The sequence below is a fragment of the Hyaena hyaena genome, unplaced genomic scaffold (assembly GCF_003009895.1).
Source record: "Hyaena hyaena isolate Hyena2069 unplaced genomic scaffold, ASM300989v1 scaffold_466, whole genome shotgun sequence".
Taxonomy (NCBI): Eukaryota; Metazoa; Chordata; class Mammalia; order Carnivora; family Hyaenidae; genus Hyaena; species Hyaena hyaena.
This window is the reverse complement of record NW_024081099.1, coordinates 736,003-792,966: the sequence shown is the minus strand read 5'-3', so window position 1 is coordinate 792,966 and position 56,964 is coordinate 736,003. Positions and strand designations below refer to the sequence as shown.

General features: G+C 35.1%; 1 protein-coding gene across 1 annotated transcript; it reads right to left on the bottom strand.

The window, feature by feature from the left end:
- Positions 1-11,348: 11,348 nt before the first annotated feature.
- On the bottom strand, positions 11,349-53,796 carry MYOZ2 (myozenin 2). Its single transcript, XM_039253823.1, has 6 exons — positions 53,671-53,796; positions 53,021-53,109; positions 36,057-36,226; positions 30,587-30,716; positions 24,973-25,156; positions 11,349-11,714 (listed from the first exon to the last, which is right to left on the bottom strand). Exons 2-6 carry the CDS (start codon positions 53,094-53,096, stop codon positions 11,480-11,482), a joined length of 795 nt encoding a protein of 264 aa, XP_039109754.1. The 5' UTR covers positions 53,097-53,109; positions 53,671-53,796; the 3' UTR covers positions 11,349-11,479.
- Positions 53,797-56,964: the final 3,168 nt, after the last annotated feature.

The window sequence follows — 56,964 nt, the reverse complement described above, 5'->3', positions numbered from 1 at the left end:
CTGGGGCGCCTTGGTGGCTCAGTCGCTTAGGCATCAGATTTTGGCTCAGGTCACGATCTCACAGTTCATGGGTTTGATCCCCGCCACGGACTCGACTCGGTGCTGGCAACTCGGAGCCTGGAGGCTGCTTCAGATTCTGTGTCTCCCTCTCTCTCACCCCTCCCCCACTCATGCTCTGTATCTCTCAAAAATAAATAAACATTAAAAAATTTTTTAAAAATAGAAACGGAAAGGATCTTAGAGGTTAGTTTTTTAGAGTCTCTCATTGTACAGATGAAAAAACGTAAGCTCAGGGAAGTAAAGTTAACCCAAGCTCACGCTAGATGCTGGTAGAACCAAAGCTGAAACCCAATTCCTCAACACTTAGAATTGGCCTGGTGCGAAATATTTTCCCTGAAATAGCTTCTAAATTCAAGTATGGTGATAAATATACTTGGCATCCTTGTACCCTTTTGAAAGACAAGGGAAGGGGAACACAAGGAAGAAGTCAAGAACATTCCATAAGTAAAGATTTTCTTTTCTGAATTGTGATATCTATGGCAGTACTCTGACTTTATGAGAAACACTAAGATGTTTGGAAATTTACCAAATTTATTTTCTCAGCTAAGCCATGTACACACAGACACACACACACACACACGCATGCACGCACACACACACCTTTATATCTTGGACTGACTTGTGTTTAAAGTAGTTCTTAAAGAAATACAATAGTACAAAACACTGTGTCTTTTGCTCATAGAATATTGCTGAAGCACTGAACCCAAAGGAAGTTGTCCTGGAGAGCACTTTTCTTTGTAAAGATGACAAAAATATTCAGGGCACCAGTGTTTTCAAGTTGAACTTCCTTATTGAAATTCACATCACAGTCAAAAAGGAAAAAGGAAAATAAAACATTTTTTAATAAAGTAATAAAATTGTTGATAAATATTCAATGATAGAAATACTTCAAAGAATTATAGGTATATCTAAAACAAATTCTGAAGTACTGAATTTATTTCTAATTCTCAACCATTAGTATTCTTGAGTCTTTCATCCTCTTACATGTAAAACAAACCCTAAAACTGAAATTGTGTTGGGGGAAAACAAACAATCCAACTTTTGGCAAATAATATCCCAGGAATGTATGTTAAAGACGTTCTACATTTTAAAATAAAAGTTTTCTGATTAAATTGTTTTCTACATGTTTTGTTCTGTTCCTGTTTCAAATCCTTTTAATTCTGAATAATTCTCTTTATTGAATTAGTTGTAATAGTTTCAATGTGACAAAGAAGCCATTTCAGTTGTTAAAAACTGTGCTGACATTTCAATATCAAACAGCAGCTAGCAAGAGATAGAACAGTAGCTCTCAAACATTGTAGACTGCAACGGAGAGAAAGCAGTATATTTTACACTATGATTCAGTTCACATGGACATATATAGAAAACAAAACCAATAGTTTCTTAAATAAGATTATTACTATGAGTGACGCACTCTGGTATTTTATTCCTTTCTATTTCATCTGAAAATCTTCTGATCATAACCAATTAAATGGATTCCTAAGACCTCCTAACAGAACACAACTATAGTTTGAAAGATGTGAGCAAGAGGGTTTTAGTAGAAGGAATAGTTTACTTTTCATTATAGGATAGAAATTTATTCCCTTCCGGTTAGAACAAATATTCATTTTTGTTTGATATTACCACATTAACAATTTTTCACTGATTAAAAACTTCCTAACGTTGTAAAAAGGCCATTAGTCTTTGGCTGCACATTTTACTAACACTACCCCTAGTCACAGTTTTAATTCTCTGTGGTTAATAAATGAGATGTACCAATTATATAAGGCTGTATCCATATAGTTATAGATCAATATGAAATTATTTACAGGATGCAGCCAGAAGGTGTGTGGATTGTATTCTTAACTGAGATAGTAGAGAGAATATAATAATATAAGGAATGTGAGATCAGAAGCAGGATTCTTGGGTTCAATTTTATTTTATTTATTTATTTTTTTTTTCAATAAATTGATTGTTTAATGTTTTTATTTTTGAGAGAAAGAGAGGGAGGAGAAGAGAGAGAGGAAGACAGAGGGTCCAAAACAGGCTCTGCACTGACAGTAGAGAGTCCAATGCAGGGCTTGAACTCACAAACCATGAGATCATGACCCGAGTCAAAGTTGGATGCTTAACCAACAGAGCCACCCAGGTGCCCCTTGGGTCCTAATTTTAGATGTGCAATATAAGGTTGGGCTAATTTCTTCACTTCTCTGATCTAAGCTTCCATTCTGTAAATGAGGGAATTGCTCTAGAATATTTCAAGATAGTGTCTGAAGTTCTTTGTTGGTCATTTATTTAAACCAAAGAATGTTGGGGCACCTGGGTGGCTCAGTTGGTTAAGCATCCAACTTCAGCTCAGGTCATGATCTCATGGTTCGTGGGTTCAAGCCCTGCGTCGGGCTCTGTGCTGACAGCCAGCTCAGAGCCTAGAGACTGTTTCAGATTCTGTGTCTCCCTTTCTCTCTGACCCTCCCCTGCTCTCTCTCTCTCTCTCTCAGAAATAAATGAAACATTAAAAAAATTAAACCAAAGAGTGTTTTATTATGCTATTAACGTAGTACTGGTGGATTATATTTGGCAAAATAATAACTTGTTCATTGCTGATTCTTATTATTATTGTATCTAAAATATTAATATCCCTTTGCTATGCTAACAAGAAAACACTTAAGTAAACATCAGGGTATGGAATTATACAAATGACATAGTCTAATACATTCTGATAATTATGCTCATTAACCATAATTAATGCATTTATACATATATGCATCTGAAAATATGGTAATTTTTCTGTGTTGCTATGTGTGTTAGTCTGTTTGGATGACTATAACAGAATATCATAGACTGGGTAGTTTATAAACCACAGAAATTTATTTTTCAAGTTCTGGAAAATGGGAAATCCAACATCAAGCTGTCAGCAGATTCAGTGTGTGGTAAGAACCCACTTCCTGATTCACAGATGGCTATCTTCTCACTGTGTATTTACACGAGGGAGGAGGTGAGGGAGCTCTCTGGGGTCTTTTTTATAATGGCAGTAATCCCACTCATGAGAGCTAAACCCTTATGATCCAATCACCTCCCAAAGGCCCCACCTCCTAATACCAGCACAGTGCAGGTTAGGATATCAGCATACAAATTTTAGAGGAGACACATACGTTCAGTCTATACCTCAATAAGTTTGTTAAGTTTATGATAAGCTTATGTGCTTTTATTATTTTGATGAGATTGTGGGAAAACTGACTGTAATCATATCCTGTGTTCATATCTCTTTGTATATATCAGAAGCAAAGAATATTTTTCTCAAGTAAATGTGGCCCATGTTCACCTTTGACTTTATGTTCCAAAGTAAGTATGGAGCCTGGAGTGCTGTATGGACCAGACCAGAGTCTTGCCCAGGAGGCCTGGGATCTAAGGCGAACCAGCTATGTTGTAGAGTCTTCATTACTCCCAATTTTTCTCACAGGTGGAATTAAGGTAAAATGGATATTAGAAAGTGAGTTTTAAAATTAAGCTTGACAGTGGAAATTGGAAAGTATTCCTGCCTGCTCTTTCAAGGTAAGGTGGAAAAGAAGAAAAGGTTATTTCAGGTAGATTGCATTTCCGTGAACTCTTCATTATTTTAGCATCAGCTCATAGAGGAATCAGCTCCTTCCCCTGTTTATGACCTCCAGAGGCCTAATTTCTTTAAGCAAGACAGAGTATCTTACCCCCCAAAAGAGACTTGGGAGTGATTATTTATTCATTATATCCTAAACATAATTGTGCCAAAACATTAGAATCCAGGGACAATATGACTCTTTTTTAAATTCTTTTTTTAATTTTTAGGTAATCTCTACATCCAACATGGAGCTGGAACTCAGAACCCTGAGATCGAGTCTCAGCCTCCACCAACTGAGCCAGCCAGGCTCCCCAGGGCACTATGCTTTTTTCTTTGAATATTCTGAACAGGAATTTAAATTAAAATATCATTTTAGTTGGGAAAAAAAGAGAAAAAAAAGAGTTATGTAGCCATCAGATCCACGGGAACTCCCTTTTGATTGTGTGATGTGTTTTCTGAAGACATAGGGCACACTGATCAAGGAAAGTAGCCACCATGTTGATATTTAAAAATTTGTAGCAGGCAGCCTGGGGCCATAGTGAGTCTTTGCTGCCTGGGAGGAGGACCTTTCTCCCTTCTTTCTTCAGCAAATTCTCTGGTCCCAGCTGTCAGTTACCCCCCACCCCATCCTGAGTGGGAGTGAGGCACAGAACAGAGTCTCAAGATTCTGCCAAGAACATCTTGCCATGATTGGATAGGAATCCCAGATAAAAATGTCAACCTGTTCACTTTGATATCCCTGAAAATAAATCACCATTGAAGCAAAAGCTAAGTAAATTAAGACAAGAAACAGAAGAATGGAACAAAAAGCTCTGGACAAACCAAAATTTGACTTTTCATAAGAAAAAAGAAGACTTTATGCAATCAAGCCTGAAAGCAAGCTAAAGGCCTAGAATCAGGTGAAACAGCGTCATTGAATGAGGGAGAAATGGCTGACTTTTGATTACAAGGAATTTTTAAGTAAAAATTTTCAGAAGCACATGTATTATAACAGAGACTGATACAGCCTCATTTTGTCATCACCTTCTTTGTGGGGAAAACGGCCCTGGAGGTGATTTGGAACAAGCCTAGGTTGAAACAAACGAAGAGCAGATCGCACTTTGACCTGCCCACTCCTAGTTTCTACAAGCAGCAGTTGGTTTGGGAACTTATATTACTAACATTATAAAAAACTGTAAATTATCTGTGAAAACTATAACCCCCACACCTTCGTCATTCAGGCTTCTTGTCTTAAGTCACTGAAGGGTGGGCTGGGAGAACGTGGGTCCTGGCGAGCCATGGGCCAGTGGCTATGCCCTGACTGTGGATTCCAAGCTGCATCTTGGTCAGGATGTGATATTAAATAGAGCCCAAGCACTGTGAAAAAAAATCTTAATTGACATACAAAATATGTGAAGGATCACAGGAAATAAGATTACTCTATCAAGATAAAACACTATCTCAACTGCAATTTTGAGTCTAGAGCATAGAGCTAATGCTAATGCTCATCTTAAAAGGTAGTCAGAGGGCACCTGGGTGGCTCAGTCAGTTAAGCACACGACTTCAGCTCACATCATGATCTCCAGTCCGGTCTGTGGGTTCGAGCCCTGCTTCGGGCTCTGTGCTGACAGCTCCGAGCCTGGAGCCTGCTTTAGATTCTGTGTCTCCCTCTCTCTCTGCCCCTCCCCACTCACACTGTCTCTCTCTCCCTCTCTCTCTCTCTCTCTCAAAAATGAATAAACATTTAAAAAAAAAGTAATTAGGTCACTGTAGTGTTTTGGACTATGTATCTATTTAATAAATTCCTTGTTTCAACATATATTAGTTCCAAATCAGAACTCACTCTATCCCAAAGAAGTTTCAGTGTAACCTCTAATGTAACTTAGTTCTAAATGCCTTTGATTTCTTACTGCATGATGTTGATAAATTTTTATGTTCATAACAATAGCTAACATTTATTGAGCACCTACTGCGTATGTGATAGTATACTTTATAATGCATTTATTTTTAAGATAGATACTAATATTATCCCCATAATTCAGATACATTTATTCATTTAACAAATTTTTATTGTTCTCTACTATTCGCCAGGCATAGAGGGTAGAACAGTTAATAAAAAAGGTGAAGTCTCTGTCCCAGAGAACATTCATTCTGGTGGAGGAGATAAATAATAAGGGAACAAATACACATATCATGGTTGGTGGCCATAAGAATGTTTCTTGCAGATCTCCAACACCTTTATTGCAAGGGCACCAGTTCTGGTGCACTGAGACCCCCTCACTGCATTCGTGCCCAGGCTGCCTTCCACCGTCTGTTCCCAGCCAATGACTGACTGTCACAATGACACTAAAGCGAAACTATTTCAGGGAAACACAGAGCCTCTCCTGCAGGTGACTTTGGCTCCAGAATCTGCCAACAGCTTTGCCGCATCTTCCCTAGACTGCATGGCAGTGTGTAACAAGTCCACTCTCTTCCATTTGAAGTCTCTTGGCTCTCCCAGCCCTCTAGACTCCTTCCTCTTTTTCACCTTTTTTTTTTTGAAGTCTGTTTATTTATTTTTGAGAAAAAGAGAGACAGAGAGAGTGCGAACAGGGGACGTAGAGACAGAGGGAGAGAGAATCTCAAGTGGGCTTAATGCTCAGTGCAGAGCCCAACACGAGGCTTGATCCCATGACCTGAGCCCATATCAAGAGTCTGAGGTTTAACTGCATGAGCCACCCAGATATCTCCCCATTTTCACTTTTGAGGGTATTTTTCCTAATAAAATTCTTTCAGATTTAACTGCATCTTGGCATCTGCTTTTCTGAGGACCCTGACTAACACGTTAAGTTAGGGAATAACAAATGCTACTTAAAAAAAGCACAATAAGAGGTTGGAAACAGATGCTCTTAAATAAGGATGGTAAGGGAAGGGTTCAGGCAGAGGTAACACATGAGCACATAAAGAATTGGAGAAAACTGTTTCAGAGAGAAGTCAGTTGCTTGAGATTACATCACTGACTGGGCTAGTATCTTCAAACAACTGCTTTTATACGTTATGTGTAGGTAAGTGGTGATAAAGAAAATGTAATGGGCATATCCATTTAGATGACAATTCACACCAGAGAATTATGTACATGTAGAATCAGAACTACTTCAAAAAATATGAGGAACAGCCTGCAAAAGCCAAAGTTTAGCACAATTAATTCCTGTACAGGCTAGCCAGTATTTCCTTTCATCCTGCTTCATTCTGGTGTTCACCTTTTGCCCCATTTTTCTGTATTTATTTTGTTAGTGCTACAGCTTCTATACTAACTTTTTCAATCAGCAGCTTTAAAATAGGGTATGACATTGAGTTTATCTTTTTTCCTTCTTTTTCCGGTCCTGTTTCCTGAAACATCTCCATCTCCTACAGTGCCTAAGCTGTCACTGAAATGTGTTTCAAAATATAACACAATATAGAAAAATAAGCACATTCTTTTTGGATATGAGCTATATAACCTCTTAAAATTAGCATCTCCCCCCATTTTGCCCATATGTACGAAATCTTCCTGTTGATACCACATATTGAGAAAGCAGAACTTTCTATTCTAGGTTAAAATCTAGCCCCTCCATCTAAGGAATTCTAATAGAGACACACCCTTTTCTTTATCTAATAACACTCCAGCTTAAGCCAGGAAAATATTGACAGAGTTTTACTTACTTTTTTCTTAGTTCTGGAAAGTTTAACTTTTTCAAGTATTATAATTTTGTGAAGGCTCTTCGATATATTTATGAAGTGCTGTGATCAGTTAGTTCAGAATAGACTCCCCTTGCTTGCTCTTTCAGCAAAAGCTGGCACTCTTCCACCTTTCATAGAAAGCGACCTGCGCTTCTTCCTACAGAATAGAGCATGTGGAGGTCGAAAGTATCTTTCATAAGAAGAGAATCATTCAAAGCAACACTTTCCTAAGCTTAATAAAAAGCAGTTGTGGCTGAGAAAGTGCAATGATGTCATGCAAGTTTTATCTTGCATAAGCAGCAGAGTGAGGAAATTCCAGAATTAATAAGTCTGCTGGTACAGCTGTGCCCTGAGTCGGAAAGTTCAGGATGTTCTTTTCATACTCACGACTGGACATTTTGCTCCACATTAGCCTTTGTGAGAATAATTGGCTCCCTCCATTTCCAAGCTGCTGAAACATGTATAAGTGGGTCTATTTAGAAAATGTAAACGTTTAAATGTATTCAATAAATGGTCATTTTGACTCAAAATGATTGTTTATATTTGCCTTGATTCTGTAATAACCAGTATTTAGTTATTCTAAATTATCAAGTACTTTTGAGTATTGAGTTAAGTAATGGAAAGCCCTGACTTTGAGAAATGATTGAAGAGAGTGGCCTTTTTAATGATAGCTTCAGTGATTAATGTAGCTCTAGTTATCATCTAGAGAACAATTGGCCAGCTGATCGTCAGGAAATTGGCTTACATAAAATAAGAGATATAATTTTATGATCCGAAAGTCTGTTGAACAGTATAACGGAAATTGAGAGAGTTTCCTCTAAAGTTTTGAAAAGTAGAAAGAAAATATTTTCATTTAAAGGAATGACTTTGGCATATTATCACACTAGATAACTTCTTTCCGCCTTATGGTTTCTTAGTGCATTTCTTTCCTCTTTCTTTCCTCCTTATTTGCCTTTACGGGGTGGGGACAGAGGGAGCCGGTGGGGAAGAAAAGGAAGATGACACAGATGAAAAACAGAAATGAGCAAGTTTAATCAGAGTGCACTTTCATGTTTGTCAAATTTCAGAATTAAACACGCATGTTGGTTGTTTTATTTAGTTCACTTTCAACACAGTCTGAAAGCTCAGCGTCCTCTGATCATGAGTGCCTGAAGGACTTTGGAGGGAAACTTAGAAATTGCTCAGTTTATAGCTGTATTTACCCCAATTGAGATAATGGAGATTTATTATTACTTTATCTAATGTAATAAAATAGTTTAAGGCTGAATTTTATTCCGAAAGAGAAGATGAACAAGGACTTTTTAGAGCGTATATTTTAATCCAGATTTGCCAAGTTCTTTCCCTTTTGAGCTAAAATTAAGCAAATCACCTGAGACTTAATCTTTTTATATAAAATGAAGATTACTTATAATACCTTCCTCACAGGATAATTACACAAATTAAATATTTCAAATATATGTTAAGTAGTCTTTATAGACCCATGAGTACAGTGCCTGGCACTTAGTAGTCCATCAATGAAAGTTATTTTTATTCTTTTACCTTTTCTTTTAATTTTCTTTCTCCTTTCTTGCATTTTCCATGAATACAAATCTGTCTGGAAAAGATGCCACAGTCTTTCTGCTGTTCTGAAAAGACTATCCTGTTTCTTCAGACTTTGAAATATTTAGCTGCTTTTCAGGTCAGTGGAAACCTAGTCAAAAGTCCTTTCAAAGTCTCGATTGTGGAGCAACCAGAGTGTGAAACCTTGGCATTTCTAAAGTGCCAGACAGCTGAGCTAGAACTTAGAGATACTTCCAGGAAAGGAAGCAATATAACAGTGAACAGACTTATTCCATCATTTTCTGCCCAATCTTGAAAAAAATACTTAGGATTTTCCCTTTCTAAATATTCCATTATGGTACTAGCGGGTGGGCACTGTTATCGCTGGGTCCCTTTTGGTGGTTGACAGAATGGGGACACTGAGCATAGAGTTTACTTATTTGCAGATAGCTGAAATCATGCAATAAAGTTTCAGTTTAATGAAAAAGAGTGACTCATTTCAAACTAATAAAAACTAAACCATTTCGTCATCATGTATAATAGAATATGACTAAGTTTTATTTTTTAAAACACTAAAAATGGACAAAAAATGTCACGATGGGAGTCTCACTATTAGCTTAGCACAGATGCCAACATTATTATTTTAAAACAGGTAAACATCAAAATATAAATAAAACTGTTATATTTTAAATATACATTTTAAATTATACAAATTCTCTATAATTTTGGCATATATAAATACAATACTTTGATATTGCTATTTTCTAGGGATTGCATTTTCCAATAAGCAATTCAAAAAAATTCTCTGCCTTCAAGTCTAGAGGATGATTAAAACAACCACTAATTACAACACTTCATACACAGATTCTTTTGTAAATATGTAATGTTGTTAGGGGGTATTTTTTTTACTATGCACTCTCCTTCCTAAACTTAGTCTGGTGCATAGTTTTCTATGAATGAGACATTCCTCTCTGGTATAAACATCTATTACAGAACTCTTAACTAAACTGAAATGGGAACAATTGATTTTTGTTTCTTACTAGCTCAATCTTATATACTTCCTCTATCATATTTTTTTTAATGTTAATGCTTATTTATTTATTTAAAAAATTTTTTCCAGTGTTTATTTGTGTGTGTGAGCAAGCGAGAGAGAGACAGACAGAGCGTGAGCAGGGAAGGGGCAGAGAGAAAGGGAGAAACAGAATCTGAAGCAGGCTCCAGGCTTTGAGCTGTCAGCATAGAGTCCGATGCAGGGCTCAAACTCATGAACCATAAGATCATGACCTGAGTTGAAGTCAGATGCTAAACCAACTGAGCCACCCAGGCACTCCTCCCTCTTTAATTTTTTAAGACATATCTATGTATTATTTTGAGCCATTCATATCTCATATTTGATATGTACTACATTGCTTTCAGAAACATTTGTGCTTGTCCATTTCTTGTTTTTGTTTGTTTTATAGTATATATTCCCTAGTACTTAAGGACTGAGTATAATTTAAAGATTCACACCAAAAAAGTCACTAATTCTAATTTCTTCCCGTCTTATGTATATATATTTATATATATTACCATATATTTTATTTATTACTCTTCTAATTTTTTTTCATGTTTTATTTATTTCTGAGAGAGAGAGACGATGTGAACAGAGGAGGGTCAGAGAGAGAGGGAGACACAGAATCTGAAACAGGCTCCAGGCTCTGAGCTGTCTGTCAGCACAGAGCCAGACGCGTGGGCTCGAACCCACGAACTGTGGGATCATGACCTGCGCCGAAGTTGGACGCTTATCCAACTGAGCCACCCAGGCACCCCTGTTATTACTCTTCTAAAAATGCATACATAAAGTTGAACCTAATCAGCACAGAGCACTGGGATTTATGAGCTTGAACCTAGGTATAACTTGGCCGTTAAGACTATAGTAGTATGATGTTCATTGAATCATTGTCACTCCATCTCCTTGACTTAATACTAAATCAACATAATAACCCGACCAAACTTTGGATAATGTCATCTAGAATAGTTACCTAGTGATTCGAACCTGGTCAAAAATTACAAAGCAGTTTAGAACACTAATGAAGTGTTCATTCAGACATGCTATTTTATCCTGGTCATCAGAAAGGAAGAACCCAGGTAGGGGTATAGCTCAGGGGTAGAGCATTTGACTGCATATCAACAGAAAGGAAGAACCCAACCCTTTCCTCCATAAAAAAATGTTTGTACATCATCTTCCATAGCTTCTATCCTTTAAATAAAACTCCAAGTGACTCTAAATATCTTGCACTGCACTTTGGTTCTAGATCTGTTTAAAACTTGTTCAGGAATAGCTCATATTAAAGGAAAAAAAGATGAAATCTTTTTTTGTCAGTTATTCTTCCGGACTGGATTATTTAGACCAAGTGAAAACAACATTATGAGTAAAGACAAGGGAGTTGAAAGTTTTTAAAACAAGATTTCAAATTGTTTATTAGTGTTTGATCTGAGACTGAATTTAAATGCCATGAAAGAAAAATTGCTAAATTGCTATTAAATTATTGCTACTAATGAAGAGTGTAAGTGGCTTTGCCAGTAAGTAGAATAATAAAACAGCAACACTTATGATTAGAGGTTTTTGTGGCGCATACAACTTTCTTTTCATAGGTCTTCCGTTTCTGGTACGGTGGTGTCCTCTGTAGGTTCAGTTGTTATCACTATAGGAATATTCTCAGATATCCATCCCTTAGGAGTCCTATTAAAGGACCGTCTGCCAGAAAGAGGATTGGCAAAAGCCATAAACCTGGGGTCTGTTAGGAGTAGTAGCTCAAAATCTGGAACCTTGAATTTAACCATTTTTGATGCTTTTTCAAAACCTCCAAATGGGGTAGCAACTCTGTGGGAAGTGAAAAGAAAAGGATATATTAATTAATTTTCAAATCCATTTGTCAGCAAATAGAAAACAGTTTAAATCATGATTTTTATGGGCATGCTGTTAGGTTATATTCTTAGTATGATTTTCAGTTTTTGATCTCTGAGGCAAGCATTTTTATTTAAGGACTATGCCTTTACGATAAAACAGGTATTTGTTAATAAATTGGTGTAAATCCCTTTGTATGTACTTTTAGTTGATTACTAAATAATCTATTCTCTACGCCCTGAGCTCCCTGAAAACATTTCTTGCCTTTGTGCCTTTGTTAACAATGTTTCCTCTGCTTAAGATATTTCCTCCCTGCTTTCTCTCCACCTGTATATGTCTTGTGGCCTTTAAGTTCCAACCTTCCTCCATTTATTCCAGGCCACAGGCCCTTCTTTAGCCAAATGCCTATAGCATCCATTGCTCTATGTCAGTCATTTGGTGCTTATGATATCTTACTTTGTATTGTTAGCTTTTTTTTTAAAATAATATCATTTGGTTTGAGCTTGGGTTTTCAAAACATGGTTTGGTATAATTTTGAATTATAAACTCTTTGAAGGCAAATAGTATGGCTTTTGTATCTTTCTATTTCTACCTCCAAACCCTCAAAATTCTGTTTTTCTTTTGAATAAAGGCCAAATTCTTATCTTGGCATTCAAGGTCCTACATAACATTGTAGCTCTGTTTGATTTAGCCATTAATTTATTTATTCATTCAGTGCTAGGCACATTTCTAAGTGTTAGGTATATAGGAGTGAACAATGTAGTCAATGTCCGAGTTCTTATATTCTAACAAAGGAGAAAGACAATAAAAAATAAACATATAAACAAAACATCCAATAGTAATGAGAGCTATTCAGAAAATTAAAGTAGTATGATGATTTAATAGGGCATAAATGAATGACTAGATAGTCAGGGAAGACTTCTCTGAGGAGGTGACATTTAAACTGTCAACTGAGGGTGAGAGTTAGCCATGGCAGTACAGCTGAAGCACACCAGCATTTCAGGAAGAGGGAGTAGTTAATGCAAAGAATCTAAGGCAGACATAATGTAGAATTGTTTGGGAAACAAAGTAGGCCTACTTTGGTAGACAAGTAGGTAAGGGGTTGGTAGAGAGAAGAGAGGACAGAGAGGTGGATTGTATGGGACTTTGTCCAAGTAAGGAGTATGAATTTCATCGTAAGTGTGAAGGGAAAACACTTAAATGTTAAACAGGGAGCAGTGTGAACTGATTACATTTTTGAAAAGTTTACTCTGGCTGTTCTTGCTCTGCAAATAGATTATAGAATGACAAAAGTGAAAGAATAGAAGCTATTGTGACAATTCAAGTGAGACATGTTGGTGGCTTGGATTTCAAGTGTTTTCCATGAAGATGGAAAGAAGTGGGTAGTTTCAGGATGTATTGGGCAGAGTCAACAAGATTTTCTGATAAAATGAATAAAAATTGGGGGAGAAATATAGAAATCAAGAATTGGTTTTATGTTTAGAGTTTTAGCAACTGGCTGGTGGAAGACAGAGAAGAACAGGTTTGGTGTGTGGGTGGAAAACGATGTTGACATCCCAATGAAAAGGTCAATCATGCTGGTTTGCCCTCTTCTCTTTCATGCACCCTTTGTTTCAGCCAAACTGAATGTACTGCCTGCTCGTCTCCTTATTCTCTCCTACCTTTACTCATACTCCTTCTTCTCTGTTGGTGTACTCCAACACTTACTACATTTCTAGATCTCCATTGGGTTATAATTGTAAGTTCTTTTCAAAAAATTTTTTAATGTTTATTTATCTTTGAGAGAGAAAGACAGAGACAGAGTGCAAGTGGGGGTGCAGCAGAGAGAGAGAGGGAGACACAGAGTCCAAAGCAAGCCCCAGGCTCTGAGCTGTCAGCACAGAGCCCGATGCAGGGCTCAGACTCACAAACCGTGAGATCAGGACCTGAGCTGAAGTCAAACGCTTAACCGACTGAGCCACCCAGTCACCCCTGTAACTGCAAGTTCTAATTTGCACTTCCAAATTAACTAGTTCTGTAAGTTCTAAGTATGTTATTTAAGCAACATACATAGCTTTCTTCCAGAAGCTTTCTCTGATCTCCCACAGTCAAAAGTAGTTCTTTCTCCTCTAAGTTTCCATGGACTCTATCTTTACCCCCCCACCAAACCCATTTCCTATCTTCCATATATCCATTGATATATCTGCTTATTTTTTGCCAAACTGTACCCCAGGAGGACTGGAATTCTCTCTCTTGTATCTTTGTAACTCATTACAATATACTTGTGTAATGCACTCTACCTAGAAGATTGCCATACACATTTGAACAGTGGAACTGGCAAGACTGTACAGATTCTCCAATACTGTGGAGATTATTTTAAAGACTGGAAGAGAACTGATTTTCTTTGTAGCTCAGTCACCCTGTTATCTTTCCTGAATATCTTAATTTCTGTGTGACAATAGGGAGGGGCCATGGAATCTAGTTAGGGAAGGAGAAAGTGATTGATGGACTTTGAAAGATGGGATGGCTTTGATGTGTAGGGACAAAGTATTATTGAAGAAAAGAAGAAATGAAAAGTACAGATGCGATAGAGAGTGTGGTGCTTGAAACTGGGATTTGAAAGCAACACGGGTATTGGTAATAACAAACTTTAAGGAAGCCAAGAGTGACTGAGGTGGGATTGAGAAAGTGATCCGTAAAATGAGACAAAGTCTTGGAATGACAGAGAGTTCAGTGGCTCATACAAGGATATGGAATCTACAAAGAGGTATGACAGGAATAGTACTGAGAAGGAAGACAGTGAGCCAGACACTAAAATCCTCAGTGAGGAGAATTTTTGTATGACATTTTTGTATGTCTACAAAATAGATAGATGACCTCAACAATGGCTGAACAGATGATACAAGGTGTCACATAGTACAGAATCTCTGTCTTGTTTCCCAGAGTCCTCTGGAAGCAGTATGCTTTAGTTTCTATTGCATCTATATTCAAGATGACTGACCTTATGATATTTCCCCTATGTTACTGTGGAAGATATAAATAATAACAGGTCACTGATAGGTGCAGTAACCTCAGCCTAAGGTAGTACTTAGCAATCATATCAGTTTAGACTTTCATGTCCAGAGTCTAAAACTTATCTGGAGGTATAAGAGAGATTGGTTTAGAAAAGAACTTAGATTATCATTCAGGTCCTTTATGATTATTAAACTTCAGAAGGCATAGTGATGATGAAAGCTAAAACTTATTGATTGAGTACCATATACCAGACACTTTTTAAAGTGCTTCCCAAACTCTCCTGGTAGGGGAGTCACACTGGGGTCTTGTTAAAGTGCATACACTAATCTGCTCAGTTGAACGTGTATCCTGAGATTCCGCATTTCTAACCAGTTCCCAGGTAATGCCATTGCTACTGGTCTGTGGATCACACTTTGAGTACAAAGGCTTTACATGATTTTTTTCATTAAATCCTCACAACCTTATAAATCAGTTCTACTTCTATCCCTATTTAATAAATAACACTGAGACACAGCTAAGTTAAATGACTTGCTCAAAGTTACCCACCTATTAAGTTGCAGAACCAGGATTTACACCCAGGCAACCAGACTCATGAGAGGCCTGCTTTTCTAGTCACTACCCTATACCACACCCCAACGAGATAATTCTTAAGGAATATTGGTACTTCTGAAATCACTTTCTAAGGAGAGATGTGTGTTTAGGAATGTCAACCTACCTGGGCTTTGTGTAAGTGATACTAAGCCAGGTTGCTGTCACATTCATGATGCAACTAACTGATTCAATGTCCCACATTTTGTCATTTGACTTAGTGAATGAAGAATCTTTATGACTCAGATTTAATTCAAACTTCTTATTATTGGATGTCCAAGATGTCCAAGACAATATTTTATCATTTTAGAAGCTGGCTATTATATAGCAATAGTTTGTTCATTTGTTGATTCATTCATTTATTCATGCAACAAATTACTAATGGTTTATTATGCCTAAACACCCTGATACGTGCTAAAAGTTCAAAGATGGAAAAATTGCCATTGGTCTTACAGACAAGTAAACAGTGAAACACGGGGGCAAAAACAGCACATCATATTGAATATGATAGCTACTCCAAGGGAAGAGTATCTATGCAGAGAAGCTTAGGGTAAAAAGCACCTTAGTCTGCCTGGTTGGTCAGTAACCACTTCTTAAGAAGCCTAGGGTAAGGACCAGCTACACAATTTGTAGGGCCCAATGCAAAATGAAACCTTGGGGATGCTCATTAAAAAATTGTTAAGAATTGGGGCGCCTGGGTGGCTCAGTCGGTTGAGCGTCCGACTTGGGCTCAGGTCATGATCTCGCGGTTCGTGGGTTCGAGCCCCGCGTCGGGCTCTGTGCTGACAGCTAGCTTGGAGCCTGGAGCCTGCTTCAGATTCTGTGCCTCTCTCTCTCTCTGCCCCTCTCCTGCTCCCGCTGTCTCTATGTCTCTCTCAAAAATAAATAAAACATTAAAAAAAAATTGTTAAGAATTTCAAGGCAAAGACAGCAAAGCACTGAAACCCAAGCATAACCCTTCAATGTGTGGGTGCCCCAGGCGACTGCACAGGCCTCACATCTGTTCCTGGGAGTTTAAGAATATGCGCATGCTCACTAAACTTAAGGGGTAATCATTTCACAGTATATACACATATCAAGTCATTCTGTAGTACACCTACAACTATTACAGTGTTATGTGTCAATTATATCCCACAAAAAAGAAAAGATTAGCCATGAATTGATGACTGTTTAATCAGGACGTTGGTTACATAGAGGTTCATTGTACTATCCACTACTTTTGTGTATGTTGCATATTTCCCATTACTACATTGTTTTGTTTGTTTGTTTTTTAAAAATAAAAGAATATCCGGTTATCCATTGGATAAGAGGCTGGAGTTAACATTTCTAGAATTAGGCTGAATTTGGCCAATGCTTAAAAAATCTTAATTTCAAATCTTAATTTCAGAAATGAATTTCACTCATTTATTTATTTTTTTTAAGTCAAAGAATAAATGTTCTTCTGCTCCTGAAATCTAACATTTGAGTTTGACATTTAATACATCACTTTTTACCTTTTTATTCAGTTTGGTTTTGTTTTTCTTTCCCAATTTGTAGGTCATTTTCTTCTATTATAAATGAAAACATTCCATTCTGTTTTACCACCCATCTCCTACCTCCTACCACTGACCTAGTGAAAGATTGTGGTTTGGAAAACAAGGTTTTCTTTCCTTTGGCACCAGAGAGACTATATCCTGTTTGTTTGAATGTTTATTGCCCTCAGCATACAAAGTAAAAAAAAGTCCATTAACAGAGTTGTTAAATAGTCAAACAGAGATTATTTGCAAGATTTTTAAAATCTCTGTAAACAGTGTCAAGTTTTAGTCAAAGGTAGAGAAGCAAAAATTTCCACTTTAAAATTTGGAATGTTCTATTAAAAGATAACTGCACATCTCTATAACTTTCATAACATAAATTCTTCAAACATAGATCTGACTTAGAATAATTTTTATACTTTGTCACGTGTGCAGTGAATAATAAGCATGTTTCGCTCAGATTCACAGTTAATAGATGCTTTCTTGATTATTTTTATTGATGAGTAATGGGATTGTGTTTGTTGAAACTAATAGTACTTGGGGCGCCTGGGTGGCTTAGTCGGTTAAGCGTCCGACTTTCGCTTGGGTCATGATCTCGCGGTTCGTGGGTTCGAGCCCCGCGTTGGGCTCTGTGCTGACTGCCAGCTCAGAGCCTGGAGCCTGTTTCAGTCTGTGACTCCCTCTCTCTCTGACCCTCCCCTGCTCACGCTGTCTCTCTCTCTCTCCTAGAAATAAATTTAAAAAATTAAAAAAAAAACTAATAGTACTTGACATTAATATGCCCATAATAATTACTGATTATTTGATAAGGTAAAAAATTATGTAAAATGCTTGTATTGAAATTAAAATAAATATTCTATTAAACACATGCATGTAATACATTTAAAGCCACTTCTATAATCATAGATATATATAGTTGTCATAGATATATACAGATGAGGAAACTAATATGAGGAGAGTTTAAGTGACCTACTCAGTCATATAGCTTTTTGAAGAAGAGCTGGAAACCTCCTTGCTCCTAGTATACCTTTCTCCACATGTTAAGAAGGTTTAACATAGTATTATTTGAATACAGCATAATATTTAAATAAACTAAATATGAGTAAAAGAATACAAGTTGTATTAAACCATGGACCATTTTGAATATATGATTAGACTTTGGAGCCAATTCTTATCCAGTTCATTATCATTGCTGAATGAGGTTATACTGCATCTTACCCTTATATGCTTTGTTAATAATATTCAGGGATCAGGCCCCACGTTGGGCTCTGTGCTAAGCATGGAGCCTGCTTAAGATCCTCTCTCTCTCTCTCTCTCTTTCTCTTTCTTCATCTGGCCCTCCCCTGCTCATTCTCTCTCAAACACACACACACACACACACACACACACACACACACACACACAATCCAACAATTCTGTATAATAATGTGCTGTTACCAAATAATATTTTTTTACTCTTTGCAAAGGACTTTGGGAATATTTGGAGACTGTTTACTTCCCTTCCTTCCTGTTGTTCTCATTTATTTTTGCAAAAGTGAAAAAAAAAGATACATCAGAAGTAAGTCTTATAATCACATTTAGTTAAGAAATAGAAGAGAAATTATTGGGGCGCCTGGGTGGCTTAGTCGGTTAAGCGTCCGACTTTCGCTCAGGTCATGATCTCACGGTTCGTGGGTTCGAGCCCCGCGTCGGGCTCTGTGCTGACTGCCAGCTCAGAGCCTGGAGCCTGTTTCAGTCTGTGACTCCCTCTCTCTCTGACCCTCCCCTGCTCACGCTGTCTCTCTCTCTCTCTCCTAGAAATAAATAAAACATTAAAAAAAATTTTAAAAAAAAATTAAAAAAAAAGAAGAGAAATTATATATCTTATTACATTTTATTTTTAAAACATGTATGTGTGAAAAACTAAATTTCTGATCAATGTTTTATCTCATAATCTTGAGGTTTGTTAAAATAAAGTCCTGGTAAATAACCTACAGCAGGAAAGATATTAATGTAATTTGTACCCGGAAATTATTTTAACCTCTCTTTTAAATGACTGGAATGTGTTCAATAAACTATTTGTAAAAAAAAAAATAATAATAAATAAATAAATAAATAAATAAATAAATAAATGACTGGAATGTGTTCTAGACTAATTTGAAGAATGACTTTTATCACATCTAATTTATAATAGCAGCCTAGTATCTATTGAGATTATTTTGCCTTTGTGATTTTAAAAATTTAGTTGAAGTGCAAGATACATTAAAAAATGTATCAGATCATAAGGTAAAACTTGATGAATATTATTTATTTTCTAATTATTTGTTAGTATATAAAAATATCATTAATTTTTATGTTGACCTTGTACTCTGTGATTGTACTAAATTTATTTACTAATTCTGACTGCTAACATGCTGCTTTTGAATTTCCTACAGACATAATCCTGCCATTTGTGAATAAGGATAGTTTTATTTTTCATTTCCTATACTTGTACCTTTTGTTTATTATTATTATAGTTTCATTGTCTAATAAGGGTCAAAAAAGGACTTCTCTGTCGGAAAATCTGTATGTAATATGGTTTTATTTTAACTTTTACCTTTAAAGAATATGTTCACTGGTATAGAATTATAGGCTGGCAGTTATTTATTTCATTTTTAAAGTGTTATTCTATTGTTTCGTATAATTCTGGTTGCTTTATTTTTACCCCTTTAAGATAATTGTCTTTTATTCCCTGGCTTTAAGATTTTCTTATTGTCTTTGGTTTTCAGCAGATTTCTACTTGTGTGCCTTTGATCTACTTTGCATTACCCTTTTGCTGTGTAGGACTTCTTGAACTTGAGGCTTGATATCTGCACTGTCAGTGCAAAGCTTGATGTGGGGCCTGAACCCAGGAACCACGATTTCATGACCTGAGCCACAGTCAGATGCTCAACCAACTGAACTACCCAGGTGCCCCTGAATTTTTCTAGTTTTAGGTAATCTCTATACCCAATGTGGTGCTTGAACTTCCTATTTTGAGATCAAGAGTTGCATGTTCTACCACTTAAGCTAGCCAGGCTCCCCAGGTTTGAAAAATTCTTAGCTCTTAACTCCTCACATATTGCTTCTGGCTTATTTTCTCTTATTTCCTCATTAGACTCTATTGGCATTTTTTATTACTGTCCCAAGTGCATCTTCTGCTACTTTACTACATTTTGAATCCTGTTTCCTTCTGCTTAGTTTGATCATTGTCTGTATCAGTTTATGATTCCACTCTTCAACTGTGTTTAATCTGCCATGAAATTTATTTAATTAAAAATTTTTTTATCAATAAATATAACACAAATATAGAAAACCTGATAAAAATATACAGTAACTTATTATAAATCAAATAACCTTGTGACTACTATACATGAAGAGTTTCTCCAGCAGCCCACATGTGCCTGCTCAATTGCAACCATCTCCTGATGCTAGCAGTAGTTAATATTTTGACTTTATGGTAATATAAGTTTATAAAATATAAAAGAAACCTTTCTTTATAGGTTAATAACCCACATCTTTATCTCTAAATACTCATGGATTAGTTTTGCCTGTCTTTTTAAAATGTCCTTTCAGGGCGGAAATGGTGGTGGAAAGGGAGAGAGGCAAACCATGAGAGACTCTTGAATGCTGACAAAAACTGAGGACTGATGGGTGTGGGGGGGTGGGGGGGATGGGCATGTTGTTGGTTTTTTTGGGGATGATCACTGAGTGTTATGTAGAAACTAATTTGACAATAAACTATTTGTAAAAAAAAAAAATAAAATAAAATAAAATAAAATAAAATAAAAAGGAAAAAAAAATGTCCTTTCAATCATTTTTACATATGGATTTCCCTTTAATCAATCTGTTCCTTACATTTATTTATTGAAAATACTGGATGATTTATCCTATAGAGTTTCCCACAGACTGAATTTTACTGATTATATTCCCTTGGTATTTTTAACATGTTTCTCTGTCATTTGTATTTCCCATAAATTTTGTATGGATCCAACCAGTTAATCCTTTGACTGTTGTGGGTTTTTTTTTTTTTTTTTTTTTTTTTAGAGAGTGTGCATGCAAGAGTGAGTGGGAAAGGGGCAGAGAGAGAGAGAGAATCTTTTTTTTCTTTCTTTTTTTTTTTTGATAATGTTAAGCCATATGCTCAGCACAGAAACTGATGCAGGGCTCGATCTCATGACCCTGAGAACATGACTTGCGCTGAAATCAAGCTTTGGGCACTTAGTGACTAAGCCACCCAGGCACCCCAGTCCTTTGACTTCTTCATTTCGGTTATTACATGCATACCTCATTTTATTTTGCTTCACTTCACTGAGCTTTGCCGATATTGCATTTTTTAACAAATTGAAGGTTTGTGGCAACCCTGTGTCAAGACAGTGTATTTCTACAACACCATTTGTTCACTTCATATTTCTGTGTCACATTTCATTAATTCTCACAATATTTCAAAGTTTTAATAATTACTAAACTTGTTATGGTGGTCTGTGAACAGTGACTATGACATGCTGAAATCTCAGATGATGGTTAGCATTTTTTATCAATAAAGCATATTTTAATTAAGGCAGTACATGATGTTTTAGACATAATGCTATTGCATGGTTAATATTCCATAGTATAGTGTAAATATAATTTTTATATGCACTGGGAAAACAAAAAATTCATTTGACTCACTTTATTGTGACATTTGCTTTATTAACAGTGGTCTAGAGTTAAACCCACAATATCTCCAAGTTATGTCTATATATTTTCACTTTTGTAGAATTTCCATTTGATTCTCTTTTTAAAAACATTTCCAATCTGCTGAAAGTCTTCATCTTGTTATCTATTTTATTGAATGTATTTCTCACAATTATTTTAGAGTATCCAACATTCTAATAATTTGATCTTTTGTGTATCTATTTCTTTTTGTTTATTATTTTTGCTTTGTTTTCAGTTATTTGGTCTTGTCTCATAGTATGCTTGGTAATTTTTAATTGCCTGATGACCATGTGTACAAAAATTGTAGAAATAATTTGAATCTTGGAATGTGTTCTCTTCCTTCCATAGATGATTTACTTCTGTCTATGGCATGCAATTTGACATAAAGGAGTTGATTTTTATCCAATCTAGGATTGTGTTGATTAGGACCAGCCTTTATTTTCATGAAAGCTAGTCTGCTAGTTGTTCATTGTTTATTCTAATGGTGTAGACTGTTGAATTCCCAATTGAAAGCTTGTAATATTCGGGCCCCTCCTCCTAGCAGACCCTATATTCCTATTTTTGGCCTTCCCAGATTTAAAGTTGTTAAAAGGTTTGCTTCTTCCCAGTTGTTGCCAATAAATCAGCAAGTGCCTTAAGGGAAAGAGTGGTGCCAAATTTGGGTTTATGTCTCTAAATGTCTCTCATATCTAGGATCTTGGTCCTCAAGTCCTTAACTTTATTGGTAGCTTTTTAATCACTTTATAATAACTAGCTTTTTAATCACTTTATAATAACCAGCTTTTCTACTTATTTTTGTAAAGTTGTTCTAATATAAACTAGTCTTCCATAGCTGGAAATAGATTTCCACTTCCTACCTATGTAAGTGTTTATATTCATTTATTTAACAAACATTTAAGGCAAACATAATGATTACACTGTTTCTCAAGTAGGCCTTTCAAGCAATGTGTGCATCAAACAAGGCCTTAAACTTTGTGTAGCAAGGTACATATACTTTAATGACAAAAAGAATCTTAAAGCTACCCATTTGGGATTGCCTATGTATCATCATATATTTTTTCATCTATTATTTAACAACAATAAAGAATCTAAGAAGATCGCAACATTATTTACAATAGCCAAGATATAGAAGTAGTCCAAGTATCCCTCAATAGACAAATGCATAAAGAAGAGGTGGAATAAAATACACATGAAAATATTATGAAATATACTACTCGGTTGTAAAAAGAATAAGATCTTGTCATTTGTACCAGTATAGATGGACCTAAAGAGTGCTGTGCTAAGTTAAACAAATCAGAGAGAAATACTGTATGCTTTCACTTATATATGAAATCTAAAAAAACCAAGACAAATAAATAAACACACAAACAAAAAGCAGAATCAGACTTATAAGTACAGAGAACAAACTGATGGTTGCCAGAAAGGAGGGAGTTTCGGAGCATGGGAACAATAGGTGACGGAGAGTAGGAGATACAGGCTTCCAGTTCCTGGAATGAATGCCATGTGAATAAGAGTGCAGTATAGGGAATACAGTCAATGGTATTACAATAGCATTGCATGGTGACAGATGGTAGTTATACTCATGGTGAGCATAGAATAATGTATAGAGTTGTTGAATCATTATGTTGTATGTACATCTGGAACTCATGTAACATTGTGTATCAACCACACTCAAATTTAAAAAAACTATCACTACTATTTACCGTCTCATAAAATCAGTGACAATGACTAAATAAATATTGGCATATATGTATGAAATGACATTTGTACCCGTTAACATACTGTAGATGCACATTTACTTATATCAAATGCTCATAAAAAAGAATCTAAGAATAGATGGTAATATTGATTAACATTAAGCTGTAAAGTTTTTATTCGTATATTGTTGTATATATAAAAAGAAATGAAAGTTTCTCAAGTAAAGGAGAAATATTAAGAGGTTAAGTTTTCTCTCTCTCTGACTCATACACACACACACACACACACACACACACACACGATGTTACATTTACAAAAGCCTTGATTTAACACAGAAAGCTACATTTCCTAATTGGATGGTGTTGTGTTCACTGAAATAGCACTCATTTGGTATTCATACAATCAGTAAGCACCTCTTTATACCCAGGCCAAATGTCCCAGTGTGTTTGTAAAACTGGAAAACAAGCTCTTCAGCAGGCATGGGGTGATAAAGCCACACCAGGAGTCACACAGCAGGTCTAAAGCACTAATCTTAAAAACAAGCCTCAATTATTACATTATTTTCCATTTTCCCTTAGTGTTTTACTTTTTAGAATTTTCTAAGCTCTCATTTCGGAAAAAAAGTTATATCACTGAATAGACTGGGCCGCCAATCTCCTTTTCTTGACACATCTCAATCCCCCCTTAAATTCCTCGGTATACATCATTTATACGTCAGATATAGTACTAATTACTATTAGTAACAGATACAGTACTAATAGTATTAGTATTACTAATAATGCTAATTGTATTAGGTATAATCCTAGTAGACCCAATACTAATAATAGGCATAATATTAATACCACTAATATAGTAGTGTGTGAAAACTAAAGTCTAATATGATCATTTTAAAAGTACTGAGGAAGATTGCTATTTAAATGCAGGCTTTGTGTATTCTTTTGTAAATCAAAGATTTACTCTTTAGTTTATTAATTTTCAAATGAATAGTCATTAAGCAGTTTATTAATTGGTTCTGCTTTTCTGTGGGTACAAAACAGGATACTGGAGATACTTTACTCTAAAATGAGAATCAAATGATCAAAGAATGGATTATAAAACCATTAAAAATATATCTAGAATGTCCATGGAAATTATTAAAATTGTATAGCAGGGAGAAATAAATATCCATTGTGAACACTATAATGCAGATATTATACGGCAATAATTTTGGTAGGATAAAATTCGGTTTATCTATGTGCTGGAGTCTTGGACCACAAGTCCTTAAATTACCTTGAATTTGGTTTAAAAAATGTAAGTTGGAACTAGAGTTCCACAGTAATTCTCATAGTCCTATATGTAATTTCTGAAATTCTTGAATAGCATTGTCATTTGAAATAACACATAAAAACGAATATCAATCTTTGAATGCGAAATTATTAATTCATGGCAAAATATTTTAATAACATTTTTTAATAAAAACTGTTTTTAAAAACACTTTTCAATGTGGGAGATAATCTTGATGTTAGTACAGTGACAGTTCCTGAATCATTTCCTTCATTTTTATACTAAAAAAACAAGGCTTACTATATTAGTAATATTGCAAAAAATGAGTCCTTGCCTAGGCTTAGGAGTTATCCTACATTGCTATTTTGAGTCTATTTTTAAAAGAAAATTTCTTTTTCTACCAGAAAATTCAGTTCTCCATACCGTGATATAAAAGCCTCAGTATTACATGCCAACAGCGTCACCCAGGATCATTGGATTACCTGTTAAAGCTCCTGTAATCAGGCAGTTCTGCCTTTCCTTCAGGCTTGAAAAATTTAGGGTATAAAGCCTCTAAGAGCTCCGGATCGTCACTAATGGCCTGTTCCCAGGGTGACTGATAGTACTTAGGGACAGCCGTAGTGTTGAACTTTTCAGGAGGAATTTCCTTCAGTGGTCCAGAATATCCTTTGGAAAAATATAGCAAGAATAAATAAATACAGAGTGCCTAGGATTACAGAACTCCCCCTAACATTTTGCCATGTTTAATTTTTCAAGCGCGGGTGAATTTGTGAAGAATGCATCCTTTTTATGGTCTCTCAGAAAACAGTCTGCAACTGTAAGACATTTTTAATCTCTTTAAATTTGTGGAATTTTCAGAAGAAACCACTTTTGTCAATGTTTAATTATACCAAATCCTACAGTTATTTCTTTCTTGGTTATCTTAGTATGTATTTGTTCAGTGAAACTGTTCATTTAATTTAAAAAAAAAAAACCTGTTTCCCTTACATCAACTCATAGTAGGCTTTAGTTATACAGTGAATGAACTAAGTTAAAAATATATATGGAGTGTCTACTGTGCTCCAGGTGCTGGGGAAATAGCCATGAAGACAAAATCTCCCTCTTCTGGGAGCTGATTCACTAGAGGTAATACTTAGGTCTTATCTATCTTAAATTGCTGAGTGATCTGCAAACCATTTAAGCTTCAAAATGGTGAAGTAATTTGTTTTCACTGTCTCACTTAGTCAGTCCTGATCTTATTCCTTGGGGTGTCCATCCCATGTTTACTTTGTTCCTCAAGATTTCTTACCTAACTTTTCTGCTTCCCTTCTCACTTTCTCAACTTCTTCCAGCGGGAGCTGGAAATTTTTTGTAAGTGCCATTTGAAAATCACACGAATGTCTGGCATAAACTTTGAACCATGTTCACATGCATCAAGTGACATTCTTCAAGTATTCGAAGGCAGCTATGTACTCTCCATTTACATTACCATTCTACCTCATTGTGTCGTTTGCATAATTCTCTTTTCCTCTGTCAGAACTCTGTACCATTTGATCACTCTTACTTGTTTAAGTTTCTCTGACTCTCTTTCCTAAAATGTTTTCTATTTTCTTCTGTCAAATCAGGCCTATCCTTTCTTTACACTAAAGAGTTTATCTCCTCCAAAAAATCTTGCTGATAATTCCACACCTAGGCAGTGTTTTGTTTGCAGTAATTTAATTTTCTTCTGATTGCCTTTAGTATCTCCTGATGGTCTCTTTTAATAGTCTTCTTCTTTCCTGCTCACCACTTAAATAGTTACTCAAAGCTTTTTATCTTATACATGCTGCCTAAACAATTCCATTTATATTTATGGCTTTGTGGTCTGCATATTGATGATCACATTTTTTAAATCCCCAAGGCTTTCTGCTCAACCACTCATTACATTTATCCAAACGAATATTCCCCTGTCATCTTTTATAACCTGTCTAGACCTGTATGCGGCCATTTCTAATATATCTAGCTTCTTCTTCTATATTGGTTATCTTAGTGATTGTTATCACTACCCTCAGATGCCCAAGACAGCAGAATTATGCTAAACTTCTCCCCATTCCCACAACAAATTACTAAGTCTTACCATCTGTGCTTCTTAAGAATTTCTAAAATAATGGCACGTAAACTTTGTTGCTGCATAACTTTGGGCACATATTTAAAATGTGGATAGTGGGTTCTTCCCTTCAGAGATTTGACTTCTTCAGTAAGTCTCAAGTATGTCTTACAAGTCTTAAGCAAGGGATTTGCAAAAAGAACATTGGGAAACCTAGCTCTAGAAAAGTCCCTCTATCTTCTTCATTTCTGTTACCACTGCCTTGGTTTAGGCCTTAACCATCTCTTGTTTGGGCTTTCACAATAACATTCATACTAATCATCCTTTAGATCCCAACCCCTCCCCCGTGTCCCACACTGCTGCCTAATTGACCTTTTCTTTCTTTCTTTCTTTCTTTCTTTCTTTCTTTCTTTCTTTCTTTCTTTCTTTCTTTCTTTCTTTCTCTCTCTCTCTCTCTCTCTCTTTTTTTTTTTTTTTTTGTGCCTAACTGACCTGTTTAACTGGAAAACGTGACCATGTCACTAGCTTCCCTTTCTCAGGGTGCTAAGATGTATCCCTATGATAAACATCTAAATTACTAATGACAAAAATCTAAATTAGCACGACACACATGGCCCTAGCCCCATCCAGGCTCATGTCCTGACATTCTCCTCTCCCTTTTATGCTCCACAACTCAGATCTACCTGAAGCTTGTTGTGTCCCCATATGCTTCCCTGCTTGTTTCATTAGGTCCCTGTGCCTGGAAAGCTCTTTCTAATTCTTGCCACCTCCAAATTCCCATTTTAAGCCTCAGCTTGAGGTTACCTCTTCTATTTAGCCTTTCCTGTCTTTCTCAGGAAAACAGTTACTTTCCTGGCATTTTCCATTTGTATTGTGTATATAACTCCATTATCACAACTATCACATGTTATACCCTATTCCTTTCCTGAAAGTGATCAAATGACAGCCATCTAGAAACTGGAAATTTTAGAATTTTATACTTTTAAAAATTCCTTGAAATTCCACTACCCCAATACAGTTATTTTACCTCTGTGTATTTTTTTCTCAGTAGTTTTTCACCCATAAACATAATAATCACATAACTGTAATTCTAGTGTACATTCTAGTGTATTTTATTCTTAACCAACTTTGTTCTGGATACTTTTGAAGTTTCTACATCGTGTTTATAATCATTTTAAAGGTTTCATAATAACATATTGCATTGAAGGATGACAAGGGGTCTAATCTTTCCACATTTTTTTAATATTCCAAGTTTCACAATTTCTTTTTATAGACAAAATTAACTAATAAACTCTTTTCTGATGTGTTGAATTATTTACAGGAAAGAATGTCCATATGTTTAAGCTCTCAGATATATTATATTTCAGCAATGCTACATGATAATATTTCTTATTTGATTTTAAAATAATGTCTTTAACATAACATTTGAATTCAAAGGAACTTAATTCCTGCAGTATTATGGCACTATAATTCTCTTATTGATTCATGTTTGATAAAAGTTAGATTTTAGGTACATGGTATGTTAACCAATAAAATTTTTTGCTAAATCAGGATAAGCTGAAGTTTGCTTCCTCAATTTGCTGTACTTTTCAACTTATCAACCAAGGAAGAAGGGTCCATTACTCTTGTTTTGGGACAAACTATCTGATAACCTCCAAACTCCTCTTTTTCTTAGTCTATGTTACATAGACATTTCCTAATATTTAATAATTGGATATATAGATTTAAAGAACTGTATGAGTTTATATTTTTAAATTTTCTTTTGATATTTATTTATATTTATATTTTCATATATATTTCCTTTATTTATAAAGGAATAAGGAATTCCTTATTTATAATTAATAAAGGAATTCCTTTATAAAGGACATTATTTGTAAATAAATAAAATGCATATATAATATTAAATTATGTATGCAGAGGCAAAATGAGACAACAAATATAATGTGAATTTTTTCCTGACTCCCTATGCATGAATTCTTTGAGGGTAGAGATGAATGTTTTTTTTATTCCTTTCGTAATTACGTAGTTTATAATGATGACCATATAATAAAAGTTCAATTTAGTGCGGAGAGTACCAGATTGAACCAACATAAGCCTTTCTATATGTCTTCTCTTTACCATTTAAAAAAATAAACAAAAAACACTGCAAACATTAGAAGGCAAGACGTTTCCACATAGTGGTTGGAGCTAAAAGAATATGTCTATATTCTATCATATGTTAAAGATATGAAGTTGATAGGGAAAGGATTAACTTTAGCTAAGTACAGTGGTACCCTGTTTATCCTTTGTTTCACTTTCTGCAGTTTCAGTTAAAGACAGTTGTCATGGTCCTGTCCTGTCCCGAAGCGGGTGCTCTTCCTGATGCTTGGTCAGAAAGTCAACAGTAGCCTAACACAACGCCTGCTTCACTCACCTCACTACATCTCTCCATGCAGGCATTGTATCATCTCACATCATCCCCAGAAGGGAGAGGACGGAATAATAAGATATTTTGAAAGAGAGACAGACCATATTCACATAAGTTTTATGACAGTATACTGTTAAGTGTTCTATTTTATTATTGTTGTTGTTAATCTCTTACTGTGCCTAATTTATACATTCAACTTTATCCTAAGTATGTATATATAGGAAAAAAATATTGTGTACATAGAATTCTCTACTGTCTGCAGTTTCAGGCACCCACTGGGCTTTTGGGCATATTCCTACGGATAAAGAGGACTATGGTACTTTATTGTAATGTTGCGACTATCCTTACCACACTTAATTCTCACAACCCTGTGCAGTGACATTTGTTTTCCTTATTTTACAGATTGAGGAAACTGAAACTCAAAGAGATTTACTTTATTTCCCAGCACAATAGTAAAATGGGCAGGATGGAAAGAGCCAGGAGATTGAACCCAGGTCTGTCTGATTCTAAAGCTTGTTTTTCTCCTGTGTGCTTAATGCTGTATATGCAGAATCTGTTGCCTGCTTTTCTATCATGACAAAGGCTACTGGAAAGCCTTTTGAGAACTTTATTCTGATGCTTTACTTCAAAATTCTATGCATTCTCATTGTGTATTTGGTCTCCAGTGTTATTTTATTACGTCTATCAATACTTTTCCTCATTGTGTTGTTCAACCGGAATGTTTTAATAAATCTAAGGTCATCAATGACTGGCACTCAATTAACTTTTAGGTAAGATTTAATATGATACAGTTACCTTATTTACATATTTTCAAACACCACTTTTGCTAATTTTGTTTATAATAATATGACATAAGTATTGCTAATTTCAAAGTATTTGAACCTTTAAAAAATCTATACATTACTCTTGAGGAAATACTTGAAGGTACCTGCTGTCAGTTATTTTGAAAAGGTATTGTATAAGTAGATAATTTTTGTGATAGATTTAATATTTCAAAATCTAACAGTATTTCTAAATAACATATTCTGACTGGATAGGTATTTGCTTCTCTTTTAAGATATTAAACAAATATGCAGTCTTAAAGAATTGCATTTAAAGTCCTCTAAGGGATCAGAGAATAACAAAAGCAACATCTACAAGGTCACTTTACAGGAGGCATTTATAAATTTGGTATCTGGATCTAATTCTTGATCAGTCAATATGAGCTTATAGCCATTCATAACCTCAGGGTCTTAACTTGTAAAATGAGATTGTAATAAATATATTAGACTTGTTTTGAAATTAAAGAAGATAACATATATCATATTACTTCATAAATTATAGTCCTATACAAATAGAATATAAATATCATTACAAGTAATTCAATTTTTAATATAACAGATGATTGCCGACAAATACAATGAAACTTTTGAAAAGAACGTAGTAAATGTTTCTAAAGAGTAAACTCCTTAGATCTAAATCTTTATATTTATCTTGAACTTAACCACAAAGTAGGTATATGATGACCAAAGTTGTGTCATTTAGATATCATCTCTAAAACATCCAAATGACCTGAGACATATATTTAAGTGCACACCAATTTAATTCTATTTATTTTATTTATTGTTTGTAAGGGGATAGTTACCTGGTGCAATGTTTTCTGGATTTGGGGGACTTCGTGGGTCCGGGGTGTTGGGAGGAGTGAATGGGGCTTGTTGTAAGCCACCTTCCAAGTTGCTTCCATCCAGTTTCTCATTCTGCATGGCAATGTTGTGCTGTATTTGATCAAAAGTAAACTCTGCTGAAGACTCAAAAGTATTAGACACACAAATAGGAGATTCCATATGTGCAAGACTCCATTTGTATATTTAAAACTTAAATACAGTGCCACTTTCTTGTTTCTTGGGGCTTCAGTAATTCATATGTAATTGGTTAAGTTATTGAATGAGAAATTTTACTGATATTAACCTAGGATCCATTTTATGACAACACTTCGGTTAATAACAATTAATTGAAGGGTGCCTGGGTGGCTCAGTCGGTTAAGCGTCTGACTTCTGCTCGGTCATGATCTTGCAGTCCATGGATTTGAGCCTGGCCTCAAGCTCTGTGCTGACAGCCCAGAACCTGGAGCCTGCTTTGGATTCTGTGTCTCCCTTCCTCTCTTCTATTCCCTTGCTCACCCCCTGTCTCTCTTTCTCTCTCAAAAATAAATAAACATTAAAAAATATTTTTAGTAATTAATTGAGCCTTACTATGTGCCAGGCATTGTGTCTGAGGCTTTGTATTAGTTATTTAATGTACTATTCATAAAGCTCCTATAAGGTGAATCTATTTCATTACTAATTTAATATTATAGAGCATATTGGCCAAAGATTTGGTTTAGTCACTGTTATATTACTGTGTTTTTATAGTGAGGTTTAATTATATTCTTTAATTCTTTAATTTGTCTTGTTTCAAAATTTAATCTGAAATTTGAACACTAGTAGTGTATATAAAAATATACTTGGAGCTGCATAGCTTATAAAAGGAAGAATCTGGGATTTCTGGGAAGTAAAATCGAAAAAGAGATGTTCATTTTTTAAGTTTTAAGTGAATTTGTTTTACTGTTGTAATTTAGGATTTATTCTATGGCAATAATATAGAACCTTTAAAAACAGTTAATCTGCATTTTAACAAAGAAAAAGACATTGTAATAAGTGATGTTCTCAGAAGCATGGCTAAGCATTATCTCTATAATAAAGCATTGTTTTAATTTTATATGAGAAATATGTGTGTTTTAAGAAAAAGCCGATCTAAGAAGTACATAGTCATTTTTTTAACTTTAGAAAGAAAAAACCAAATACAAGCCAATTTTGACTTTTCTCTGTGTGACAGAAACTTAAAGCATTTTTAAATGTTTTTTCACTTTTACATTTATTTATAAGATGATCTGGTGAAAAAGAATGTTACATTTTAGTACGTAAATAAACTTTATCTTTGTTTTCAGGCTTTCCCCACCCACAGCTACTCTCCAGGTGCCTTTTACATTCACCTTATTTTCTGCACACCATGGGAAAAGCTGCTGTGGAAATGAATAGGGCACATATTGGCAATGGTGAGCTGGCTTGTGGAAAGGTGCAAAGATATGAGAGATGATGTTTGTTAGGTGAGCACAGTGTCTTGATTACTGGGCACAAGAGTTTGCGTTTTATTCCATAGGCAATAAGGAACAATTTCTAAAGACTAGTATAATGCTGTACTCAGAAATATTAGTATTCAGCTTTTTTAATGTAGCTATTAACTTAAGTGTTATACTTAATTGACTAGACTGGTATCTTTTCTCACTTCTGGACCTACATCACCTCTCAAAACTTCAATTATAAATAAAAAGCCAATTGAGATAAATATAGGAATATCATGAATTTAGAATTCTTTTTCTAAGTTCCTGAAATGTGTCCATAAAATACATTTCACCTAAACTTGCAAATCATTCTACCTATGGTAATTTAAGAATCGTAATACTGACCTTCTTTGGAGACTTCTTCCTGGGGATTATTGAACAGGAAAATCAGCTGTGTCTAGCTAGTCATTAATTATCAGGAGACATCCAGTACCTCTATTGTCATTGTTAAATGTACAAACAAAGCCTAATAATAGTTGAGTAGCAACTTATTTCAGTTATGATATAAGCCTTAAATTACAGAGTTCCATCCTGTGTGAGTCCCTTCGGGAGAAGTTGAAAAGATAAATGAAAACCTGTTTCTTTTTATTTCAGTTAAGTTGACCCTAAACAAAATAAAACTAGAGCAGCATCTTACGGGTCATAAACATTGAAGTTATAAACACATTGATAATGTCTATCACATGATTTCTGATGAAATATCAATAGAAATAAAAGGTATTTAAAAAAACTTGTTCTATAATTTTTGCCAAATACATAATATAAGTTATTTTTTGTGCCAAATAAATATATGTTAAGAATCTCAGTATACTTTGTTTGGTCTTATTTCAGAATTACTTTTTAGTGTATACTTCCCCTTCCCCCAGTATCATTTAAGATTTCTAAGGATTTAAAAAAGTCCATAGTTACCAAAAACATATATAGTCTTTACCATAAAATAGGGATTGTTTCCCCAATATCATTTTATAGTGATTTATAGAAGATAATTTTAGTTATCATGAATCATTCTTCTATTTCATTTTTCCTTAAGTGCTCATTTTCTTCATCCATTTCATTTTTTGCCTATTGGTGTAAGAATTTGATCAATTCATGAACTAAGGATTCAAAATTGGCTTCTGTAGCAAGGAATTATCTTCATTTCTTTTCAAGAAAGCACATTTCCTGTTGTTATTTATGTCAAAAGTTTTGTGTGGCTTGATTCTGACAGTTTTGTTAGTAGTAGAGTAAGCTTACAGCTGTCTTTATCTTTTTAATTTTTAAAATAGCACTTAGTATTTGGGCAAATGACATTAAATTACCAGGGAGTTGGTTTTATATTTTCATCTAATGATATCCTAAACATTATAATAAAATAAGAAATTTATATAGCATTAAGTAGTTATTTTGACAATATTAACAGGTTGAAGGGACCATTAAAAGTAAAAGCTAATTTCAGAAAATAGAGTCAATAAATTAGGAAAATGTGATATAAATCATGTAAAGATGATTCAAGAAGTAGATTATAAGTAATAGTTGTTTTCTATCTTTCAATGTTACTTTGTTTCTCTTTCACTACACAAAGGCTGATTTATTTATCTATGTGCTCCCAGCATGGCATCTAGAGCACAGTAGACATTCATTAAATATTTGCCAAAAGTATAAATAAATGAATGGAAATAGACCTGTGCCTAGTATTGTTTTTAAAATTCCCATCATATTAACAAGACTTGCTCCAAGTTGCAATCTAGTGCCTTGATTAAGCCAATATATTCTTATATAATGTGGCTAACTCTCTTCCTCAATGATCATTTTTAGAATTAAACACAGATCATTAAAGAAGGCACTTTAGAGAACATTTGAGTCCATTCCCTTATTTTCTAAATGCGAAAAGAGGTCCGGGAAAGCAAAGGAACTTTTAAATGGACTCCAAATTACATGGCTGCGGGACAGCCAGGACGACCCCTGTCTTCTGGATTTCAGCCCAGTTTCCTTTAATTACATGATGATAAGCATCGGTGCCAAGAATTCTAGAATTCTGAGAGCTCGATTTCAATCTTATGGTGTTGCTTAAGACAAATTACTATACTTCCTTAAGCATTACTTTCCTCATTTCTAAAAAAGAGAGAGTAGATTTCATCAGACTTCAGAGAAGGTTATGCAACTCAATGACATACTAGTTCATTGCATACATTGTTGTTTATTGCTCTAAGTTACTTAGGCATTTAATTATTTATTTCAATATGCTTGTTTTGGACTATTTTATTTATTTAGTGTTCAACCGTTTAGGGATACTGAAAAACTATCAAGGTATATTCTTAGCTTTTATGTATAATCAGAACATTTGGCCACAGGCTGTTGTCAGTAATTTGAGATACTAGTGATGAGAGAAAATAGTGTGTTCATAAAGGCATTTAAAAACTCACTGTGCCTTCCTGCAGAATTGCAGTTAAGGCATGGACTTAGAGATGTAAGTTTAAGTTATGAAAACTGGATTTATTCATTTATTCAGATGTCTAGACTTGTAGATGACTTTTCAAAGAATTTCCTTAAGCCACCTCATTTTATACGCTTTAAAGCTTCTCCTCTGTTGTCATTATTGAAGGAATATGATTATACCATTAGCTGGGATAAGGATTATATTAGGGTCACACTGCATTAGCCACAGACATTTTTTGATGTAAATACTGGACAAAATTATAGGGTGGCATAACATTACATTTATCCATGACTTCAACTGAAAAATCACCCCTCACAAATGTAAATATTATAGTTCAGTAAGATTTGATGTCTAATTGAATTCATAGTTATAAATAGACTTAATCCATGGATGTTAAAAGATGTTCATTAATGTGAATAAGACATTTAAGATGTCCCCTCACATTTATTGTTAACCAGGGAAATAGACATTTCAGGAATGAATAAAAGTTTAGTTTTTGTGTGTGTGATGTTAGTCCTGTAATGTATTTTAGTATTTATGTATTTAGTATTTATGATAAAAGATCTCAGTGAAACCAGTCTATTTGCTGTAAAGAAGTGAAATGTCCATTCAAAACCACTTATTAGTGGCGGCAGCTGGCAAATGTTTGGTTTGAAATTCACAAGGAAACTTACAGACTTCCCATAGTTACAGGAAGAAACCCTCAGGAAATAAAACATATTTAGTGTAGTCTCCACCACTTCTTCAAATTTAGAACCAGTGCTTTATTCCTTTTTGAGTCTTCATGATTGGTATTTTATTTTTAAAGCCACTTTCCCAAAGCTACTTGTTTTCCTACTATGAACTCCTTTTTCTATAATCTCTCCACAGAAAACAATCATAAGGTCATTTAAAAATATATAATATAATACATATACATAAATAATATAATATTAATATAATACATAAAACATAATTTAATTAATTTGTTCATTTGTTTATTAACTTTCAGCTGAGGAAGACTTTTGCTTGAAGAGTTTTGTCTACCTTGGTTTGTTAATATGAATCAGACTTTCCTACACAATGTGGAATAAATGGATTGAGTGAGAGGAGGTCAACTGTGTCTGTAGTTCTCAGGCACATTTCGGTGCCAAGATGTACGCAGCCAATAAAATGCTTATACTTTGTGGAGTGCCGTGTGTGCTTTGGAAGTGTTTCCATCCCAAGCATTTAACTAGTGGTGATAAGACCATGGAAACTTTTAGTTCCACCAACCTCCACTCCCTCTCCCTCCTCTTAGCGAGCAGACCAGCTTTTCAGTGCCAAACTTACAGGTTTGCAGTGTTCCTACTGAACTAAAAAGATACTCACAACATATACAACGCTTCTTTTGTTTATTCACCTCAACTATTCATTATCATAAAAAAAAAAGTCTAACAGAATCAACGGGAAAATATGTCAAATAAATATGTAGAACACTTGTTTGGAAATATAGTGATACATATACACTTAGAAATGCTGCCCATTTATTTAGATACCACATGATAAGGTTATACCTACATTTATTTGTGCTTTAGTTTCATACTGGAAATTTTCAAATGTGTATTTATCAGATCTTCTTTGTCGCATCTTAAATAGTCTGGCACCACGGTTACTGAGGTGGGATAATTCTTCCAACATGATGTCTCTGGGGATGCTGACTTTTTTGCCCAGGTGCATGGCGTCTACATCTGTAAAACAACATTCATGTGTATAAAAACCCCAAGGTCAGCATTTTTAAGTGCTTTGCTAAATTCCATAATTTATTGACTGCTATATAGTGGCTAAGATTGAGGCTCTTTATTAAAATTGCTTCAGGTTGAATCCTGGCTCCCTTATTTTCTACCTGTATGATTATAGATATATGACATATTTCTCTAAGCCTCAATATTCTCATCTCTAAAGTAGCGCTAATGATAATAATACTTACTGAATAGGGTTGATAGGATTAAAAAATGCTTCATATAAATCAATTAACAATGGTAACTGGCACATAGAAATAGTGAATGAAAGTTAGCTAATTACACTATTAGTAGAATTTAGTGTTTCCAAATTTAATGAGTTTTCAAACAGCACTGCTTATAGTTGTTTTAATAAGTTCTGTTTGGCATCCCCCATTTTTACGTGTCGGTTTGAGCTATCCCTATCACTGAAATGCCTACCCTTCCACTCATGCCTCCCATTTCCCTATCACTGTCAAAATACCATTCATTATTCAGCCACTACCAAGGAACCTAGTATAAAGTAGGCAGGTGGTAAGTATTGAATGAAGAATCCTTCCCAACCCAGCTTAAGTGCTATTGATGGGAATTCCTTCACTGAAATCTGTATTTATAATTATTCATGCTTTTTCTGTATTCCCATAGCAGTGGATCACAATTGCTTGATTCCATTTTACCGATTTAATGGTTTGCATTTTTTTTTTGTTTTAGTCTTTGTGTTTTCCATGCCTTAAAGATAGGAAATGTCCAGTAAATGCCTGTTGTTTTTTATTTTTAGTACTGTTTTTTTTTTAATTCAAAAGAGATAAAACTCTTCTTTCTACTTTCTCCTTTAATCAAGAATATATTTCTGTGTTTTGCACAGAATACTCTTGCCCACTGTACATTGTTAGTAAGTGCACAGGAAGAAAAATTGGGCAATTAGTAAAATCAATAATTAATTATTCTGATTGATTGGGACAACATTGTTTGAAAATGGGACAAATTAAACTTAGTAATTAGGCTTTAGGAGGTATTGGGGATGAAACGACAGAATTATTTAAATTTTCTCCTTATTTTTCTTTGGAAAAAAATCAGTTTGTTTACATATTTTGAAGTTACATGAAGAAGAGCCCCACTAATCATAAAACTAATAATATCAAGACTTCTGCTTCTGGGAAGATAGGGTAGATATACTTTCCCTATACCTCTGCTAAATACAACTAAAAATCCTGAACATTATATGTAAAACAAACATGAGATGACTCTGAAAGATGGAGGGAAGAAGGCAACTAGCTAGGGACCTCACAACTCAAGAAATAACATGGTAGTGAATTCTCTGGGTTGTCTTTTAGCTACAAAACCCTAGACTTGGAGCTAAGATTCTAGCTAGCCAGACACACTAGCAAGTGCAGACAAAAAAAGCCCGAATAAAAGACTGTTGTCATTAGCCAAAAGACCAAGAAAGGTGCAGCCTAAAAAAAAGAAAACTTTTAGATGGCAGCCACTCTACTTCAGCAAAATACCAGAGAAAAAACTTTGGCCCTACCTATATCAACAAAGGCCAAGTAGGGAGCCCAGAATTTTACCCTTCTGAGGCTGTAACAAGGTGCCCCAACACTCCCACCGAGGTGTTGCCAGGGTAGAAGCTGAGACTTTTATCACTGTCAGCCAGTAACAACCCTCTCTCCCTGCAGTGTTAGTGGAGACCATGCGGGGATTTCAAATAACCATTTCCTGCTAACAGTAACTAAGAACTCTTCCCCTCAAGTTTCAGTGGAGACCAAGTTGGAAACCTGTATTTCTACTTCCACCTGACAGTGATGAGGTGGCATTCTCCTCCCCCTGCTGAAGCAGTGTCAGACTAAGATAAATGAAAAAGAAGGTTTAAATAAGAGCAAGGGTCTTAGAACATAAAATGAAATTTTCTAAGCTCAAATAAAAAAATCTCTTGTCATACCAAGAGCCGGGAAGACCTCAGACCAAATGAAAAAAGATAGATGCCAACATGAGATGACTGAGACATTAAGATTACACAACAAAGATCTTAAAGCCAACCATACTTCAAAGAGCAATTACAAAGCTCCTAGAAACAAATTAAGAAATAGAAAGTTTCAGCAAAGAAATAAAAAGTCGTGGCAGCAAATTAAAAGATTTCAAAGAATCAAATGAAAACTTTAGAACTGAAAATATAATAATCAAAGTAAAAGTTCAGTGGATGAAATCAGTAGTAGAATGGAGGGGAGAAAAGGAAAAACGTGTGAACTGGAAGATAGAATAATATAAATCATTCAATAAGAACAACGGAGGAAAAGAAAATAGAGTGAAAAAGAAAATGAGGAAAGCCTTAGATATTATTAGGACTAAAACAAAAGATACAGTATTTGTATCATTGAACTCCCGGGAGAGGAGAAGGAAGTACGGGTGGAAAAGTACTCAAAGAAATAATGGTTAAAAACTCCCCAAATTAGGCAAGGGACATAAATCTACATGTTCAAGCAGCTAAGAGTGTCCTATACACAAGACATTTATAGAATTTCATGACACTATATAAATTTCTAAAAATTAAAGATGAAAAACCTTGAAAGCAGCCAGAGAAAAATGACAGCTTACCTATAGGGAGGGAAAATAATGAGAATGACATTGAATTTCTCACCAGAAACCATTAAAACCAGGAGAAAGTGGTACAAAGGTACTGAAAGAAAAAATTGGCAACCCAGAAGCTGATACACAGTAAAATATCCCTTAGAAATGAAGGAGAATTGAGACATCTTCAGAAGGAAGGGAAACTAGGAGGATTTGTTTCCTGGAGTCCTATTCTAAAACAATGGTTCAGGCAGCTGTAACAAAATACCAAGACTAGTGGTTTTTCTTTCTTTCATAGTTCATTTTCAAGTTGGTTTCCATATAACACCCAGTGCTCATCCCAGCAAGTGGTTTCTAAACAACAGAAATTTGGGGCACCTGGGTGGCTCAGTTGAGCATCTGACTATGGCTCAGGTCATGATCTCATGGTTCATGGGTTCAAGCTGGGTTCTGCGCTGTCAGCTCAGAGCCTGGAGCCTGTTTAGGAATCTGTGTCTTCCTCTCTCTCTGACCCTCCCCCACTCGTGCTCTGTCTCTCTCTGTCTCAAAAACAAAAATAAACCAAAAGGAAAAAAATAAAAACAGAAATTTATTTCTCACAGTTCTAGAGGCCGGAAGTCTGAGACCTAGGTGCCAGCATGGTTGGTTCTGGTGAAAGCCCCCTTCTGGGTTTCAGACTGTTGACTTCTTGCTGTGTTCTCATATGGTGGAAGGGTCAAAGTAGCTCTCTTGGGCCTCTTTTAGAAGGGCATTAATCTCATTCATGAGGCTCCCACTGTCATAACCTAATCACTTCCAAAGACACCATCACTTAATACCGTAACAGGGGCAGTAGGATTTTAGTATATAAATTTGTGGGGGACACAAACATTCAGACCAAGTAGCTGAGGGAAGTACTTTAAACAGAAGGGAAATAATGAAAAGAGTATAGTAAGCAAAGAAGAAGTACAGTAAGCAAACATAAGAATAAAAATACAATAAGCTTCCCTTCTCCTCTTGAGTTTTCCAAATTATATTTGATGTTAGAAGCAAAATCTGTAACATTCTCTGATATAATTATAAATGTATATAGAAGAAACAGTTAAGACAATTACAAACAGAGGAGGATAAAGGGATAAGAAGGTAGATAAGGTTTCTATACTTCACTTGAACTGATAAAGTAACAACATCAATAGACTTTGATAAATTATGTATATATAATGTAATTCTTAGTGCAACTACTAAAAAAGCTATTACAGACGGACTTGAAATCGCGATAAGTAAATAGAAATGGAAATCTTAAAAAATGTCTTATTTCATAGTATTCCATAGAAAAATAGAAAACAGTAAACAGAAATGAGAAACAAAGGCAACAAAAAATAATATGATAGAGTTAAGCTCTAACACATCAATAATCACATTAAATATAAATGCTGTAAATATACCAATTAATGGACAGAGACTAGCAGATGGGGTTAAAAAATATGACACAAGTATATCAGGTCTACAAGAAACTCACTTCGAATAATTGACTTGAACAAAATAGGCAAGTTGAAAGTAACAGGATGGAAAAAAAAAAGCAAATATTAATAAGTGGAAATCAGGAGTGATCATATTAATAGCAAATAAAGTGAATTTCAGAGCAAAGACAATTACCAGAGACAGAGAAGGCATTACATAATGATTAAAGTATCATCAATCCACCAAGAAGACCCAGAAACTCTAGATGTGTATACACCAAGCAACAACAACAACAACAAAAAGAACTGAAGGAGAAATAGATATTTCTGCAATTATAGTTGGAGACTTCAACATCTCACTCTCAACAGAGATAAGAACAACAGACAGAAAATCAGCAAAGGCATAAAAATAACTCAATAATACCATTAACCAGGAAGGTCTAATTGACATTCATAGAATATTCTACTGAACAACAGAATGCATGTTCTTTTCAAGAGCCCATGGAACATATGCCAAGGTAGACCATATCTTGGGCCATAAAATGAACCTCAACAAACTTCAGAGAGTAAAGTTGTATGGAGCATGATCTCTGATTACAATGGAATCACACCAGAAATAAGTTACATAAAGATAATAGGAAAATTTCCACACATTTGGAAACTGAACAGCATACTTTTAAATAATCCACATGTCAAAGAGAAAGTCTCAAGGGAAATAAAAAATTCATAGATCTGAATGAAAATAAAAAGAGATCATATCAAAACTTATGGGACACAGATAATGCAGTGGGAGAGGGACATTTATAGGATTAAATGTATACATTTTTTAAAAAGTCTGAAATGAATAATCTAAGCTTCCACCTCAAAAACCTAGAAAAAGAAGAGAAAAATAAACCCAAAGCAAGCAGAAGGAAGGAAATAAACAATAACAGCAGAGATTAAAACCCAGTTAAGAATGGAGATGGGTCATTTGCAACTATCTTTTCCCATTCCGTTGGTTGCCTATTAATTTTCTGGGTTGTTTCCTTGGCTGTGCAGAAGCTTTTAATCTTTATGAGGTCCCAACAGTTTATTTTTGCTCTTGATTCCCTTGCTTTTGGGGATGTGTCAAGTAAGAAGTTGCTGCGGTGGAGGTAAATGACATATCAGATAAAGGGTTAATATCCAGAATCTATAAGGAACTCACCAAACTACACGCCCAAAAAACAAACAACCCAGTGAAGAAATGGGCAGAAGACATGAACAGACACTTCTCTAAAGAGGACATCCAGATGGCCAACAGACACATGAAACGATGCTCAGCATCCCTCCTCATCAGGGAAATACAAATCAAAACCACACTGAGATACCACCTCACGCCAGTCAGAGTGGCTAAAATGAGCCAATCAGAGAACTCTAGATGCTGGCGAGGATGTGGAGAAACGGGCACCCTCCTACACTGTTGGTGGGAATGTAAACTGGTACAGCCCCTCTGGAAAACAGTGTGGAGGTTCCTCAGGAAACTAACAATAGAACTCCCTTATGACCCAGCAATAGCACTGCTAGGAATTTACCCAAGGGATACAGAAGTGCTGAGGCATAGGAGCACATGTACCCCAATGTTCATAGCAGCACTTTCCACAATAGCTAAAACATGGAAAGAGCCTAAGTGTCCATCAACAGATGAATGGATCAAGAAGATGTGGTTTATCTATACCATGGAATACTACATGGCAATGAGAAACAATGAAATCTGGCCATGTGTAGCAACATGGATGGACCTTGAGGGTGTTATGCTGAGCGAAATAAGTCAGGCAGAGAAGGACAAATATCATATGTGTGCACGTATAGGAGGATTAGGAGGAACTTGACGGAGGAACAAGCGGGAGAAGAAGGGCGGAAATGGTGGGGGAAAGGGAGAGAGGCAAACCATGAGAGACTCTTGAATGCTGACAAAAACTGAGGACTGATGGATGTGGGGGGGAGGGGAGGATGGGCATGGAGGAGGGCACTTTGGGGATGAGCACTGAGTGTTATGTAGAAACTAATTTGACAATAAACTATTTGTAAAAAAAAAAAAAAAAAAAAAGAATGGAGATGGGTTTAGAAAGAGCAATAAAATTGACGAATCTCTAGCCAGACTGACACAGACAAAAAAATAAAAGACACAAACTACCAATGTTGGGAACGAAACAAAGGATATCACCACAGACACTGCAGATTGCAGATGGATAAGAGAATACTATGAGCAACTTTACACATAAATTCACGTCAATTTGAAAACTTAAGAAAATTCACCAATTTTTGAAAAGCGCAAAGTATCACATCTCACCCAATATGAAGTAGATTAATTTGATTAATCCTATAACTATCAGACAACCAAATTTATAATTTTTAAATCTCCCAAAAATGAAATCTACCTGAAAATAGAAGATGAGAGAATAGTTCCCAATTCATTTATTAAGGGGATCTTACCCTGAGAGCAAAACCGAAGACAACACACAAAAAATAAAGAAAGCTACACACCAATTTTCCTCATGCACATAGAAGCAAAAATTCTTAACAAAATATTAGTGATTAGAATTCAACAATATACGAAAGTAATTCTATAACATGAATAAGAGTGATTTATTCCATGGATACTGACTGGTTCAATATTCCAAAATCAATGTATTCCACCATCTTAATAGGCTAAGGAAAAAAAATCACATGACCATACCTTTGGGATCTAGGGCTGGGCAAAACATTGTTAAACTTGACACCATAGGCACAATTCATTAAAGGAAAATTTGATTAATTGGAGTTCATCAAAGTTAAAATTTTGTTCTCTAAGAAAGACTGTTAAGAGGACGAAAAGACAAGCTACAGAGTGGAATACAGTACTTGTAAAACACATATTTGACAAGGTAGAATATATAAAGAACTCTCAAAATTTACCAGTAAAATGCAAACAATCCAGTTAGAATATGTGCAAAAGACATGAAGAGACATATCACCAAAGAGGATGTACATAGAGATAGCAAATAAGGATATGAAAAGATGTGCAATATCATTCGTCAGTGCAAATTAAGGAAATATAAATTAAGACCACAATGAGATGTCACTCTCAGAATGTCTAAAATGAAAAATAGTGACAGCTCCTAATGCGGGAAGGTGTGGAGAAACTGGATCATTCACATCTTGTTATTGGAAATGTAGAATGGTACAGCCACTCTAGAAAGTAATTTAGTAATTTCCGTTAAAAAAAGCTATCAAGTTATGAAATGACATGAATAATCCCTAAGTAGAAATTGCTAAGTGAAAGAAGCCAGTTTGTAAAGGCTACACACTGTATGATTCCAACTATATGACATTCTAGAAAGGGCAAAACTTCAGAAGACAGTAAAAGAATCAGTGGTTGCCAAGGGTTGGAGGAGGGAAGGGAGATAAACAGGCAGAGTATAGGGGATTTTTAGGGCAGTGAGACTATTCCATATGATACTATAATGGCAGATACATGACACTATACATTCATGAAAGCCCGTAAAAACATTACAAAACAAAGAGTGATCCCTAATGTAAACCATGGACTTTAGGTTTAATAGTGTATCAGTAGTGGTTCATCAATCATAACAGGTATATCAACAAAGGCAAGATGTTCATAATAGGGGAAACTGTGTTGGGAGGAGAAGGCTATATGGAACACTCGATGTTTTCTGCTTAATTTTTCTGTAAACCTAGAACTGCTCTAAAAAATAAAGTGTATTACTTTTTTCTAAAGTTTAAAAAATTCATAGTTCTTCCTAATGCAATGCAGAGCAGCTTTGTCCTCTTTCTATTAGGAAAAGAAAAAAAATATGCTTTACAATCCCCAGGGATGGCAGAAATTGCCTCTAAAAGAGGAATAGGAGGAACAGAGCAAAGTAAATAATGGTGTTTCATACCATTTTCCTAGGATATGTTTGCCAACTGCGCTAAGTTCTGCAGGGAATATTCACCCTCTATTACTTGCAAGTGTTTGGAATCTTTGTTACCATATGATTGGAACATAGCAGGAGAAGCTGGTTTAATTTTCAGTGTGTTTTTCTCTATACTTATATACACTGGGTTAATTTCAGTGTATTTGTATATATATTCATAATATATACTGAATATAAAATTCATATATATACTGATATATGAAGTATATATATTATGTATAGTATATATCATAACATATTGTATATAATAATATGTATACTGATATATATTCAGTATATATGTTCATATGTATATTCATATATACAAATATATATTATATATAGTATATATATACACATGAATATATATATTCATTCATATATATTCTAGAGAGAGTGACAAGGTGGGCTCTTTAAACTTTTTGTTTCTATAAACAAAATAGCAAGTTCCCTTTGGAGCACAAAGGACAAAAGAAACAGTATTGCTTATACTGACATAGTGCAATCTCTATGGGAAGGAAGAATCTCCTTTCAATCCTTCTCAAAGCAATTCAGTTAGCAATGAGAGAGAGAGAGAGAGAATGAAATAACACAAAAAAATGAAATCCACAAATTTTTCCATTAACCTTTTCTAGAGATACATATTCCATGTAATATAGTTATATATTCCAAATAATGTTTTTAAACAAATTTAGATTTTTCCTGAAAAAGTTTTCCATGGGACATTTTCAGGAAATGAAAAATGCCCCAAGGCAGGGAGCCACTAGAAAATGCAGAGACGACAATCTTCATAGTAATGGAATCTTTCTCCTCACAATCTTTGTCCTTACAAGACCACACAGTTTTTCCACAAAGAAACCAAAATAGAAATGCAACTTTTTTCCTCTCTTCCTCATTTCTGTTACTGATTTGAGTCATTACAAATACTGAAATGAAAATAGACATGTTAGATAAAGGACTGGCATATTATTATTAACTTCTTTACCTTCTAAAATTTCAATCTGTGGCGTAAGTCTATTTTTGTGACTCCAGACACAGATTTGAGAAAATGTTTTTATTTCATTTCTCTTTTCCTAATGACCCCTAATATTAGCTGATTCCGCCAACATTTCTGAAATAGCCGCATGACATAATTAGATTCCAACCCACTGACCTCTGTAATTTACGGTAGTCTTCTAGGGTGTGTTTGACAGGAGTTGATCAGCTTTGTGACTGATTTATAAACAAGTATGTGACCTGACTCAGGCCAATGAGAGTAAATATCGGGACTTGTTTCTGCAAATGTTGTGCCAAAGATGCTTTCTGCATCCTGCTGCATGTAGCATGGAAGTATATTGCCCAGGAAACTGTTGGCAGGTACATGGTACAGTGAACGAGCCAGGCATGGGATGATGCTTATCCCAAGGAAACAAAACAAAGCCAGAGAAGCCAGAGAATAGCATACTTGAGCTGCTAGATGAAGAAGCCCTCACCAGATCACCTCTGAACTTTTCAGATATGTGAGCCATAAATTCTCTTTATTGTTTAAGCTAGTTGGCTTCTGACTAAGAACATGCTGGTATAGTTAGTCTCTTCAGATCTTCATCTCATTGATGTAGGTCCAAAAAGTATACTAAGATTGGAGTCATAAGGATGAGTGAGGAAGGCCAGCTAAAAAGCCCAGAAGCGGGGACCTCAAAGAAGAAAGAGATTAGAGAGCAGAGCTAAAACAAAAATGGATATACCCCTGGCCACAGACTCATCTAGTTTCTAAGACACATTCACTCCTTTTCAGCAAAACACTAGAACCTTCACTCAAGCTGCTATAAGGAATAGATTTTCAGTAAGAGCCACGTGGAACTTTCAGTGTCAGGGCATGTAAAGAAATAATCAGCTGGCACAATCTGTTAGTATTAGTAAATTTATATCACGAGAGAAGAGAAATAAGAGACAAAAAGGAAAAAGGAGAAGGCACACAAAATAATAGTTCAACCTCTTATTCTTCATACTCTATTCTACTTCCTCTAAGTCTACATTTTTTCCCTTTGAGAAACCATCTATGGCTTTGACAATATTATCTGACAATATTAAGGATCTCTGAAGCCAGAAGTACTAGATGATAAGTCAGTGCTAGAGCAAGCTTATATCTTGCTCATAAGAATTAAATGATAAATTTTCAAGAATTCTGTGATTTAGTAGTTAACTTCAGTGAACACAACCATATAAACATTAAATTATATAAACAATACTTAAAGTATGTTTAAGACAAAGCAATAAATGAATACTCAAAAAGTATCACTTTCTAAATATTTTACTACTTTCACCATTATCTATACTCTTGATATTATTTATATCCATTTGTATGTGAATAGTGGAAATACTACATAATGTATTAAGGAACATCTTTTTCTAATTCTGCATTCAGTGTCTTCTTGACGGTAGCTTGAAATTGGCCATGGTGGGAATATTTATACCATAGAAATTGGCCAACTCTACAAACTAAGACATTTTACCCCCAATGAGCCAGTTGTTAAATATCTACTAGTAAAGTCCTAAACACAGGAATATGTTAAGTCAACACATTCTGCATAAACAAATAAACAATGAAAGGCATATCTAAATTCTCTAAGGTTTTCTTCCCTTCCCTTCCCTTCCAATAGTTAAATTTATTAGGCAACTGGAGCAGGAGTTTCAGACCATCTGTGAGTTGGGGAATCTAATATTTGAACACTTTCATTACTGAAACTTTCAGAGTGAAGAACACTGTCATCTGAGCACATAGAATTCAAGTTCAGCTGTTCTCTGTCCTTTATTGCAAACCCCTCTAAAGGGTCTTAGCAGTGTGTTTAATCTGGATGCCTGGTAAATGATACAACTTATTCAGGGTACATATCCTTGACCTGATGGATTAGAAGGTTGTCATTGTGGCATTAGATCATCTATTGAAAATAATATTACGAGGCATACTTTCCTATTGATGTCACTTATAATCATCCAGAATTTTCCCTTTATTCTTTAAAGGTTTTTTTAGGATTTGATATATAATATTTTACTACTTTCAATTATTTATGAATAGTTGAATATTTAATTATAATTTAATATAGATCTATAACTTGAAGGTCTTTACCATAATCAATACAATTTCCACAAAATCCCATAATTTTTAATCTACTAGAAATATTAAATAATTGTTACCAATATTTTTCCTCAGTAGAGTCCTCAAATGTAAAATATTTTGCAGTTAGATTAAGATTTAAAATCTTATATTAAAAAGTTCAAATAATTTGGGGTTTCTGGGTGGTTCAGTCAGTTATGCATCTGATTCTTGATTTTAGCTCAGGTCATGATCTCACTGTTCGTGGGATTGAGCCCCGAGTTGGGCTCTGCTGTGACAGTGCAGAGCCTGCTAGGAATTCTCTCTCTCTTCTCTCTGTCTCACCTACTTGCAGGTGGGCTCTCTCTCTCTCTTTCTCTTTCTCTCTCCCAAAATAAATAAACATTTCTTTTAAAGCTCAAGTATTTGGTTTTTAAATATACTTTCCTTCTACTTTTCATACTGTGGAGCCCCATTACTATGAGTATTAGAAACCAAATGGAAAATTGCATTGTATTGAGGGAATATGTAATCTTTGAAAATGTGATCGTTCCTTTTTCAAGCCTTCTGTCAATGCATAGTCTTATGAACAAATACTATACTTAAGTTCCTCCAAAGGGAACCATTCTCTTTTTTTCACATTTATTTCATAGGTTAGCATTCTGAAACTTGATCAACAGTGATTGATTGTGCACAGGTTGTACTACATATTTAATGTGAAATTTTGATCTGACCAAAAATGACATATTCAAAAATGAATCAGATTCAGTGAATCTAATTCATAGTCTATAGAGATACTCACTTATACATAATTGTAGTAAGACAAAAGATATTTTAAAAATCTTTTTCCCTACAATTCCCTGGCAGCTGCAATTCTGGTGGAATGGGTAAGACCAATGGAGGGGAGTTAATGGAAACTGACTTGCTCTAGGGTGATCCTATTGATTTACTAAGAAGCCTGAGGCCATATATTTTCTCTGTACTTTCACAGGTCTCTCCTGGCTATTTACAGATGGCCTGTTTGGATTAAATAATAGTCCATAAAATAAACTTTATTGTAAAATGTAACAACCACATATACATATTACATAAAAGATAATAGTCCAGACTGTGATTTTGAATAATGCCTAAAAAGTCTACAATTGATAATAAGGTCATTAATAATTTTCTTTACATTAAAAAGTTGATTTTTAAACCTTCTGAGATACTTTCTTTTCCTATTTCATATCTTTTGGCCTTGATTTGTGTTCTAAGACTATTTTATAAAGTTTTCAAAAACTTGCCATTAAAATATTATCACTTAATAAGTATAAATTTATAAACATTTAAGAAATGAGATTACCAATGTATTGAATTATACAATTTGAATAATACAATCATTTATTACTGTTTATCAGATGTACCTGTATTAGACTGAAAAAGACAACAAAGAAACTCAGATAATAGTATACATACAGTATGGTTGGACTTATTCATTGTGATTTTAACTTGGGTAATAAGTAGAATTTAGCCTAGGCCTCTGCTGTCACTTCTCTGAAGGGCCTTATTAGAAAATTAGAAAACTCTGGCGTGCTCAGAAAATCTATGAATTCACAATCTCTTACTGCACACAACTTTTCAAAATAAAACATCTTTTTTCTTGGAGTTTTGGAATGGTAATGTGAAAATTTACGCCAAATAAAACTAATAAACTTGCACACTGAGGCATTAAGTTAAATTCTTTTTCTCCCTCAGACTTTTCGTATTTGATGTATGGTATTTAAGGCCTTCTTGGTGTCCTTATTTTGACATTGATGACTTGATTAACTACAGTTTAAGATACACTGATACCTGAAAAGTAAAAGGGGTCTTCACATAGTCTTCTATCTGAATTTCTAGATTTTATACTCTATGCTTTTCAAAGTGCCCTTGTGATTTATGTCAATATTGTTATCGTCTTTGTTATTGGTGGAGAAACTCAAATACACTGATGTTTGATTTTGGCACAAAACTCAGTAAATTAAAATCATGGAACTTTAGAATTAGACGTATCAGTTGGGGCGTCTGGGTGGCTCAGCTGGTTGAGTGTCTGACTCTTGATTTCAGCTTCAGTTATGATCTCACAGTTGTGGGATCAAGGCCCATGACAGGCTCTGTGCTGACAGACTCTGCTTGAGATCGTCTCTCTCCCTTTGTCTCTGCCCCCCCAACTCTCTCCCACTCTCTCTCTCTCTCTCAAAATAAATAAATAAAAGCTAAAAGAAAAGAATTAAATGTATTAGTAAATCCAATCTCCCATGTTCAGTTGGGGAATCTGAGGGCTAATCTGGAACCCAGGGTTCCTGCTACCTTATCAACAACAGCACTCCATTTAGAACCTGGGCTTCCTGTTTTCAGACCATAAAGCTAAACTCTTTTCCTGAAGTCACAAAAACAGTCTGCTCAGTCCTCTTTTGTGTGCTGGGGAAAGCTGTTCACCAACCATGAGGGGAAAAATAAAAAACACAAACAAAAAACATACCAACAGCCTTTACAGCACCCCAGTGAAAAAACTGTCGGGTGACTGAAGCACAACCTTCTGAAGCACTGTGGTCTTTCCTGTTTCTGAAGTTCTTCTCAATGGTCAGTTGCATCTGTGTGTAAGACCAGGGCACACAACTGGTTCTTCTCAGTTCTGCTTATGGCTATTTTAATTCCAGTTATTTTCCCCCACCACTTCTGGAGAGATGCCAGTTATTCTAGAGAGCGTCCCCTCTTCTATTCTTATTCTCCTTCCTCTTTTCTCTGTCAACTTATTATTCCATGTTTACTCACAACCCATTTTATGCTTCCCTACCCTCTCTTTCTCCTCCTCCAGTAGTCAAGTCTCAAATGAGTTACTGAGAGAAAAACATGACTTATGCTGAAGAGTATACACCAATTAGGAATAAACAGCACAGAGCTGGTGTCCATGAGACTTTCAGAAGCCAATCTTTCTTCTCCCTGCAACTAATTCACGCACAGATCATGTCAAAATATCTTTGTGTTTTTGTTGTATTTTAGAATAGCACTTGTTAGATGGCAGCAACAAGGCTCTTCATACTCTTGTATAAAGCACAGAAGTTTTATAACACAGCAGTAACACAAAGCAACTACTACTGTCAGTTCTAGTCCTTCTAACATTGAGGATGATCATCATGATGATGATCATGATATAATGATAAGGATGGTCAGTGTTAAAGTATACAGCCTTGGTGTCATGGAACACTCTATTAATGCTTTGTTGGGAGTGTGGTATATTTGCTACTGGTACATAATTTGACGCCACAAATGTAATGGATTTATACTGAGTAACAATTTGGGGCACCATTAGTAGAGGTTGGAAGTTCTCTACATTTTTACTCATTCTATCCCATTCTATGTATTTTAGTCCACTTGGATAGGATTTCTCATTAATTATTTGAGGTTAATTATTCTTCAGATGAATTGAGTGCTCTGATATAAAACTCTCTTTGCTTGATCCTTACGTTTTTCTACTGGTTTAATCTCAAAGGTTCACTAGCTATAGCCTCTGCCAGACAACAAGAGCTGGAGTGAACTTCCAGTTCATGTTAAAAGACAACACATTTAGGCATCTCACTGTCACATATCATTCTCCATCAGGCTAACTGGTTTTGAAAGTGATATAAGAAAATGAATAAGTTATAATGTACAAAAGAAAAAAGTCCTGACACACAAGGGGAGAAGGCCTTTGAAAATATCTTTCTCTGTTCAGTTTTATAAAGGAAAATCCAATCCAAGTTTGATTTACTTAGTCTTATTATGAAGCTCAAAACACTTGTATGCTCTATCTTAAGTGATCCAGATTTTTACTGCTGTGATGTATTTGAAAATTTGGAGGATTATTCCCAAGAAGGCTTCTCTGCAGTCTCTGTTGCATCTCTGCATCCACGATACTTCCCTAGTTCTGGATCTCTAGACACCTTATCATATACAAGCAGTAAAGTTCCACACAAGAAACTAGAGAAAATATGAGAAGAAAGAAAAGAGGGGAATTATTTAAGCTATTTCTTAAAGTCCTACAGCTATCTGAGATGAGTTAGGAACGTCTGTGATCATCCTGTGTTATCTGGACACTTGACCTCCAAACAAAGGCAGAGCATGTGACTCCACTTAAGGGGGTTGGAAATCTACCGGTGACTTGGGAGGGAGGGAGGCTTCTGCAGACTTTTCATGGCCAGGACCTACTGGTGGTAAGATAATAGTTTTGAGGGTCTTTTCCCCTTGAGACATAATTGTATTTTTTCTTTATAATTCATAAACATAAAAATTATGTTGTAAGAAAAAGATATTCTTACCCTTGCAGTCTATGGTAGGACTAATAGAGAGTAGAATCCAACACATGATTTAAACTGGGAATATATTAAATGGATCAATTGATTAATTATTGTGCTGCGATTAGAAAATAATTTGTCTCAGCTAGTTTTAAGGTAAATAATTTATTCTCAAATTCAAGTGTTCATTTTGTTTTTCCTTATTAATCAGGAAAACTGTGAAAACAATTTCAAGTAAACTACCTGAACCAGGAAATATAAAGAAGCATAAAAATTTAAAAGAAGTGTGGATTTTGAACTCTGAACTGGTACAAGTTCAGTTCTGGAATCTCATTCAGAATTATTCTCACTTTATTCCAAGATAATCTAACATCATAGTAAAACATGGAAACTAAACTGAATCCAATATGGTAATTTTGTATTGCAAAAAATAGAAAATGAAAACTTAACAACAGGACTCTAGATATTACACTGTGGGGGGAGGGGAGTATTGAAGGCTTTGATTGATTCTATTCAGCATGAATTATAGAAGGTGAAATATGAAAACAATATACTTACCCCTGTACCCGGATACCCTCACCAGATCTCATGCCTTTATGCCTCAATAGTGTTCAGGTGAAAGGTTACATTTCTTGTCAATGGAGGGATAATAAGGATGCATTCTGAACACTCCATAGATATATCTGGAATGGCTCAAATCACTCCTTAAAAGTGTCTGGATACTTTACCTGTTCACTTTTAAAATTGATACTATCCTTTGCTCATAAAGTTGGATTTCCTTTATAACAATCAAAATGCAATGTGTAAAGAATTGCTTTTCAGAGTTATTTGCTAGAACTTAAGGAAAAGGAGAGTAGAATATCATTCTTGTATCTAATTTATATTAAATTTTTGGATCATATACTTTGAGACTATCTTAATGTTATATTTTCTTAGAAATTATAAATAAAAGTATATTTCTACAGAAAATATCTTAGTAAACCAGTTAATAAATATCAAGACTGGTTTCAGGGTTAATGAAATTCACAACATGGATTCCAACTTTAAAAGCTTTCATACAAAAAGGATGATAGAATATACTTTGAATGTTTTATGTAATATAAGGTAAAAGAAATCAAGATATGCCATGTGGGCTGGGCCATGAAGACGTTTGAGACCCAGCCAAAAAAAAGGAATTGAGAGTTACATTAATTTATAATGTGAAATATGAAAGGCAAGCCAAACAGAATGTACATCAGCTGTCAGATTGCTTCATTCCTTTAGAGCAGTTGTTCATCTGAAAATAGCTTTCAAATGAGAAAGGATGACTGCAAAAGGATTAGTTACCATAGGCTTTTCTACACTCCCTGGAGCTCCAGGTTTGTTATGATAGAATAGCAAGGATTTAAAGGAAGTAAACTATAGAATATTAAATAACATCAGGAAGGATCTAGGTTAATGGTGAGCTATATTAATGCTAAGAAAGTTTTTATTGATACCATTTCCATGGATTTCCTTCATGATGGCTGATGCTTGCTGTTTTCTCTGCTTCACCGTGGTATTATGTGAAAGCATGTTTTTTTGTTCCCTATAGAAAATAAAGGAACATTATTGAGACATTATGAAGAACTCACCTAGAGTGTTTTATAATCATCTTTTTGAAAGAAAGCATCTTTGTTCTTTATTAGGAATTTATCATCGCTTCCTACTGCGTGACTTTAATATGCATTCTCTGTCTAGTGACAGAGCATGTTATTCATTGACAGGCAAAGTCACACTGAACAGAGGATAATACTCAGAGTTTCAGGCCCAGTCTTATCTGTACACTTGTACAATGGTCACCAGGCAATGAGAAGCAATGAAAGAGCTGCCTCTTTCCCCCCTCCCTCTCTCTTTTCTATAGTTTATTTTAATCTGTCATTGTTTCCTTATTGGCCTTCACTTGCACCAGCATCACAGTACATCAATTCCAGCAAACTGTAAGAATGAAGAAAGGACGCTAGATTAAATCCGGACTCTTTGGTGGTGGCATTTTAATATTGGCATCAACAACTGCCCTTTAAAGCAAAGAATGCCCATTTATGAGTCACAATTCTGAACCTCCTGGGACAACTGACTAATAAAACATTTTAGGAAACAATATACTCACCTTGCTTTTAGACTGTGCTTTTCAGCAGGGTTGAATCCCAATTTGTGGAGGAAAGAGTGGAGATGGAATATGGATGGCACTTGGGCCCGATGGTTTTTATCCCTGAGCCTGGGACGGCATGGTCCCTAGCTCTGACTCAAACTGGGGACTGAGCCTTTCTGAAGAGGCTGGCATCCAGCTGACATCAACTGACTATATATAGCACCAAATACTTCAGCTACTCATATCTTCCTGGCGAAAGGGAGGAACAGAGAAAGATTAGGTTCTCTTCATTGTGTTTCTAGTTTATGAGATGGTTGAATGAACATACAGAAAGTTTTTATGGAGCACCTTCTCCTCGAGAAGATAGTAGCTGAAAGGGATTTTTAAAACTTTTTAACATATAGATCTCATGCTACATCTTAATTGAGGTGGCAAGAGACACATACATGAATTAGAACAGAATGATAGATCATTAACTATTAAAATAAAAGTCTGGAAAATAATATCTATGGAATTTCAAGAATAAAGAAATCAGTATGGAGTGGAGCCATGCCTTAATTAGGAATGAGAACATATGCTAGTTTCAACAAAATGGGTAATATTTGAATGGTGAGGCAGGGGAGCAATTTGAAGTGGTGTTAAAGGTTGAGCCATAAACCTATTTGAGTAAAAGCTTAGACTCATCACTGGGTCATGCTTTTTGAAGAGACCCTGTGAAGAAGAGTGCCTACAAAGTTGACTAATCTTTGCAAGGTCTGGAGTCAAAAAATCCTGTTTGGGAAAATGACAGGATAACAAATTTCAAAGGTAGAACTTGTTGGCCTCCTTGATGGTCTCTGAACACAGAAGAAGCATCTTCCCATTTCTGGGCTTTTGGTTTTACTATTTCCCACTTGCTGTAACTTGCTCTTCCTCCATGCATATGGCTCACTCTGTCATGCAGTTGGGACTTTACTCAACTACTGATGCCTTACAAAGTTCTTTCTCAGTCACTGTGTCTAAAATATCATCACATGGTGCCGCTCTCTGGTCCCTAATTCTGCTTCACGTTTCTTTATATTGTTGCATTAAGATTAAAGTCAAACGGAAGAGAAAGAAAAACCCCTAAAACAGAAATTTTAAGAAGATAGAAGTTTGTTTTTCCCAGACATAAACTTAGTCCAGAGGTAATCATCTAGGATTAGTGTGATTGACATAATCAACACGAGATCAATCGCCTTCTAACATTTTGCTCCATTATCCCCAAAATGCTGATCCCTTGGGCCTAAGTGGCTGCTCCAGCCCTAGCCAGCATGTTCATATTTCAGTCAGCAGAAAAAGAAAGAAGTGATGAAAAAGGCACACTGTCTCCTTTTCAGAACATGTCCTGATATTTCTCAGATCTCTTTTACTTATATCCATCTACCCAGAACTTAGTCAAATAGCTATATAGAGCTCAAGGGAAGTTGGGATATGTAGATTTTCTTCTGTGTGGCCATTTACCCAGCTAAAATTCAGAGGCTAACTTACTGACAAAGAAGATAAATGATTACTGGGTGACAACTCTCAAATTTTGACACAAGATCATATCAACATTATTTTATCTATCTAGTGTCTCTTTTTCCTACCAAAAATACAAGGAACTCCATAAAGCCTTGGGCATCAAGAATTGTGTCTAGTGTGTGGTGGGCACTCAGTATTCATTGAATGTATGAATAAATGAGTGGGTTGGGGATTAATTGTGGAATGCATTAAAGGTTTGGCATGATTTTGGAATTCCCTTCCTGTTATGCCTAACACTTGGAGAAAAAATAGAATTGTAATAAATGAACAGTCACTTGAATATAGGAAGATGGTGGCCACTTATGAGAGAAATTGTTTTCTATGAGATTGAAATAGTTTATATGTTTTGGTGACTGATTGTGAGATTGATGGTTCAAGGTAATAGGTAATAGGTTTAAGCTAACTTACTGCAATTGCTTCTAAGTAAATGTTTGCATTGAAGATATTAGACACCAATGAGAAACCATTTTGCCAGAGCCAAGTGAATTTAAATTCTCTCTTAAGATTCTTCAATTGCCCTTAATTTTCTGGCTTTGGGATTTATTGTAGTATGCTGTTAGTTAAGTCTCTTAAACTCTTAGCTTTCTTATCTATAAAATGGGGATTACAGTCTACCCCATCGTGTCATGGACATTATACATGTAATAATTTCAGAAACTTCTGATAATAAGAGTTTAATTAATGTTAATTTTTTTCTTTTACTATTATCATTCACAAAATATGAAAATATTAGAATAATCAATTGCATTATTCAGTAAAAAATAAAAATATATTCAGAAAGCTCCAGTTTTCCTATTTGGTCAGCTTCATACTCTTCCAACTTTCTGTTATGTTGTTCTACAGGTTAAACTGGTGTCCTCAGTAGATATTAATTGTTATGTTAACTTTGGCTTCCAGAATGAAAGGAGATATTTTAAATGATTTTTAAAGTTTTTAAGAATATAATAACTTACTTGTTTTTGTTTATTTTTCAATTATACTTTATATTGTTTTGCCTTATTTTTAAAGCTCATTTATACATATGCTTGATAGCTTTCTGGTTTCTGAGTTATTGTTTGTTCTGAAAAGAAGAAAGAATAAATCACTGGTATTGTAACTTTTAGGCAGTGTATGCTATCCATGTGCTTCTTGACAAGGCTAAATTTTAAAAAAGAACTGTAAGGGTTATTATAAAGCATTTTCAGATGTTCCATTCTGAAAGCCAATGAATTTCAATTTTAAATTGAGTCATAATTGATATGTTTCTAAGTCATCTGCACAGAGATCTGGCTCTAGATTAAACTTCCCTCAAATTTGTCATATTGTGATCTCCTTTTGTCCTCAGCTCCAACTTTTCCATCCCCAAGACCCAAGACTGTCCCTTTGCCACACACACACACCATGTACTAGAAGAGGATCTCTCCTACCCCTAGGATCTCAGTACTTACACTTGTTTTGTCTTGCTAATTATTCCTGTCTTTGATGCTTCTTCCTAACCCCAACATAACCAGAGTAGTCTTTAAGTTTCCCTCAAGGCCCGAAGTATTTTAGATTAATTGGGGCTAACAATGACAGATGAGTTCTTTTCTTGTAGGCAAAATAATGGGATCCTAATGGTAGAATCTTATGCCTTGGGAGACTAGTGAGGAAGTTTTTGGCAGAACTTCTCAGTGCCCCTGTAATCAAACTAATTTCTTTGGCTTGGGCTGCCAGTTGTGTTTCCAACTCCTTTACCACTTGCTGAAAGAGAAAAAGAGATTAAATAAGGTGAATTTCACTGCCAATATACCA

Excerpts from the sequence above, each read along its gene's own strand:
- MYOZ2 (XM_039253823.1), bottom strand. The coding sequence starts at position 53,096 with ATGCTTTCACATAATACCACGGTGAAGCAGAGAAAACAGCAAGCATCA. Across the intron at positions 36,227-53,020 it reads GAAGGAAATCCATGGAAATG|ATGTAGACGCCATGCACCTG; the intron begins GTATCAATAAAA and ends GTTGTTTTACAG. Across the intron at positions 25,157-30,586 it reads TCCAGAAAACATTGCACCAG|GATATTCTGGACCACTGAAG; the intron begins GTAACTATCCCC and ends ATTTTTCCAAAG.